The 72,089-nt window shown below is 34.3% G+C and overlaps 5 non-coding genes across 5 annotated transcripts; all 5 read right to left on the bottom strand.

Moving 5' to 3' along the window:
* Positions 1 to 18,188: 18,188 nt before the first annotated feature.
* On the bottom strand, positions 18,189 to 18,262 carry Trnan-guu (transfer RNA asparagine (anticodon GUU)). Its single transcript has one exon. It is a non-coding gene; the product is annotated as a tRNA-Asn (tRNA).
* Positions 18,263 to 29,048: 10,786 nt separating this feature from the next.
* On the bottom strand, positions 29,049 to 29,122 carry Trnan-guu (transfer RNA asparagine (anticodon GUU)). Its single transcript has one exon. It is a non-coding gene; the product is annotated as a tRNA-Asn (tRNA).
* Positions 29,123 to 44,378: 15,256 nt separating this feature from the next.
* Trnan-guu (transfer RNA asparagine (anticodon GUU)) lies at positions 44,379 to 44,452 on the bottom strand. Its single transcript has one exon. It is a non-coding gene; the product is annotated as a tRNA-Asn (tRNA).
* An 8,143-nt stretch (positions 44,453 to 52,595) lies between these two features.
* Trnan-guu (transfer RNA asparagine (anticodon GUU)) lies at positions 52,596 to 52,669 on the bottom strand. Its single transcript has one exon. It is a non-coding gene; the product is annotated as a tRNA-Asn (tRNA).
* A 12,033-nt stretch (positions 52,670 to 64,702) lies between these two features.
* Positions 64,703 to 64,776, bottom strand: Trnan-guu (transfer RNA asparagine (anticodon GUU)). The gene has a single exon. It is a non-coding gene; the product is annotated as a tRNA-Asn (tRNA).
* Between the last annotated feature and the right edge of the window lie 7,313 nt (positions 64,777 to 72,089).

Genomic DNA, 72,089 nt, shown 5'->3' with positions numbered 1-72,089 from the left:
GGGGTTCTAGGACATGAGCCCTATCGAGGTCATGAAATTTACCACAGACTTACGACTTAGATTTAATTATATATTTTCGCTACATGTACTCAAAAGAAAGGCATCGTCTATAGTTGTTAGGGTGTTGCACTTTCCACTACCTCTCATGAACATGAATCAAACCAAATCTGCTATTATTTTGCTTGGCCGCATTCTATGGATCTTCTTACATAGTTTAAACTAAACAGATAATCGTATATGATGATATTCACTGAAAGATGGAAAAAATAGAAAGATTAAAACATTTTGCAAATGAGTAAAATTAAAAGACTCTGGCCTCTAGATCGCTCGAAAACAAAGAAAAATATTTTTTAGATATCTAGAAATTAATGTAATTGTAGTTCTTAGGAATGCTTTGAAACTTAATTACCGACAGCCTATATGTTATGCATTACGGAAACACATGAGAATTAATTGTTTTACTTCTTTATACGATGAAAATCGAAAAGCGTTTATAGATATCTGTAAATAACGCACATTGATTGAACACTAAATCCTTTATAACGGTATTGACAATGACAGCGAAAAACTTCTTTATTGCCGCGGCAGTCCGGGTTCGAATTCCGACGCGGTCATCTTTTTTTCTTGATTTGGCATTTTTAAAATAGTTTAGAAACAAAAACTCATATTCTAATATTCATAATATGACCGGACTTCAGTTTGAAAGAAAGATCTTTTTTAGCCACAATCTGGAGGTCAGTGCCTTTAAAAAGTCGTTAAAATTAAAGAAAACGATGTACCGGGGATAGGTAAAGCTTAGTGGCATATAAATTTCCGTTGTTGGTTTATTGAAATAAAAGCGTTTTATTCAATTTAAACTTGGTTAATGGCTTTTATTTATTTCATTAATGGAAGGTTAACAGTTTAATCTTTAAGCGTGTGAGAAATTAATCATTTCGATTTGTTCAGTGTTAAGAAAGCGACAGAGAATGAATGAATTACAGAGTATTGGCAAAAGTTAAAAGTATGATATGTCTTTACCGCCTCCGCTGCTTAATATAATTTATGAGTCATATTACTTTAAGCCAGACATCTTGTTTCTCTTGCGAAATTATAAATCATTTAGATTTACTCTTAATTCTAAACTATGCGAATATAGAACACACTACTCCGTTGCGTAATGTCTGCAGTAAAATCGTCACATGGCATTATCGAACTGGCGAATATTCACCTAATCTATGACGCCGAATCGTAACGAAGTATCGCTCTGAGACCGGATCGTTAGAGTATCGAATTGAAGAGTGATTGTTTAATCTCTGAGGTCAAGTCGTCACAGAGTATCGATCTGACGTGTCTTTTCCGCTTTTTCTATTTATTATCACAGCAGCGATGTTTGTGCCGTGTGGCGGTCGTAAAATGTCTTCACGTACATTCAATCAGGGCTGTTATATTTCGATCTCTTCTTATGTTGCGTTAGTGTACTGTTCCACAATTTTTCAGCTTGAACATTTCAGCTTGGTAGGTTCCAATACTTTTGTAGCTTTGGGTATTGTTTAATCATCCCTTGGATAGGATGCCTGCTTTTTGATTTTGTTTTTGGCAGTTTCTGTGATATGCTCCATTACCTCAGATCCCCTCTCCAGTTTGTTTAATTCTGCCCATTTTTTTTCTCATTTAGGGCAACACCATTATTTTAATTGGGGACCATACGCCGCTTTTCATGGAATTTCACTCAGTGTATCATTGAAGGTTCCATGTGTACCTCCGTATGAATACATCTGCGGGCGTCTTTAAATTATATTCTGGTACTTATGTCATGTAAATTGTGAGTATTGCTCCTCCCCGGGTGAGCTTGGATGGAATCTTGCATTTCCACTACCGTCCATGAACATGCTCAGTCAAACCGAACCCGCAACATTTTCGTTTATGTCGTGTTGGGCGACTTGTGGTTTTCCGTTTTTTTCTATTTTGACCTTATCCCTGAGGCCAAATCGTCACGTAGTATCGAACTGAAGAGTTTTGGCCTAATCTCTGTAGACAAATCGTCAGATGACAAATCGTCCCAGTGTACCTGGTTAACTATAAGTACAAATCTCTGATTATCAAAATAAGAAACAGGCTGAGCCTCCGAATATCTCACTTCACAAAAAAATTTCGAACGTAATATTAATTCTGTAATATAACTTATATTTTGCAAATTTTAAGCTTAATTATGTTGGTTTATTAAATAAACTAATTTATTTATTAAGCCCCCGCCACGAGTGATGGGGGTTATAGGAATTGTCTCCGTCCGTCCGTCCGTCCTTCCGTCCATCCGTAACACTTTCGTGTCCGCTCGATATCTCCTAAACCCCTTAAAGGATTTTCATGAAACTCAAATAATAACCTCATCAAGACTATGTGCAGAACTCATGAGTCAGCCATGTCGGCTCAAGGTCAAGCCCACAACTCAAGGTCAAAGGTTTTAGCCTTCCATTTCATGTCCGCTCTGTATCTCCTAAACCCCTTGAAGGAATTTTATAAAACTTACGATGTGCAGAACATATAAGTCAGCCATGCCGGCTCACGGTCAAGGACACAACTTCGGGTTAAATGTTTGAGCCTTCCATTTTGTGTCCGCTCTGTATCTCCTAATCCCCTTGAAGGACTCATATGAAACCTGGGTCAAATGATCACCTCATCAAGATAATGTGCAGAACTATGAGTCAGCCATGCCGGCTCAAGGTCAAGGTCACAAATTTGTGAGCCTTCCATTTTGTATCCTCTCTGTATCTCCTAAACCCCTTGAAGGATTTTCATTTAACTTGGGCCAAATGATCACCTCATCAAGAACTCATGATTCAGCTATGTAACTCAAGGTCTAAGTCACAACTCAAGGTCAAAGGTTTCAGCTCTGTATCTCCTAAACACCTTGAAGTATTTTCATGAAACTTGGGTCAGATGATCACCTCATGAAGATGATGTGCAGAATTTATGTATCAGTCATGTCAGTTCAAGGTTAAGGGCACAGCTCAAGGTCAAATGTTTACCCTTTCACTATTCATAACGGTGGCGGGGAATTTAGCTGTCTTTCAGACTGTCTTGTTTATTTATTGGCAAGCTTGAATGATAACAATTTGTTTTTTGATTTAAGCAACTTCAATACTATCATAACGATATTTGCCTTTAAGTGTGTGTAACATACAAAGAAAAAGAAGACGCCAGGAAAGGAATACATAAGAATTTGCGTGAACTTAAAATCTTGACAAGAGGCTAGATGCTAATACTCTTAAGCGTATGAATATAGAGTTTTAGAACCAAAAGAGACACTTAAATTTCCTGCATAGTGTGAGTTAATGACACTGGCGTCTTCAAAAGCGGAATCTAGTCTTATACCAGAAAGTAACTAACGCCGTGATATTACTGCAGATATTCTTTTCACAGTTATAACTTCACAGAGATAATTCCTTTTTGGAAAAGGATGTCAGTATGCAGATTGTGTAACATATCATTTTTAAATATTCAAAGCAACATGAAAATATTTTCCAGTCATGTAAACAGTGATGTCTTCTTGAGGCAGTGAGCACAATACCAAATTATATAATGCTGCCTCACTTGTATATTTTGCCGTAGGCACGTTACACGATATTCCTGTCCAGTCACATTATACTGAAACCTGGGGCCGTATTCATAAAGCATCTTAGTATAAGTATAAGAAATTGATTATTTACTTAAGTATTACATAGGTAAGAAATTTATTTTACTTAAGTATATTTGTTATTCATAAAACAACTTAATAAGTAATTCTTGGCTTTTATTGTGGACGAAAACATTAAAAAAATAACATTAATTTCAGACAGAAACAACATGCACAATTATGTTTAAAGCGCTTTTATCTGAAAAACAACACTTTAATCGTATTCACGACGTAATTTTGTTTTATCACTTAAGTCATTTCTTACGTATCTTAAGTTTAAGCTGTTTTATGAATAGGACTTAAGTTTTTTACTTAGACTTAAGCTGAAATCACCACAAACTTAAGTAAAATCTTCAATTTAAGTCAAAACTTATACTTAAGATGCTTTATGAATACGGCCCCTGGTCAACAAGTCCTTGCAGCATCCCCGTATTAGCGAGCGCCAAGAACGTTTGCTACTTGTACCATTCTTACGTCATAGGATCTTTTTACAGATTTTATTAACTATCACAACAGCAATCTTTTAAGTGCCGTGTGGCGGCTGTAAAAAGTCTCCCCGTACTTGGATTCAGTGTTGCTATCAAGTTATACTTATTCGTCATTAATGGTCATTAATGCAAAAGGATAGTACAGCAACAGTAATGTAATGAAATGTAATTCTGTTCTGTGGAAAACTCCATTTTCACAGGTTCGATTCTCACACATGACATAATAATTTGGCATACTGGCTTTAACGTACAATTGACTATTGGGAGAATGTGAGGTCAAAATTTCACAATAATATTATACAGATTATTGAAATCCCGTTTTTTAGTCCCAAAAGAATGATCAAAGACATACGCGACAACAGACAATTACTAAATTACTATCAGTTGTCAGTTAAAGCGACCTCCCATTGAAACAATTACTTTTCGTTACAGAAAACATGGTTCTATTTGGACTACGTGGTCAATTAATTCTGTTTTCAATATTGAAGCAGTGAGAAATGGGAAATATCACAGGACCACTAGCTGTCGTTCTATAAAAAAATAAAAGAGTTTACATCGGCTAACTAAGCCGGATGTAAACGATACCATGATGTCGGGCCGAAGAAACGATTAAAGGATCATGAGAGAAAAAGGGCGGGACAGATACTTCGAAAACCAAAACATACAAGTTACGGTCAAACTGTCTTACTGAAATCTTCTTACCACTGCATTTAGTCGTCATTGTTGATTTTTTTACCCGAGAGTTATTTTTGATTTATGGGAAAACCGCCAAAATGCTCTACGTTTAATTTCACGTTAAAAATAGGTTTCAGTTTTTCAGGAGAAGTAAGCGATTACAACATAATGAAAACAAATGGACTTTAAATATGATAAGTGCTACTATGTAAATACGAGGTATAAATGCATGAAATTCATGGAACCTCACTATAAAGTGACAGTTTACATAATAATAATAAAGTATTACATATGATAGGAAACCATCTATGTGAAAATTTTACTTCGTAAATGATAACGTATCATTAATTTTAATACTCTATATTGGTTACATTTATAAATTGGTAAGTTAGATAACTAAAATGTAATATGACTATAATGTCAATTCTTTACCAAGGGGAGCGATGGTTTAGCAGCTGAGGTATTGGCCGAGTCCCATCGTGGTTCTAATTTCAATATTGAAACAGTGAAAATTGTTAAAACCGGCGTACGTTCAAGGATTTCGAATGGAAACAACACACGATACTTAGCGTCAGTTAATCTGGATGTAAACAAATATGATGTCAAGTCGCAACAAACCTACACAGAAAAGATTTAACGGATCGGAGAGGAAAATAACGAGACAGATACTTCAAAAACCAAAACATACACGTTACGGTCAAACTATCTTGTCGAAATCTATTAACTACTACTTTCTGTAGCCATTGTTGATTTTTATATCCAATGATATTTTTGATGTATGGGAAAACCGCCAAAAATACTCTGCTTTTAATTTCACGTTTAAATGTACGTTTCGGTACTTCATGAGAAAGAAGTGTTTACAAAGTAATGAAGAAAAAGGAATTTAAACATAACAATTGCAACCGACCGTGAATAAAAGATAGAAATGCATGCAATTCCATGGAAGGTCACTTTTAATGTGACAGTTCTATTTCGAAAGAACAAAGTATTACATATCATAAGTAAAAAAAACAAACAGATCTCGTCCCTGGGTTGGCTCGAACCACCAACCTTTCTGTTAACAGCCGAACGCGCTAACCGATTGCGCCACAGAGAAGCCTGTCTTTAAGATTTTGTTTGACATTTCTTTCTTGTTATAATAATAAATTATCTACAGTAAAGGGCTTTATTACATACGTAATTATGCTGCAGTAATTAGACATGTTTGAACCGTGCTCTAAATTTGTTACATTATTAGAACAGATAGATCTATTTAGATAACACAACGTAACAAGACTTTTGAATTAATAGCTCCTAAATAGTTGTTAACTTAAACTATACAATAGTATATGGCAATCTGACTTAGGTACTTGATCTTCTAAACGAAGATCTGAGAACGACCTATTCACATTCGTCTTCTGTATATTTTGGATTTCCAGTATTGCTATTTTTATTTTATCGAATCAAACGACTTGTTCGAATGTCAAAGAGTAAGAAAAATGTGCAGTTATTCCAGGGTTCGAACACGGGACCCCTCTCTTACAAAGCAAGTGGCCTACCGACTGAGCTAATCAGCTATCTGATACATTACGACATAAGAATTGTAAATATCAAAAGTCAAGGCTACAGGTAGATTTGCAAGATGTTGTAAGTTAGGCTCTGATTGGCTAGCGAAAGGGTCGTCAGAACGAGGCAATGAATAGGTCGTTCTTAGATCCTATGCGTAGCGTAATAGGAGATGTACTTTAGTCAGATTGTCATATATGGTATGATTCATTGAAAGATAAAAAAAAAAATAGAAAGGTAAAAACATTTTGCAGATGAGAATACTTTAAAAAGTGCTTCTTAAAATTAATGACACCGGTTTATCGCTGATAGATAGAGCTAAATGACATAAATTCCCTTTGTTTGTATATTTTCACGTAAACGTTTCATTCAGTTTGAATATGTGTAATGGTTTTCGCTGAACGTTTGATAGTTTCTTCTTCAAGAATATGAGATATCAATCATTTCTAATTAGTTCAGAGTTTAAGGAGAATGAATTACGGAGTACTGGCAAAAGTTAAAGGAATGCAATTTCTAAGTCGTCTCCGTTGCTTCGACGCATTAAGAGTAAAATTATATAATTTATGAGTCAAATAACTTTAAACCATACATCTAGTTTCCTTTATCACACAGGTTGTCTTTGCGAATATAGAACATATTTCTCTTTTTCGTAATTTCTACAGTGAAAAAGTCACGTGGCATCGAACTGACGAGTATTGACGTAACCCTGAGAAGAAACTTCACGGAGTAAGGAATGACTAGTCTTTGCCTAATCGCTGAAGTCGAATCGTCACGGAGTATTGAATGACGAGTATTGGCGTAATATCTGAGGCAAAATCGTCCCGGAGTATCGAATGATCTGACGAGTATTGGCGTAATATCTGAGGCAAAATCGTCCCGGAGTATTGAATGACGAGTATTGGCGTAATATCTGAGGCAAAATCGTCCCGGAGTATTGAATGATCTGACGAGTATTGGCGTAATATCTGAGGCAAAATCGTCCCGGAGTATCGAATGATCTGACGAGTATTGGCGTAATATCTGAGGCAAAATCGTCCCGGAGTATTGAATGACGAGTATTGGCGTAATATCTGAGGCAAAATCGTCCCGGAGTATTGAATGATCTGACGAGTATTGACGTAATCTCTGGACCGAGTCGTCGTGGAGTATCGAACTGACGAGTATAGGCCTAATCTCTGAGAACGAATCGTCATGGAGTTTCAAACTAACGAGTATTGGCCTAATATCTGGGACCGAATCGTCACGGAGCATCGAACTGATGTGTACTGGCCTTATCCCTGTGGCCAAATCGTCAGGGTGTATCAAACAAAAGAGTTTTGACACAAATCGTCAGGTGACATCAAACTGACTAGCATTGGTTTAAAGACCCGCCACGACTTAGTGACCTACGTTTTCAACCAATAAAACTTCATGAAAATCATTCTTATAATACAGGTAATATACAGCTATACTACAAGTTTTCAGGTGAACACTTTAGGCCCTTCCTGAATAAATGTGTGTTCACAACTTCATCTGCAAACTTATTCAGTCAATCTCTTTTCAGCATAGTTTTAAGAATATTGGTGAATAACTATCTTACACTGTAGAAACAAAAATGAGATTTAACTAAATACACTGATTTCTGTACATATTGCTACATTAATTCAATAAAATATAAGGACATTAAACACATTGTCTTGGCCTAATATATGTCACTGTCAGTTTGAAACTAAATACTTGTGTATCTCACATTTTTCATACAAATCAGGTATAATTACCATTATGGAAATACAAAAGAATACAGCTATTTTTCTGGCGCGTCTTTAATCAGAGCGTTCAGATCGTCACAGTGTATCGAACTGATGAGTATTGGCCTTATCACTTTGGTCAAATCGTCCCGGTGTATCCGGTTAATTTCAGTCTCTGATTATCAAAGTAAGAAGCCGGTTATCCTGAACATTTCCAGCTTAATCATGTTGGCATATTAAATAAACTAATTTATTTATTTATTAGCGAACTTGAACGACTATATTTTGACTTTTAATTGAAAGAACTACAATATTGTCATATCCATATTTGCCTGTATGTGTTTGTAACATGCAAACCAAAAACACGCCAGGAAAGGAATACACAAAATCTGGGTGACAAGAGGCAGGATGCTTATACTCTTCAGCGTATGAATATAGTGTTATTTTAGAACCAAAAGAAATTTTCTGCATTGTGTGAGTTAATCACACTGGCGTCTTGAAAAGAGGAATATAATCTTATACAAAAAAGTTATTAGCTCAAGTGATGTTATTGTATTTCTAAGATTTCTTTAACAGTTCGAGATAATTCGATTTCGAAAAGTGTTCGAAAATGAATTTGAGTATGAAAATTGTGTAAAATATTTTTTTTTAATATTCAAAGCAATATGAAGATATTTTTCACTGTATAGATGCTGTTCAGAAAATGCTCACGGTGACAATATAAATGTAGCAATACCATTGTACTATTTTAAAGTAGAAATGATTCATTAGAAATCTGGAAATGTTGTGTAAAAGTTGTCTTATCATGTCGAAACTTCAACCAAATTTTAAAACTGTAAGGGAATTACGCTGTTGTTGATACGTTAAAAGTAACTGATAATATTTGTACATAATTGAAATGTGATATACATTAGTAAAGAAGATATTAATATAATTATGTGCCTACAGCTGCGTTAATATATCAATACACCACCATAATATCATGAATTAATTGCTCACCTGAGCAATAACTAAAAGCAAATGCTATAAAATTAAAATGGCTATTTCTGTAAGAGTGGTACAATATAAAATTATCTATTTTAAAGGATATTTTAAAAACTCCCGAATCCGTAGATTATACACTGTCATAGAATCATGATTTCATCTTTAAGGAGGTAGGTTACCTTGTTACCAGGGTAAATTCAAATTAGTTTAACCGCAGCTATTTTTTTTATTTCGTGTAATTTAATGTTTTGACTGCTGTAATCTCAATTTCTTTTATCTCTGGCCCTTCAAGTACAATTTTTATACAGGTTTGAAGAACATGACCCTCTAACGGTATTTTATATAGAAAGTAGAAGGAAAATACGTATATTTAACAGTTTTCAGTGCATTCTGGTTTTATTGTTATCCGTAGAAGTCTGCATAATTAATATTTTTTCTAGTATGCGCGTTAGCTTTCTAATAAAAGCTTGAAATATATATGTCGCGGGGCTCGTGTTTCCATGGTAACGCATTTTCTCTCATTTTTAAACAACTATGTATGAAAACGGGGTTTTCGACGGCTTCAGTGCCATTCTGTTAATGACCAACATAGAATATTTGGGTAATATTATTAGCAAAATACCAAGCACTTTACATGGTACCCTATTTTTCTTAAAGTTTAAAGTAACCATGGCAACAGAGATGTTTGAAATAGCTTATATCTTGCTTTTTATCATAATTTCTTATAAAAAAATATTAAATAAGATATCTTTGTTAATGTAGCTTTAAAACATTTTAATTCTAACGTAAGTAATAGTTTCGTGTTATTTACATTTATTTAAGGAGGTAGGTTACCTTCATATTTGTATGTGCGCATGTCCAACCGGAAGCTAACGTGACGATTTACGACGACGTTTACGACAAACTAAATGTGTTTGTATATTCATTCTTCTAAAAACAAATCATGAACCTGTCTTCGATCTGATGCTTTATGGTTTAATAATTAAGAAATAATGAATAAATTGCCGCAGAAACGCTTCAAAACAATGTTGCCTTAAAATGACGTCACTGACGTCATGACGTTACGTGTCAGTTACCGCGCAAAATTAATAGTTTTTATCTTGAAAGTACGTAATTCTGTGCATTTTTTTTTATTTTAACTATTTTCAAATAACCATTATTTGCTGAAATATTTTTACGAGTCTTTTGCTCTGAATAAAAATCAATATTTTGCTTCTTTTATGTAGTTATATTGAAATGTTATGCGGAATGTAAGAAAATGGATGATGGTAACCAATGTTATTTGGAATATAGTTGGGTGAAAGGTTACTTGTTACGGCCATTTTCAAATAAAAAATCTAGCAGTTTGATTTGTAATACCTATTTTTCAGGTTCCGTTGATAATTTGTTACTTATATACTAAAACTAAGATCTAAAATTGTTCAAATTTCGGTAGAAAAATGTGGTTTCCTGAATTGAATTGATGTTACCATGGAAACGAAGCCCGTGACCTATGTATCTAAATGTAAAATTCAAAAGCGTTGACACTGGTCTATTTAAGAAACACAGCTTCGGCTTTTTATTTTCATTTCAACAATATCCATGAGAATAATAGCAGCATGCTGAACGATATTTCCATGAAAAATGCCAGACGAGGGGTACTGTTGTAAGTATTCTAAGCTGTGAAATTTGTTTGAATCAATGCAAATAACACGAAAATATAACTTACGTTAGAAATAATATGTTTTATAGTTACATTAACTAGAAAGATAATCTTATTCAATATTTTTTTATAAGAAACTACGACAAAAAGCAAGATATAAGCTATTTTAAACATCTCTGTTGCCATGGTTACTTTAAACTTTAAGAAAAATAGGGTACCATGTAAAGTGCTTGATATTTTGCTAATAATATTACCCAAATATTCCATGTTGGTCATTAACAGAATGGCACTGAAGCCGTCAAAAACACCTATTTTTATACATAGTTGTTTAAAAATGAGAGAAAATGCGTTACCATGGAAACACGAGCCCCGCGACATATACATTTTAAGCTTTTATTAGAAAGATAACGTGCATACTAGTAAAATTATCAATTATGCAGACTTCTACGGATATCAGTGAAACTAAAATACACTGAAAAGTGTTAAATATCCGTATTTTCCTTCTTCTTTCAATATGAAATACCTTTGGAGGGTCATGTTCTTCAAACCTGGTTAAAAATTGAACTTGAAGGGACAGAGACAAACGAAATTGAGATTGTAGCAGTTAAAACTTCATATAACACGAAATACAAACATGTGCTGCGGTTCAACTAATTTGAATTTATCCTTGTAACAAGGTAACCTACCTCCTTAAACAAATTTCACAGCTTAAGATACTTACAGCTGCACCCCTCGTCTGACATTTTTATGGAAAAATCGTTCAACATGCTGCTATTGTTATTATAGATATTGTTGAAATGAAAATAAAATGCCGAAGCTTTGTTCTTTAAATAGATCAGTATCAACGCTTTTGAATTTTACATTTAGATATATAGGTCACGGGCTTCGTTTCCATGGTAGCATTATTTTAATTCAAGAAACCACAATTTTCTGGTGAAATTTGGACAATTTTAGAGCTTAGTTTTAATATATAAGTAACAAATTATCAACGGAAACTGAAAAATAGGTATTAGAAATCAAACTGCCCAATTTTTATTTGAAAATGCCCGTATTAAGGTGGGTCGATACCTTATTCGTCAAATATGGCATTCCCTCCGATTTTGATGAAACTTGGTCCAACTGTAGCACTATGGTTCTAAACCATTTTTCCGTCGTCTTTGCAACAATGCGTTATCAGTGATGACGTCACGAACGTCGCAACTTAGGGCGCCAAAATGTCGAAATACTGCAGTTTTGAGCCCTCTAAAATGCCTAATTATGATTTAAAGTCAGTGAATCTGTACAGTTTGACACTTTATTTAATTTATATTAGGACTAGCGTGTGTGGAAGTGGTATCGCACCATATTACAACGAACAATTATCATTTGATAAAACAAACCATGTTCCTTCTGATATAAAGTTTTGACAAAAAATCGGCAAATATACGCGAAAATTACATCTTTTAAAATCTACAGGCCCATTAAAAGTATGAATTTCGGCACAAGTGATCAATTTGCAAATGAAATGTCAAATAAAATAGGGAACTTTACGTTTTCAGTTTTTCGCAATACTTTGTTGAAGACAAACTGTCCTTCCGATTTTTGGACGTACAACGTTTTGACGTTAGATGCCATGTACGTAAAGCGCGCCATAGCAATTTGATATCTATACATGTGTTTGTTCTTCATTCTTCGAGGAGATCACATAATAAGCAAATATAACTAAGGGTAAATTAATTGTAAACTTTGATATCATACCGTGCGTAGTTGATAAAAGTAAGTGAATGTTATAAGGACAGCTCCAGAATTAATTGTATGGGAGGGTCGGAAGGCACTTTTTGAAAAGAAAAAGAAGAAAAAAAAAACACCACCCATACTTTTTTATTATCCTCCAACCCCACTTCCCATGATTTATGATTTTCCTCCACCCCCACTACCTATAATTATGAATTTTCTACTAACTCCCACCACCTACAATTACTAAATGTACAAAAATCGAAACATGGAAAGAGTCTGTGGAATTTACCGTTTTCCTTTTCTACATCTCAAAACGTCTAAGAGTCATCAAACTGCTTCATTCCGCTTTGAAAATTTGCCGTTAGAATGGTAAAATGCCTAAACCCCAGGCCACCCATCTGATTTATTATAAGCTCACCCGTAAAACATGTTCATTTACCGCTTCCGTCTTAGCACTTCAAGGAGTGAGTCGCCAGAACAAATGAAACAATCGGCATTACATGCCTGTTAGTGTTTAAACGTTAACATCCTTTCTTATTTTTGAAACCATGAATATAATATTAAATACTCGAATAAAAAAAATCATAAGAGCCTGTGACGGACGAACAGACACGATATAAATTCAAGTTCTTAAGCATGCATTTTATTTGGTTGTAGAGCATTTTGTTAACAATAACATAAAAGCTTCAACACAATGTTGACGTAGAAGTATAACACCAAAACGTAATTTTCTATAAACATTCGGTCATTACCGAAGGAACATCCTGGAAGGCACATGCTGTTTTCCCGCCAAAATACAAAGAAGAAACGTCTGCTTCCCTATCTGTCAAGAAGACCCGATATTTACGCATATTCAAGCCGAATTTCATTTACGTTTCCAGCTTAACGTTTACATCTTCCGAACAGTGTACGAAAAAGTATATAGTGATCTAGCACAGTTTCTACTGAAATATGGTACATGTACCGGAAGAATCATGCTGTGTCATTAAAACATACATGTATCATGTCTTCATGCCCTGACGCCGACAAGACTTGTGATTTATTTAAACAATCATGATTTATGGAAATTCAGTCATCCGTTCATCAAATAATAGAGTCAGTGGCGCAGTGGTTAGCAGGTTGGACTACAACGCCAGCGGTCCGGGTTAAATAAGGAACTTTTACTTCAACTTTTTTTAATGATTTCACGCAGTATATGTTTTAGTAAACTTCTTTTAAAGGCATTGACCTCTAGATCTTAGGACAACAAAAAAGAAAAAACATAGATATCAAATATTATTGCTATGTTTCTTAAGGTTTTAAAACTACTCTCTTGACTTGGTAGTTTAAGCCAGATTAGAAACAAAAAATCGTGTTCTAATGGTCAAAACATGACTGAACTTTAAGCGAAAATCTGGAGGCCAGTGCCTTTAAATGGCTAAACGTGAAAGAATCTTGTGATTTTTGTCTACATACTGTTTAACCTACAATGGAAATAATGTAAGACTGGTTATATTTAGGAAAAGATGTGAAATATTTCGCATGTCACATTTTTGTTTTACTTCAGCGTAATATAGGTTTTTAAAAAGTTATCTTTTTACGATGCTGGCTTTGTCATTAATACTTCTAACTGCAAAAATGCACTTATTTATGATAGGTCTGTCTATTATTTACATTAATCTGGGTGAGGGAGGGGGGCAAAATATGACTGGAAACTAACAGAAGATAAGTTCATATTGCAAATCAGATAAGCATGCAGGTATTTTAAAGAAACCGATGTTCGAGATTTTTTACAGTGTAACTTTTTAGTGATGCATAAGCGATTTAACTGAAAAATATAGTTAAAATACATGTTAAGCAACGTATTAGAAGAGAAAATATTGCGTAACTCTGTAGTAAATATAATTGTATGCAACATTAGTGACTTCACATAATTGTAGACGAGAATGACTGCTGGGAATATTATACTGTTGGTTTTCTTAGAGATTTACACATTTTGCTGTGGAAAAAAGATTTCCGAATCGGCTAGTGCTTCACAATTATATCAAGATACCTGGGGCAGATATGTCCTTAATATGGATGATGACGATATAACAATTCCGTCGGCATTGGATAATGAAATCGGTAGCATTGATTTATCAACATATGATTTTGTGTGGAATTGAACGAGGAATCTATACGCGTGTTTTAAGTAGTCGTGCAGCATGTAAAATTCGACTAATATTAGGGAAAAGTGATTTACATGCAAGAAAAAAATACTCAATTCACGCATGTTTTCGTTTCGGCCTGCCTCGATGTCATTAAGCTACATTCTATTTCTTTTTCCCCGGTTCAGTTTTTGGTGCGTATGCGAAACAGCCATTACTAAGATACTCATACGCGCAACGTGCCAGACAGAATACACGTGCGAATGAAGGGCGGGATTAAGGACGCTGACTGCAAATTCAACGGGAACGAGACAAAAAAACAACAAAATATTAAATGAACATAAATAAAAGGAAAGCTCATATTTGTTAGATCGGTGATGTCAAAATTACGTTCCGTGTATCGCGGTCAGTTAAAGGGCGTACGCTAGAATTCCCTGTATATGAGATGGGCGAAAATTTTCCCAATAACAGAATTTCTTTAAACTTTCGATATTGAAGGACAATCATCTAAGAAACAAAAACATGCAATAAAAATCATAGGTCACCGGTATCGAAAAAGAGTTATCTGCCCTTGAAAACATCATTTTTTGGAGGAAATGCCGTTTTCAAGGGCAGATAACTCTTTTTCGATACCGGTGACCTATGATTTTTATTGCAGTTTTTTGTTTCTTAGATGATTGTCCTTCAATATCGAAAGTTTAAAGAAATTCTGTTATTTGGAAAATTTTCGCACCAAATTCTAGCATACGTCCTTAAGTAGCGACTTGTAGTTAAAAAGGAAGGAAAATGTCCTTGCGTGAAACCCAGATAGCTGGTAGTGCGTCAATATTAGAAAGACTGATGCATAATAATTTATCAAAGTTGTTGACTCATGAATACAGTTGAAATGGACCTAAGATATAACGCGCAACGATGCAAACAATAAGCGACGTCGATAAAACGTTGCGTTTTACGTCCAAAAATCGGAAGGACAGTTTGTCTTCAACACAATATTGTGAAAAACTGAAAACGTAAAGTTCCCTTTTTTATTTGACATTGCATTTGCAAATTGATCGCTTGTGCTGAAAATCAGACTTTTAAAGAGCTTGTAGTTTTTTAAAGATGTCATTTTTGCGTATATTTGCCGATTTTTTGGTCAAAATGTTATATCAGAAGGAAATGGGTTGCTCAATAAAATTATAAATGTCCGTCGTAATGTGGTGCGATACCTCTTAAAAACACACTAGTCCATATGTGAATTAGATAAAGTATCATATTGTGAAGTTTCGCTTATTTTAAATCTTGATTAGATATTTTATAAGACCTATTACGGCGGATTTTGGGCATTTTGGTGCCCTACGTTGCGACGTTCGTGACGTCATCACAGATTATTTATTGTTGCCAAGACGACTGAAAAACAAAAAAGGTACCATAGCGCTATAGTTGGACCAATTTTCATCAAAATCGGAAGGAATGTCATATTTGATGAATAAGGTATCGACCCACCTTAAGTAACCTTTCACCCAGTTATATTCCCAATAACATTGGGAACCATCATCCATTTTCTTACATTTCGCATAACATTTCAATATAACTATATAAAAGAAGCAAAATACTGATTATTATTCAGAGCAAAAGACACATAAAAATATTTCAGTAAATAACGGCTGTTTGAAAAATAGTTCAAATAAAGAAAATGCACAGAATTACGTACTTTCAAAATAAAAGCTATTTATTTTGCGCGGTAACTGACACGTAACGTCATGACGTCAATGACGTAATTTTAAAGCAACAATGTTTTGAAGCGTTTCTGCGACAATTTATTTATTATTTCTGCATTATTAAACCATTAAGCATCAGATCGGAGACAGGTTCATGATTTTTTTTTCTAAAGAATGGTTATACAAACACATTTGGTTTGTCGTAAAGGCGTCGTCGTAAATCGTCACATTAGCTTCCGGTTGGACATGCGCACAAACAAATATGAAGGTAACCTACCTCCTTAAGGCAACGAAAATGCTTAACCCCGTTCATGTACTGTTACATGTACAGCACAGCTTTCTTTAAAAGACCACATAAGGGAAGAGCAAAATGTGGACTCTTTAAAGAAGTAGTCTCTTAATATATCATAGTTATTTCTTTTACAACACAAATAGGAACTGGAAAAATTGCCTGTTAAAGCAAGTCCAAGAATAGACATGGTTTTTAAAGCAATTTCGACTGTAGTAACATATATGCATCCTTTATATTAAGATAAATTTTGAATAGATACACTAGGAATAGAATTAACTTTCCGAATTCCGACTTTTTTTATATTTTCGAATGCCTTACCATCCCACGATCGTCATTCTCCTGCCTAATTTACTCATTAAATATTTTTATCTCTAATCTCTTTCCGATAAATCAGAGAACAACGTCTGGGCGGAAAAAAGTCCGGATATGCAAAGTAGCGACAACTGAGGGAGGCAATGTTCCACCCAGAAGGTATTTTCAAGTTATTTCCCTTGTACGACGCTTACACTATAGTCTGTTAACAATTGTGTCTACTTAAAAGCAATGACTATAATTTGGTCTATGCGGAATTTATTCTGACTAACACCACATTTTAAACAGAAAGTTCTAAAAACATATATGTTTCTATCAATTCAATTATTCTGTGTGTGTGTTGTGTTCGGGTTAAGCGTCTTTTTCAACAGTTTTTCAGTCTTAAAAACAACGGTGTCTGTTTGTAGCAGTGGACACAATGCCCAATTTTATAGTGCTGCCTCACTGGGAGTTAACGCCATAGGCACGTGACATGATACCCCATAAAGTCACATTATACAGAAGGCTGACCAGTCCTAGCACTATTCTCTTACTGCTGAGCGCCAAGCGAGGATGCTTCTTGTACCATGTTTAAAGTAATGTAATACAATTCTATTCTTCGTAAAAATCCATTTTTGCAGGATTGATTCTAATGCATGGCATAATTCTTTTGCATAATGCTTTTATTGTACATGAACTGCGACGATGGACTATTTGGAGAATGTGATATCAAAATTTCACCATTATATAAACAGATTATTGAAATCATTTTGTTCAGATCCGAAGGAATCATCGAAGACATACGCTACAACAAAAATTCACCATGCAAGTTTTAACTAATCAGTTAAAACGATTTTCCACAGAACAATTAAAGTTAGTTTCAGAGAAACATGGTTCTACTTGTACGTGGTCAAATAGTTTATGAAAATAGAACAACTAATCTCGGCATACATTTCATGATGACGGGTCGCCAGGAACCTAAACCGAAACGATGAACGGATCAGGAGATGAAAATGGCGAGACAGATACATTGAAAACCAAAACATACAAGTTACGGTCAAACTATCTTACCAAAATCTCTTCTACTGCTTTCATTCACCATTGTGATATTTTTGACGTATGGGAAAACTACCAACAATACTTTACTTTTAACTTCACGTTCAAAAGTAGATTTCGAAACTTCATGAGAAATAAGCGATTACAAAAGGATGGAATTTAAATACAACAATTGTTACCAACCATGAATGATAGCTATAAATACATGTAATTCCAAGGAAAGTCACTTTAATGTGACAGTTTTACGCAAGAAAAAAGTAAAAAAGTATTACATAGGAAAAAAACAGAACCCGTCCCTGGGTGGGCTCGAACCACCAACCTTTCGGTTAACAGCCGAACGCGCTAACCGATTGCGCCACAGAGACATATATCTTTACAGGTTTGTTTGACATTTCTTTGTTGTTATAATATTAAATTATGTACAGTATAAGTTTGTACTGCTTCTTGGATTAAAGTGCCGACGAACCTAAATATGTTACATTGTTAAAAGGTTAGTTAGATAACACAATGTAATAAGACTTTAATGCAATTGTTCAATTCTTAACGGATTAACAGTTCCTTTCTTAGCTTCAAGTATATGGCCGTATAATACAGCTTCAGAGATGTGTATGCTGCACAAAATACACATGCTTTTTGGTTTAAAAATGTGCAAAGACAGGCACATTGTCGCTTTATGTATTCTCTGTTCAATACTCAAAGGAAAGCCATCGCCAATAAAGTTAAACTAAACAAATAAACTTATCTCTGTCGTCTCCGCTGCTTCGACGCATCAAGAGTAAATATAATTTATGAGTTATTTTACTTTAATCTAGACACCTAGTATCTTTTACGAATCCATAAATAATTCAGACTAACTCTTAAGTCTAATCAATGCAAATATAGAACACAGTACTCCTTTGTGTAATGTCTGCAGTGGAAACGTAACGTGGCATCGAACTGAGGAATACTGACCTAACTTTATAGGCAGAATTGTAAAGGAGGATCGAACTGACGAGTCTTGGCTGCGATCGAATTGTCATGGACTTTCGAACAGACGAGTATTAACGTAATATCTGAGGCCGAATCGTAACGGAGAATCGAACTGACGAGTATTGGTCTAATCTCAGGGGTCGAGCCGTCACGGAGTATCGAATTGACGAGTATTGACCTAATCTTTGAGGCCGAACCGTCACGTAGTATCGAATTGACGGGTACTGGCCTAATCTCTGAGACCAAACAGTCATGGAGTATCGAATTGACGAGTATTGGCCTAATCTCTCAGGACAAACCGTCACGGAGTATCAAACTGACGAGTATTTGCGTTATTCCGTCATAGAGTATCGAAACGAAGATTTCCGATGCCAAATCGTAACGTAACATCGAATTGACGAGTCTTGATCTAATCACTGTTGTCAGATCGCCACGGAGTATCGGTTACCCACAGATATTTGCATCACAAAACTGTTTCGTACAAACGTATGCTCTATAAATCTATTTACTTATATGACTTACATCCTGAAAAATGTACGCCTAGTTATGTTTGCATATTAGATAAACTATTTCTTTGACAAACTTGAATTAAACCATTTTGACTTTTAATCTAAACAACAAACGATATTTGTAAGTGTTTGAATAAATACAGACAAAACGACACCAAGAAGGGAACACATGAGATCTATGTGAAAAGCGTCTGGATGCGAATATTCTTAAGCGTATGAATGAGAATCAAGTTCTTGCATTGTGTGAGTTAATGACAAGGGCGTCTTACGAATCTTATCAGTGATATGACTGCATTACTGAGATTCTGTTCACAATTTGAGATAATTCGATATTGGGAATTGCTCCAAAAAGATTTGAATATGCAAATTGTGTAAATATTCAAAGCAACATGAATATATTTTCCATTGTACAGCTGCTGTTCAGTAAGTGCTTACGGTGAGAATATAAATGTAGCAATACTTATTGTACTATATTATCAAAGTAATAATGTTTCATTAGACAACTGTGAAATGTTGTGTAAAAATTGTCTTATCTTGCCAAAACTCAAACCTTCAACCAAATTTTAAAACTGTAGGAGCATTTGTTGTTGTTGATATGTTTAAAGTAACTGATAATATTTGTTCGGTGTTAAAATGCGTTATTCCACTGTCTTATTTACTCATTATATAATGATTATCTCTAATTGATTTATTTCACTACAAAAATCTAACTTTTGAATTTTAAAGACCACTTTTTATTAAATCTATAAGAATATCCCTTTAAAGTAAAAACGCAAAAAAACAACGAATAACTTACTCGATTTGATTCACCGTTCGTATATACTTGTATGACTGTAAATGAATCTTACCCGCCCCCCCCCCCCCCCCCCCCCCCCCCAAAAAAAACTTTAGCGTTTCAATTTGTGTATTTAATAAGTTATGCATCTATTTGAAAGTTTCTAGTTCATAGGTACTTTAAACACTGTTTAATTTCAAAGACACTTAAAGAATGCCGAAACAATCGCTTAAGGTTAAGGAATGATAAAATGTGTTAAAAGAAATCTTCCCGTTTGCGGATTCAAAGTCCGGTTTGTACGCTTCGATGTATAAAACGCTATGGTAAGCGAAGCTGTGTGCATCCCTGGCCATCTTTTCAAGCTTACAATTCTAAGAATTTGTGACAAAATTTTCGGACAGTCATCCTCGGAGGTATTAACAGGTTTTGATTTTAGATCACTCTTATCCTTAGAAACCCTTAAAACAGAGTGGATACAGTGTTATATAAAGTTGCTATAGACTGAGACAATTTTCCAGCTTTTTAACGGTCTTTTGAGAAAATACGATCAGGATAATTTCCTTAGATCGTATTTCGTCATGTTGTAAAAGTGCAATTCACTATTAATATAACACATTGCCAGTAGGAACTGGAAGCTAGAATGACATTTCACTTAACGGACGTACTTGTTCAACCTGTCAAAGAACAATTGGTGTTGAATTTCAATATATATTTGAATGTAATTCTTTGCTATCGGCCAAAAGCGCTATTTTCATCCTAAGTACATAAAGAAATATAATATAAATAGCCTAGGTTTGCTAATGACGACGGATCATGTAAACCTGTTTAAAAAGAAAATATCATAAACATCAACAACTGAGGCTACTTTTTTGGATGAGATGTGCAATTTGTAATTCTTCGCAGTTCATATCTAATATCGCGCATATAATGGTTGATTGCTATATTATATAGTATACATACATTGTAATGGTTGTTTTCTTAAGTTTCCTCATGTTGTCATGTTTGCTTAATCTGAGTAATAAAGAAATTAAAATAGAAGGTCTTGATGATGCATTTCTCGATGATGACTGCTTCAATCGCGAATAGAAGCAGAAATGATGGTGCTAATTTTAGGAATGATAGTTATTGTTTTGATACTAATAAAACATTCAGTAAAATAAAATACACCAGTCGATTATCATCATGTATAACTAGATATGCTTTAATCTTTCAATGTTTAAAATGTTATTTATTGTTTCTATACATCATGTACGGCGAGAAACTGTGTACTTTCAATAAAACGTTCTTCTTCTTCTTCTTCTATAAAATTGTTTTATCGACGCATTGTTGTGTACAAGATAACACAGTTGTTAAGGTATGACCCACCTATTGGTGAATATTTCAGAAGTTCAAAACAATGTTACAGCAATATACTGAGACTTGTATGCAAAATTTAAACAACTTTTACCGTGCCGTATTTTTTTATAAATTTTGTATAATTCATAATATTTTCTCAAACTCGAGTAGAGACAAATCTGAAAGTGATGGCCACTGTCCAAAACGTTTGCAGAGAATTCATTATACCATTAATTTTGATAAAATAAACGTCAAAACTATTGGTAAACAATTATAAAACACACAAAAAAATTGTGAATATCAGTTTTTTCTAGGGTGCCACAAGTAAAAGGATTTAATGAAACAGAATTCTAATTCCAGCATTGAAAAATTAAGGTCGAATCCGGTGGGACTGTTTTAAATTTTGCTCACTTCATTCAAAAATAACCTTTGGGTAGAAGTAAAACCTACATACATTTCTTCCACAATATATAATCTAAAGAGTAAAGGCAAAATAGAGAATATTTACCGCATGTAACTCAGTATTTTTAAAGATGTCTAACTCTGTCCCCTTCTGTTTCAGAGGTAAATTCACTTTTAACATGAAGAAATCACTTATCATATAAAAATATCACTTTTGTACAATAAATCAATAATAAGTCTTGAAAAAATAGTAAAAGCTTACTAGAAAAAAAAGGAATATAAGAAAAAAAGGTCCCGGTGGGGCTTGAACCTATGCCCCCTGAAAAAATTAAGTCAAAGTAGGTTTTTTGTAAGAACTGAATACTCTTCAAAAGGTACACAATTACATGGGTCATACCTTAATTAAAGTTTGCACACGAAATATTTAAGATCATGTGAAAAAGTATATCGCCATAATTTAAATAAGCAAATAAGAACGGCGAGATTTTATTATGATCTTTACAAAAATACCCATAGCAAAATAAATGAATCCATAGATAATATAAATGTAGACAGTCTTCCATCAAGATAAGAGATTCCGAAAGACTGGCTACTGTTAAAATATTTCTTTTTTACATCGCTTGCTTGTTTAAACATCTGGTTTGTTGATACACATATTCACTAAATGTGTCTCCCACGTGTAGTGGGGAGACAAATTGATTTAATGTTGTCCCATTTTCTGTCAGTCAGTTTGTTTATATGTCACAAAGCTTGTCCACTCCTCCGTCACCTCCGGGCGAATTTACACCAAACCACTGCCAAGCCTAGTTGTGCTTATCCTTGGCATGTTCCGGCTCAATGATGTTAAGCAAAATTATGGCATTTAATTCGTCAGATTTTATGATGTTTTGGCCGTTTCTCTTTTATTATTGTGCGGATTTCCATTAAAGCTTACATAACTGATAAAAACCAAGCCAACTGTGAATATTGTCCGCATGTTCTGTTCAGTGATTTTCAGCGTAGTTATGGCGCTTTACTTATCAAATTATATAATACTAGTATTTTAGCAAGGCTTGTTCCTATTCATTAATTATGCTACCCGGAGGGGTCGCGCCGTCCGTCCGTCCCGCTAACCGGAGTATTTCTCAGCAACGACAGGTTGGATTTTAGCGAAATTTCATAGGAAGGCTCAGATCAACTTCATATTCCTGTTGGATGAATTTTTACTACAGTACAATTCTTGTGAGGGGATGCGCATATTGTCTCCGTGTTTCAATGAGACGATATTCACTGAATTATTGCCCTTCGATTATTCAACATTAGTAAACTTATTTCTCAGTAACCGCTGGCTGGAATTCAGCGAAAATTTATAGGATGATTTGCTCTTGAAAGGAGGTGCGCATATTATCTTCATGTTCCAGTGGGATGGTTTTTCAATGAGATATTGCCCTTTTATTATTCAAATTTAGTAAACTATATGTGCCCAGTCAGTGAAGTCCAATTTTGTCTTTTTAATATGCAATCATCATATTTCTGGGAGGATCAATCAGTTTTACTGATATCTTCTTATTTTCTATGGAGTTATGACCTCTGATTTGTCATTTTACCTTGTGTGCGCAACTGCTCTAACACCACCAGGAGGAATACCACCAAACGTCATAAAAGTGGTTATTGCTAAAGCTAGCTGTGCATATTATCGACATGTTCCAGTTTGGTGATTTTCAGTGGAGTTATGATCCTTGAGTTGTCAAATTTCAAGATGTTCTGACCACTTCTCTCAGATAATTGGGCGGATTTAAACCAAAACTTACAGGAGTGATCAATACCAAGTTTAACTGTGAATATCGTTGGCATGATTTTCAGCGGAATAATGGCAATTTTATTATGTATTTTTTAAACTTTTTGATAGTAAAATTTGTCCACAACTATTATATGGTTCAGAGATTTGGGGAATTTGTAGGTTCGATGAACTTGAACGGGCACAGTATTATGCTTGTAAACGTTTCATGTGTGCTAAACAAAGTGCCTCAAATTTTGCTACGCTGGGTGACTGTGCAAGATACCCTATGTACATAACCACGTATAAAAGATGTATAAAATATTGGCTGAAGATTATAAAAATGCCGAATAGCCGATTGGTAAAAAAATGTTATAACATGATGCTAAATGATGGCATAAATGGTCATAATAATTGGGTATCTTCCATTAGGCATTGTTTACAAAGACATGGTTTTGGGTATGTATGGGCTAATCAATTTGTTCAATCTGAATTCTCATTTTTAAAAACGTTTGAAAATAGATTGAAAGACATATCTTTACAGGAATGGAACGTAGCAATACATTCAAATGTTAAACTTTCAAACTATGTGTTATTTAAGAACGAATTTAACTATGAAATGTATCTGGATGTTCTAGATGTTAAAACATTTAGATATACCTTCGTTAATTTTAGAGTAAGTTCGCATGACTTAGAAATTGAAAGAGGTCGATATATTAATGTGCCAAGACAAAACAGAGTATGTAAAATGTGCAATTCCAACTCGGTAGAAGATGAGTATCATTTTCTGTTAAAATGTGAATTTTATTCCGAACTACGTAAGCTACATATACCAAAAAATATATCACCGCCAACTATAAATAAATGTTATGTTCAAATGTCTATCAAAAATGGAGAAACAATAAAGTCAGTAGTAGTATATTTGTTCTACGCTTTTAATAAACCGGTTTAAGCTCCCCAGGGGTGTTTTTGCCACTGACCGTTCCAAGGCGGTGCCCCACTGTGTTCCTTTGTTTGTTCGTTTCGTCTTATGTGTTGGCTTTGTGTGCGTGTGTGTTGTTCGTTTTGTCCTTATGTGTTGGCTTTGGGTATGTGTGTGTGTGGTGCACGCGTCTGCTTGCTGGGGGTTTCGTTTTGAGGACGCTACGTTTTTGGTGCGTGGCATTCCCTGTTTGATATTTTTCTTTGTTTTTAAGAAAAGGAAAAATGGATTACAAGATTTGCAAAGAATTACATAAGTAGGAAGAAGCCATTTATTATCATTATATTAAACTGACATAATGTTGTAGCTGAATATTATATATTAATAAAATATATGTTTGTCAACATGATCTACAATGCACATGCTATGCAATTAAAAAAAATTGTTGTATATATTTTGCATGGGCCGGTGGCCTTACAGCAAATTAAAGTTGTCATTGTCATTGTCATTGCCAACACCCTTGTGCAGATTTCCGCCAAACACTACATGCGTTATCATTTGCAAGCTCAAATATACATATCATCGGCATGTTCCAGATCAGTGATTTTCAGCAGAGTTAATGCCCTTTGTCATATTTTACACTGTTTACTGTTTACCACTGAGCTAAATTTTACCTAACCTCACGAGTGATCAGCGTGAAGTGTAGTTGCGCATATCATCGGCATGTTCCGGTTTAAGGTTTTTCAACGGAGTCCTGACCTTTGATTTGTAAAATTTTTCGACGTCTGTGCTACTTCTCCTGTACCACTGGTTTGAATTCCACCAACTTTCGCACGAGTGATTACTGCCAAACCTAGTTGTGTACATCGTTAGAAGGTTGTGGTTTAGTGATTTTCCATGGAGTTATGGTCCTTAATTTGTGGCATTTTACAACAAAGTGGTGGGAGACATGTTTTTCTTGAAAAAATCTCTAGTTTCATACAGCAGTTGTTATCTTCGAATATGTATTGATTTTACCCCTGTATCTTGTATAAACTTGCATACATATTTGATAAAAGTACTAGAGGAGTTTGGTATGATGTTGATGATAATGATGATGATAATGGTGATAACGATGGTGATGCTGATTTTAATGATAATATTAAAAGTTATAATAAGCACATGTTTTACGAAATGTATAGACATTTGATGACTTTAAGTTAATCCACCATAACATTCTCAAAATGACCCAAGCAATGCGTTGAACTTTATAAACATTGCATTAGATAAAGGAATAAAAGAGAAGCAATGGAAACGAACTGTGACGAGAAGCTGTCTGTATCCACTTGTGTATGATTTATTTTCATTTTAGTACTTTTTGGTATCGGAATTTCCTGCATTGTCTGAATTTATGACACCAATGTCTTCAAAAGAGGAATCTAATCTTATACCAATCACTAATTAACCCCTGTAGGAATATATAACTTTATTATTGAGATCCTTTTCACAACTGGAGATTTTCAATCTGTAAAATTGTTCTAAAAGGAACCAGAATATGGAAATCGTGTAGATTATGAATTTCCAAACTATTCAGAACCATAATACCAACAAAAACATTTTCCGGTTGTTGTTTTGGGTTAAACACCGTTTTTAAACAAACATTTTCCGGTGCAGACTTGTTATTCATAATATTATAAATTTGGTTTCAACTTTTTGGATTTAGTGTTTTACCGGTGCTAGTGGGCGTGTGGGATGTTCCCCTTTCAATTATCTTCCATGTGCCTTTATGTGCCTGATTGTATTCAATGCTTCCACAAGATCTTCTTATAGATTTTATGAACTATCACAACAGCTATCTTAAAGTGCCGTGTGGCCGCCGGAAAAGGTCTCTCTGTACTTTGACTCAGTGTTTGTATATATTCTGGTCCTTTGGGGGAATGGAGTCCATTCAATATCTCTGTAATAGAGTTTCGCTTAAGTCATTACTAGAGGGTGTGAGGGGTGTTGCAGTCTCCATTACCTCTCATGAACAGACTCAGTCAAACCAAGTATGCTAATATTTCGCTTGGTTGAGCGCCGCAACATTAACTAGTATCGAAAGGAACTTTGTAACACCTTAATCAAACAAACAACATCGGCAGGGATGAACAGCTTTTCTTATAGGAGAAACATACCCATTATGACTAAGCTGACACATAAGTAAGCAACACAATGTTCTCATTAAACAGACAGCGTTATATAATTGACAAATTTTGACTTTTAATAATACATGATTAGGAAGGTTTAGGTTTTGTAAATATCACCTGGGGCCTCAGTGGCCGAGTGGTTAAGGTTGCTGACTTCAAATCATTTGCTCCCCATCGATGTGGGTTCGAGCCACACTCGGGGCGTTGAATTCTTCATGTGAGGAAGCCATCCAGCTCGCTTACGGAAGGTCGGTGGTTCTATCCAGGTGCACGCTCGTGATGAAATAATGCACAGAGGGGCACCTGGGGTTTTCCTCCACCATCAAAGCTGGAAAGCCGCCATATGACCTATAATTGTGTCGGTGCGACGTTAAACTCAACAAGATAAATAAATTTGTAAAAATCACCCACGACGTTATCAAAATCCTAAACGAAATCTAAAGTTGAAAACAGTGAAACAACATTTGAAATTTTTGAACCATTGTTAAATATAAATGAGACGAAATGAACGAAACATTATGAAGGAAAACATGGCTGATATAATGCTTGCTCTTTGCATGATGTGAATTAACGATCCAACATGCGAAAAAGCAGGCAACCAGTCTAAAACGCAAAATATCTGACTAATTATTACTCATGTGAAGTGAATACAAAACCACATTATTGAAATCCATAGAAGTTTCAGATAACTTTTCACTGTACGAAATTGTTCAGGAAATAATAGGAATTGGAAAATTTATGTTCACTATGAATTTTTTTGTGTATTCGAAGGAAATCAATAATATTCTCAAGTGCTGAATTGCTGTTCAAGAAATATTCAAAGTAAGACTTTTTAAAGATATGCTAAGATAAGAGTTGCACAGTACTAAATCATAACCATTTGGATTGAACACTGAATGAATGTAGACTACTATCAAAAGAACAAAAGAAAGAATAACATCGGATATATTTAACATTTTACTCGCATTATGCTTTCCGAGGTAGTCAAACCCTAAGAAAAAAGTGCAAAGTCATAACCCCCCCCCCCCCCCCCCCCAAAAAAAAAAAAAAACAACGACAACAAAACCAAATACAAAGCTATTTCTCACTAACTTTTCTGGGGAAAACAAAACATTTTGAAGTGAGTAAAAGTCTAAATAATTGTTTATATCATTTTTTCTCAAGTTAACAAAATAAATTATCTTTAAAACGGACGCTCTTATATGTCCTCAATATGTAAACAAATACATAGGTAAGTGCAACCACCTAGGAAGTAATTAAAACATTGACGATCGTCCCTGGGTGGGCTTGAGCAACCAATCTTTAGTTTAACTGCCGAACGTACAATGTTAAGCTGCTGTGCTTTATAAACGTTTGTTCTTATAGATATACAGAACTCAAACAAACAAATCTATAGGCAGACAAACGCATATGTAATATTGGCGGCTATTCACCTAATATGACCATATTTAGCATTGTGCTCTACTATTTATGTTTGTATTCTACACACTTTTCCATTAGAGTAACAATGCCTTTGTGTTTCATATTTCCCATCCCCATTTTTGTTTTAATGGAGATTTTAAGCAATCCGTCTGCTATTAATTGCCGCTACAATTTCTATCTGTGTTGGGCATACTTTGCAATGTGCAGCGTTTTTTGCTTACAGGAAATCTACCCTTATAATTTATTTTTGACTTGGATAGTCATTTGATCATAAGCAAAACAAATGTGTACTTTTGAAATTTTTTACACGCTATTTTGAAAAGATAACTGTACAACCAATAAAGAGAGAAGTAGCCAAAGCTTTATGTAAAAATAATATTTTGTTATGAACATAGAATCTTAAATCACGATATGGAGAAGAGAGAAAGTGAAAAGCAGAAACGAAGGAAAGAAACAAAAAACAATGAAACGCAGACAAAAGGAATTTCTAATAAGGATGCGTTGTCTTGGTAATTTGAAATCCTTTTGATCTAATAAGGATGTAGGAATAAAACAATTTATATTATATTAGACTTTCGTTACCTAATACAAATAGTTTCTGTTGGGTATCAATGCTGGTTGAAAATCGGTCTATAGAAAATATATATTAGACACTCTTCAATATTTTGTTCTCAACGAAAATAAAGCTAGGATATTATCTGTGATAATATTACTTTGATAAGAGAGAACAAATCTTAGAACGGAGATAAAAAGCTTCAGGGCAATGATCATATCCTGTTTGTTTCACGAACACTATCATGTAGAGCAGTAGTGTCCATTTCATGAATTGAAAAAGTTAATGACCCCGGGATTCGAAAAAAAAGCTATTATAAGTTATATGAAAAGTAAAATATATTCGTCCCTGGGTGGGCTCGAACCACCAACCTTTCGGTTAACAGCCGAACGCGCTAACCGATTGCGCCACAGAGACTTATATTTCTTATAATGTCTGTGCGTCATATCAAGGTTTACGTGTTATTTATCGTATATGTCAAACGACTTCATTACTTGTATATTCATATAATATTGTAGCAATTATGCATGCATAATTTTCTAGATGTAAAATGAATGTGTTCCTTCTCACGAAGATCAATCACGCGTGCATGTTTTCATATACTCTATATGAAATAGCAGTTTATATCTTTGTTTTTATAAATTATTCATACAATGATATAAAGTTGGTAAATAAATAAACCTCGCAATAATAACTCGTTTCAAAATAAAAAAGAAAAAAGAACGAAAGAATTATATCAGATTAAATGCATATACTCTTTATTTTATTTATATTTATTTATTATACCACATTTATATAACACTCTTTTCATGCACATGTACACGTTCAAAAGTGCTTTACAGAATAAGTTGCAAAATATACAAACAAATACGCATACAAAAATAATGCATTCCACATTAACAAAAATCGTGTGAATCTAAAACGTATAGATTAAACAAGATAAACATATATACATATTTAAAAGTATTAAAGTGACCCTAGGATAAAATACTGTTCTATGCTGTTTTATGAAGAAGAAGAAAAAAACATCAATGTATCGGTCAGTTAACAAAATATTGTACAAAGAATTGGGTTTTTAGCAGGCTTTTGAAAGCAGCTAGCGTGTCAGCTTCACTGATCTTGACGGGAAGGGAGTTCCAAAGTTTTAGAGCAGTGCACGAAAAGCTGCGATTGCCATACATCATGGTTTTAGTTTTTGGCATAACCAGTGACAGCGTGTCTTGTGATCTTAGGTTTCTGACCGGTTTATACCCTTCTATCATATCCCTAATATAGGCAGGGGACTAATTGTGTAAAGCCTTTAAGGTGTGGGTCAGAACCTTGTACTGCCCACTGTATTTCACTGGCAACCAATGAAGCTCCTTCAGAACCGGTATTATTGATTGAGACGGGCGTCTTAGTAATGACGCGAGCTGCCGTGTTCTGGACATGTTGCAACTTGTTAAGTGTGCTGTTTGGAATACCACTTACTAACGGTCGAGTAGGAGAACATAATAAAACTGAACCAGTAACAGTAAATTGCGGGCGGTTATATTAATTGATCAGATATGAATATCAAGACAAGAAGTATGTGTTTTTTAAACTACATATAATTTCATATTTTTCAACTGCTTCAAAGAATAAGAACAACAAATCATGACTTTATCTTAACTTTGTTCCTGATAAAATTTTGATGAGCTGTTTGTATATTCAAAATGCACATATTCATGCACTGTTGCATTGCAATAGGTGGTACTTCAACATAGACAGAACAAAAATGAAACTTTACTATTTTAAAGCCCTGGTTGATGAATTAAATATTGCTAAAATTAAAATGTGTAAGAATACCCTTTGGTACGAACTTCAGTCAATTTTCTCATGAATGAAAGGCTTTTGTTTATTTTAGTTCTGGAACTTAATTAGATTTATTATGTAAATTATGAGAGAGTCATTGTTTTATGCTTGTTCAATAAAATGGAGCAATGTAAAATGTATTTTCTAAACAAGTAAACATTTTCGAAAAACGTCAAGTATAAAACTATGATAGTTTTATATGGCTGGCTGAATAAAAAAAAAATTATATTGGATACCTCACTTAAGCTAGGCCCCTAGTTTCTTAAACTTACTCATAAATTTTGTATTATTTAAAAAGTTCATTAAGCTATTTTAAGATTATCTTAAATTATTTCAATTCTATTGCTATAATGTGTTATTTATAGGAAACGTTCTAAAATGTTAAATGCGATTTATATTTCGGAAAATGAGTCTTTGAAATATTTATGAAAATGTTACAAAGACATACTGCTGTTTTGCTAACAAAATAATTTATCAAAGTTTGATATGAGCCGCAAATTAAATCGTTTGAATTTCTAGATTTTACGATCGTAAATGGTTATGTAATATTGTAAAGCAACGACTGACAGATTTGTTTTTAAATGACTTGTAATCATTAATTGAAAATTCTAGTAACTGTAAGACATGTAAATTGTTCAAACATTAATTCAAATTTGAAAATTATTTTCTCGAAACGGAGCAGAAAGTTTTGAAGTATATCGTAAAATCTGGGACAAAAGACTACATGTAGAAGTAGGAAATTGGAACAGGAAAGCATTAGAAAATTTACACAATGCCAAAGTCATATTGGAGACGAATACCATTTTTTTTAAGAAATGTTCTTCTATTTCTCGTGCTAGATAAAGATATATTGGACAGAACATATAACAGACCAAAATGTGTTAAAATCTGATATGCTGATGAATATGAACTGTTATGGATTAGAATACAAGAAATACTCCTTGTTTGTTAAAACTAGTACCTTATCATTTAATAATTGATAGTGTTCAACATAAAGATACTCGTCCGCATGAATGTGGAAATTCTTTTTTTCTCACCAGTATGTTTGATTGTGGCCTCCTTTTATATGTTGTATTGAATTTATATAACCTTATGTTGTCATTTATATGACCTGAGTGAAATAAAAAAATGTTGAAACGTTGAAAAATAAAACTGAAATAGTTAAAAGTGTAATTCCAACAGTTTGGTATTTAAAATGGCTGAAAAACATCCAATGTATCAAGAGTCAATTTGGAAAATTACGAGAATGTTTACAGATTATGAAACTCCCTTTAAATGAAGGTTAGAGATTACGATTGACTGGCTACCCATAAAACATCTCTTTTAAAACAATTACTTGTTTGAATATCTGGATTGTTTATACATGTGTTTAGTTACTTCATGCTGCAGTTGATATCTTTGAATTTGTATTAATTTAATCCCTGTAAAAGAGAACTACAGGAGTATGTTATGATGATGATGATAATGATCACGATGACGCTGATGATGAGGGTAATGATGATTTTAATGATAGTATCAATAATAATAAAATCATGTTTTACGAAGTGCATGGACATATGATGACTCTTAGTTAACCAACTTTAACACTGTCAAAACGAAGATAAACTACAGTGTAAACATCGCGCTGGCAAATTACATCAGAGATCAATGCATCTGCTTATCAAATTCAAGTGCTACAAGAAATTGATGGATGACATCTTTGTGCGCTTGTAATGTCTTAAAACTAAACGACTGCACTGAAGAAATAGTAAAAGTTCAAATTGAGGTTTAATTGTTTATGGTGTCCTCATTTAAAGTGATTGTTTAGCTTAATTGTTTTCGGCTGGGGTCTGGCAATTTGAAAAATACTTTAATATGCTGAAGTAGCAGATCATTTAAACGAATAAAATATTTGTATACGTTAAAATGATGAATATACTGTTACTTAGATATTGGTAATGATGAAAAAGTGTGTATTTTACTTTACGCAGACGACATAGTGTTATTAGCAGATACTGAGAATGATCTGCAGCATATGTTAAATACATAATTTGACTGGTCAAATGAAAGTCATATTAAAATTAACCTATCCAAAAGTAATGTTATGCATTTTAGACCAAAATCTGTTAAAAGGACAGCTTTCAATTTTTGCTGCGGTCCAGATAATTTGATTTTAACTGATAAATACACTTACTTAGGTTTTTAGCCCGCCCGCTTAGCTCAGTAGGTAGAGCGTTGGTCTACGGATCGAGGGGTCGTGAGTTCGATCCTCAGGCGGGGCGTATGTTCTTCGCGACTATTTGATAAACGACATTGTGTCTGAAATGGTTAGTCCTCCACCTCTGATTCATGTGGGGAAGTTGGCAGTTACTTGCGGAGAACATGTTTGTACTGGTACAGAATCCAGGAACACTGGTTAGGTTAACTGCCCGTCGTTATATGACTGAAATACTGTTGAAAAACGGCGTTAAACCCAAAACAAACAAACAAAAACTTAGGTTTGTTACTCTCTGAACACTGCGAAAATGGTTGCCCAGTCTGCTAGTTGTGCATTAGGCCTATTGACGGCAAAGTTTCAGGAGCTCGGTGGAATGCCATTTAGTGTGTTCACCAAGCTTTTTGATTGTTTAGTGTGGTCAGTGGTTTTATATGGGGCAGCAATTTGGGGAACAAAAACTTTCACTTGTATTGACTCCATACAGCAAAGAGCAATGTGTCTTTTTTCTGGGAACATCACGCAATACGCCAAATGCTGCATTGATAGGAGATATGGGATGGCAACCAATTTTCAATCGACAGTTGTACTGTGTTTCTAATTTTTGGTATATAATCTGTAAAATGTCAGATACCAGACTTACACATAGAATATTTAGATATGCTAACAGTTTTAGTGGTAACAGGTGTAGGAATTGGTGTTATCAAACAAAGCATTTGTTTAATAGTATAGATTGTCAGGAATTCTGTAACGGCAATATTACAGTTTCGAAACACTTTATGTTAGATAAAGTTAAAAGGTGTGGCATTAGTAAGTTTTTTGATAATTGGAGGAACTGCATCTCTTCTGGGCATGGAAGAAGCAGATCAAGTGGGAATAAACTTCGAACATACAAACTTTTCAAAACAAATTTTGAGACTGAAGCTTATTGTAAAATGATCATGCCTCGATCACATAGGTCTGCTTTCGCCAGTTTCAGAAGTGGTACAGCTCCTCAGAGAATTGAAACTGGAAGATATGAACGTATACCTGTTGATGAACGAAAATGTCCGTTCTGTGTCACATATGTGGAAACAGGATTCCACGCAGTTATGGAATGTCCGCTATATAGGAATATCCGGACAGAGCTTCTTAAAAATATTGAATCAAGAAATTATGGTTTTTGCCAAATGACTAATGACGAAAAATTTGTGTTTGTATTTTCCGATCAGAGCAGTATAAGAAACATAGCCAAAACCTGTTATGATATTTTTAAACGAAGAAGTCAATACTTCTATGTTTAAAGGGTTTAGTGATAGGAACATAACAATAGATATATATAAATTGTTTTAGTTATCAATATACTTTTATAGTACGAATGGTTTTTGACAGCAAAAAGTTTTGATATTAAAATATATAATGTGTATTAAATTAAATGTAAATAGAACATAGAGCTTTTACAAAAAAAAAAAAAACCAACTGATTTTAGGCCATGCTTTATAAATACTTACTTTTTAAAAAGTATAGAGAGTATACAGAATCAATATAATGTGTCGTGTATAAGGCTTTTAAAACGATAATTGTTATAAGAAATTAGTGATAAGGGAACATAAGAACATATATGACTATTATCGTGGCTAGGAAGTTGTTTTATTGTACCAATTGATGTCTTTTGATAGTACTGAATGGTCTTTGTTGAACTGTCACAAAAGTTTTGATATTAAAAATATATACATTGTATTAACAGTTAAAATAATTAAGTATATGAGTTAGTCAAATGGACCAACTCCTTGCGGATTGCGCCCTTAATGGATCGCCCTGAACATCGGTTTGTGAGATGTGACTTTAAGGCAGGTGTGCGGATGTGATGGTCAAAGATTGTAATATGATACAGACTGTGACAGTTGCATTGGCGTTCCCTGATTTTTAGCTCGATTTTTAGACTCGCCCCAGCATCAGCGTTGGTTAAATGGGGTTTTTGACATTTTATTATTATTATTATTATAATTATTATTTTTAAAGTGTTTGATAAAGTCAGATGCCCCTACTACAGACTTAAAACTTAAGGTAATTATTTTCTATTAGGGTCAATACCAGGGAAACAATCCCCATAATAGCGAATTTGTGTTTTGATCGGGTTAAGCCCCTTTGTAAAATTTTTTTTTTTGAATAATGTCTATTGATTTAAAACTTGAAATGTTTAATCTTAGGCCGCGGTTACTTGCCTGGGGGTTGGGGTGGTTTGCTGAGGGTTTGATCCGCTGGAAGTGCAACCCCTGTAGATTAAATTTGCATTGAGTCGTAATGTATAAACTTTAATGTTATGATCTGATATGTGGCAGAGCAAAAGGAGCATATATCTTTTACAGAAACAGTTTTATGATATTAGAATAGTAAATAGTATTGAAGAATTTGTGGAATATACAGTCTCGTATAATTCACTTTGAATGACCATTTACATGTTTCATTGTTTATACATACTTCTATGTCTGTGTATTTTATATGTATATTTTATATGTTTGTAAATGGCGAGACTTTAAGTAAATGAATAAATACATTGTATTCATAACGCTATGTTAATATTAAACAATCGAGCAATACACATGACTTGATTTATTTAAGAAGCGCATGTGTCCTTCACGCGAATGGTTTATTTTGTTACACTTAAAACAATGTGTTCTGATTGGTATCAATGCTGGATGAAAAATTTTGTATAGATTATATATAAGACAGTTTCCTTAGTCACATGAGCCGGACAGTAATAAACGTAAATATTGTTGTTGTTGTTGTTGACACCCTTTAAAAGACTTTGTATTTGAAAAAAGAATCACTTTTCCTAATTATCAGAATCTCGTTTTTAATTTGAGACGTTCAAATTTAACGTTTAATCTATGCACTGATATTGTAAACTGACATGTTCCAAACGTTTGTACCTGTTTGCAATAGACAAAATAAAAAGGACACTTTGAAGAAGTTACGTTTAATAAATACAAAACAACAAAATATCATATGAAGTTTAACAGTCATGCACATATAAATGTACAATATTTCAGATATCAAATTTGTCAAATATCATCTTCTCTATTACGCTGTCATCACATCTGTTTTGGTCCTTTGGTGTCAAAATATATAGACGTATATGTCTTGGCGGTAACAAAATTAGTTGTCGTTAACAGGAGGAGAAAGGTACAGGTTAAGTGGATGAAAGGCGATTATCACAAACATTATTCTATGAACAAAAGGGTAACATTTGACAATGGTAGTTGCCTTTTGGGCGGGCAAATGAAATTTATAGATGATATCGTTTTTTTTCATTATATATTCAGGATATTTTTTGTTTCGTTTTCGTCTTTGTAATAGTTTACTTATTTTGTAATAATTTATTTTTTATAAACCCTCTAACGTGGCAAACCTTATCTGCGTGCCAGACCCTTCGGTTTATATGTAAGTTGAATTAATCATACATTTATGAATTTGTTAAAATAAACTTGCCATACCACTGTATGATATGTGAATATGTATTGAAATGTAAAGAAATGATAAAGGATTCTATGTAAAAGTAAAATATATTTCGTCCTTGGGTGGGCTGGAATCACCAATCTTTCGGTTAACAGCCGAACGCGCTCACCGATTGCGCTACTTTACGAATTTGTTTGACGCTGCACACTCTCTACAACATATCCTGTTTGACGTTTTATTTGTCTGAAATGTCAAACGGCTGTATTACTTATATATTTATAATAGTGTAATAATCAAGCATGCATGGCAATATTTCTAGATGTAAAATGAGTGCGTTTCTTCAAACGAAGTACATTCGCACAATGTGAGAAGGTTTTAATATACTGTTTATGAAATTAATGCCTTGGCTTTTATAAAACATTTATACATTTATACAATGATACAAATATGGTAATAATATGTATCATACAGTATTAAAGTATTTCAAAATGTAAAAAATCCCAGAAGAATTACGTTAGATTAAGTCCATACAAAAAGTAATTCCTCTTTGGTCGAGCGTTAGCATTTACCTTTTCTTGAGAGACCATATTTAATTTCTTATTTTTCAACGCTAAGAGAAAACCTCTGTAAGAGTATTTATATATAATGTTTACAACATGTCATTTTTAACTGAACTGCTCATACTTTCTTTAAATACACTTCGACTTTATATGTAATGTTTTTCTTTTTATATTTTGCTCTTCTGTGATATTTTAAAGAAAACTTTATGGCAATCATATACTTTACCAAAATAGTATTGCCAAATCACGTCATTAATTGTGTCGCTTTTAAACAGAAATAAAGGCAAAATATGATGAAGAGAATAATATAAAACTACGGAATCCTGTTTCCGCCATCGACTTTTCGACTAGACAGATACGCGAAAACTTAAAATTAAGCATCTAACTTCAACTTTTCGTGCTATAAATTTAACGCGAAAAGTCGAAATCTTGAAGTTTTTTACGGAATCCTGTTTCCGCCATCGACTTTTCGACTAGACAGATACGCGAAAACTTAAAAAATTTCAACTTCTCGTGCTAAGATATTTCCTCGAAAAGTTGAAAAGTCGAAGTTTGTAACGCGACAATTGTCGTGCAAATGTCAACTTATCGACTAAATTTGTAGGGCGAAAAGTATAAATTTAAGTCTTAACTTCTACTTTTCGTGCCAGTTCTTTGGCCGATAATTTTGCGATATTATCGCTTAAATTTCGACTTTTCGTTCTAGGGTTAGGGTTAGGGTTAGAGTTACTTAGTTCAGGGTTAGGGTTAGGGTTAGTTAGTTAGTTAGTCCTAGAACGAAAAGTCGAAATTTAAGCGGTAACATCGCGAAAATATCGGTCAAAGAACTGGCACGAAAAGTAGAAGATAGGCCACTTAATTTCAACATTTCGCGCTAGATTATGGGTCGACAAGTTGATGTTTGCCCGACAATTCTCGGGTCAAAAACTTCAAGATTTCTACATTTCGCGGGACATCTTTGCGCGAGAAGTTGAAGTTTAGGCTTTTAAATTTCTACTTTTCGCGCTTGATTCTAGATCGAGAAGTTAACGTTTGCACGACAATTGTCGTGTTAAAAACTTCAAGTTTTCGACTTTTCGCGGTAAATTTTTAGCGCGAAAAGTTGAAATTAGATGCTTAATTTCAAGTTTTCGCGTATCTGTCTAGTCGAAAAGTCGATGGCGGAAACAGGATTCCGTATAAAACAGATAAAAACCGGTTTGCAAAATATCTGTACGGCAAATATATACATGAAATCACTTTTTTCGGTGGAACAAGATTCGATTTATTGCAAAATAATCACATGACCTGCCACTAATACCCTGCCCCAAATAGCCAACAATTGATACGTAATTAGATACATATTTCCAGGCAGACAGAATATAACAAAGATTTGTCATCGATATAGGACATGCGCACTTTCCCATAACTTACACTTAACAATTAAAATCATATATTTGAAACAACTTATGCGGAATGTTGTTATAATCATCATTTCATTTCCTCCTTTCGAAAGTGTTTAAGATGATTTAATCATTTTGAAACATTTCTCTACTTCTTTTTTTTGAACATGACTTTTATTCACTCAGGTATTTGAAAATGCAACATGGGGTTTAAAGAACAATGTCAAAATACAATACAATTTATCAAACTTACAGTGTAATTGGCTTTCGAATCATTAATTATCTGCCCTTATGCACCCATTCGTTTCATTTGTTCAACGAATAATCCAGCTATGCGCTGGAATCCATTACATCGGGGGTCAATGCATCTGCTTATCAAATTCAAGTGTTACAAGAACATGATGGATGACATCTTTATGCACCTGTAATATCTTAAATCTAAATGCCACGTACAATGCCTAAATACCAGATTCTTAAACAGCAAAAGTTACTGACACCATGAATTTATTTAATAAGTTTTTAATCGGAAGCGAATTGAGATACACACGCTAGACTTCTATTGATATTTTAATGCAATTTGCTGTAATCATCTATATGTGCAAACATTACTTAATATTTGTCCGTGCTTCAGATGTAAGATGATTTAATGTAAAGATGTTTCTAAGTTCGACTCATTTACTTTTTATACGCCCGTTCTGAAAGACGGGGCGTATTATGGGAACGCCCCTGGCGGGCGGGTGGGTTGCGTCCACAAACTTTGTCCGGAGCATTTTCTTTTTCATTTGATGTAACTTGGAACAAATGGTCACCATCATAAGGCGGAGTGTCATGCGCAAGAACAAGGTCCCCAGGTTTAAAGTCAAGGTCACACTGGTCAAAGGTCAAATTCAAGAATGACTTTGTGCGGAGTATTTCTTCTTCATGCATGGAGGGAGTTTGATGTAACTCGGCACAATTGTTTACCATCATAAGGCAGAGTGTCATACGCAAGAATCAGGTCCCTAGGTCTAAGGTCAAGGTCAAAGGTCGATAATTTGTCCGAAGCATTTCTTCTTCATGCATGCAGGGATTTTGATGTAACTTGGCATAAATGTTCACCGCCATAAGACGGAGTGTCATGCACAGGAACCATGTCCCTAGGTCAAGGTCACATTTAGAGGTCAAATGTCAGATACAAAAATGACTTGGTCCAGAGCATTTCTTCTGCATGCATGGAGGGATTTTGATGTAACTTAACACAATTATTCACCGTCATGAGACAGAGTGTCATGCACAAGAACCATGTCCCTAGTTTAGAATTACCTCCCTTTATATTACTATAAGTAACTTATATTGTAACTTTTTTTATAATTGACCGTATGGAAAAACGAACCACTTTTCTGTGGTACAACATAGATGTTACTTTCAAATTTTAGGTGTATTTTTAGGTATCTCTACCTGGTAAGGAGTTTTCTGTGTACTTAGAAAAACAAAATGTAGATTTCTTGTGGACTTACTTCACTTTGTTGCTACTGTAAATAACTTGTTCTTGAAACTTTTTAACCTGGTTGTTAGAATTGGATATGTCATTGTTTGGGCTTACTGTCTACCAAACTTACTTCACAACAGCGGGTGTTAAGTGCTGTGTGGCGGCCGTAAAACGTCGCCCCGACTTCATCTCAGTGTTGTTATATTTTCTGGTCCTTCGGGATCATTGATTTCAACTCATTTAGATTTGAAGCTTAAACCGGTGCTAGGGGGCGTGGGCAGTGTTGCATTTTCCATTACTGCTCATGAACAGACTCAATCAAACCGAGTCTGCAATTTTCACTGTTTGCCTTGTTTTCGGTGCTTCCGAGGGATCTACTTTTCAGATTTTATTTACTTCACAACAGCGGGTGTTAAGTGCTGTGTGGCGGCCGTAAAACGTCGCCCCGACTTCATCTCAGTGTTGTTATATTTTCTGGTCCTTCGGGATCATTGATTTCAATTCATTTAGATTTGAAGATTGAATACTGCTTAAACCGGTGCTAGGGGGCGTGGGCAGTGTTGCATTTTCTATTACTGCTCATGAACAGACTCAATCAAACCGAGTCTGCAATTTTCACTGTTTGCCTTGTTTTCGGTGCTTCCGAGGGATCTACTTTTCAGATTTTATTTACTTCACAACAGCGGGTGTTAAGTGCTGTGTGGCGGCCGTAAAACGTCGCCCCGACTTCATCTCATTGTGTTATATTTTCTGGTCCTTCGGGATCATTGATTTCAACTCATTTAGATTTGAAGATTGAATACTGCTTAAACCGGTGCTAGGGGGCGTGGGCAGTGTTGTATTTTCCATTACTGCTCATGAACAGACTCAATCAAACTGAGTCTGCAATTTTCACTGTTTGCCTTGTTTTCGGTGCTTCCGAGAGATCTACTTTTCAGATTTTATTTACTTCACAACAGCGGGTGTTAAGTGCTGTGTGGCGGCCGTGAAACGTCGCCCCGACTTCATCTCAGTGTTGTTATATTTTCTGGTCCTTCGGGATCATTGATTTCAACTCATTTAGATTTGAAGATTGAATACTGCTTAAACCGGTGCTAGGGGGCGTGGGCAGTGTTGCATTTTCCATTACTGCTCATGAACAGACTCAATCAAACCGAGTCTGCAATTTTCACTGTTTGCCTTGTTTTCGGTGCTTCCGAGGGATCTACTTTTCAGAATTTTTTATACAGAATATATATGTATATACCGTAACATCAACATGACGGGTGTATGTTGTGACATTCTGGCACTCTTGTTGGAAACGAAGCAGTTTATGTTTTTGCAATGCCATTTATTTAATATACTGAATAAAAATCAACATTGGCTATATAAATTGCATAAAGGTGGATGAACTACTTCAATATTCAATTCGATTTATTTTTGACATGAAAATAATAAGACATTATACATTAAAACATGCTAGAAGGAAAATCTTACAGCTGTGTGCCTTACAAAAACTGCCTGTCTCACCAAAACTGTCTGCCCAATCATAAAAATATTTTGAAATACTAGTTGACGAAAACAAAAATGATTATATGATAAAATGATCTAGATGAATTTACGATTATCGTTCATCATTGATGATATCAACGATCTGAGAGATTCTTATTTTAGCTTAATGTAGTTAAGAGGCGATGTAGCATCAATCTCTTGTTGTCGTTTGGCTTTGTTCTGGTACATGTATAAAATCCAGTAACACTGTTAGTCGAGGGACGCAAACAAACTTATGTTTAAATGAAGTTCATTATACTTATAACAGCTTAGAAAAGTGAAATACGAGATATGTTCAGCTTATATTCGAACACTTCACAAACGTAGGTATATGTCCAGTAATCTTTTATGTCACTTCAACAAACGTTCCATTGAGATCTGCTATAGAAATAAATCATTCTACAACGCTTTGGCCAAGACGGAAAATTCGTATGAATAGTTTATAAGTCCAGTTTCTTCAAGTTGTCATTAAGATTAAATTTAACATATTAAATGTTTTTATAATGTCCATCGTGTCCATATAAACAATAGGCTAATGGGGTTGCGTACAGAGACTATGGAATCCATTCCTTGGGAGGTATTGATTTATTTATATGAATTTTGTACTTTAAAGATATTTAAATATCTGCGTAGTACTAAGTCCAATAAAGGTTAAATTTGACTGATTGTACATTATTTAGAATACACTTTACTTCATATGTTGACACTTGAAAATTCGGATCTAAATATGCTTTGAAACAATATTCTAGCCTAAACAAAAAGTCCTACAGCATAAGATTCAATCTTAACTATCTTCCGGTCCTCAGGATATTGATGAGTATTAGCTTAAAGCATTGTTATATCCGAGCTCATTTACCTGTTTTTCATACTTTCATACGAAAGGGTTATCTCCAAACGACAAACACTATGCTATTTATTTTCGTAAGTAACACTAAGAATTCTTTGGACCGAAGTCGATGTATAATAATAATAATAATAATAATAATATTAATAATAATAATAACAATGATAATTTCAAGTGCAGAAGTGCTTTTTAAGAAATGATCGATGTAAGAGTTTTTTTTTGTTTGTTTTTTTTTGTTTTTCTTTTTTTTTAAATAGGCTGTATACTACTGAAAAGTAAACGTTTTGATTACTAATTAGATTATAAGAATGTAATTTGATAATTTAACATTTAAGTTGGTCGTATCATGCTGACTGAGGAAGCAACAATCTAACCCGAAAAAAGTACAAATTCATCTGAAAGACTAAATCAAGAGAAAAATAAAACATTCTGGCTGGGCTTGAGCAACCAACATTTTGGTTAACTGTCAAACGTACTATGATAGAAAATCTACATAAAGGCATGATGGTAAAACAGTTGTCTTTCAAAACCTTTTGTTTTATTGGTCGAAATGCGCATAGGCAATATTGATGTCTATTAACCTTATGTGACCATTGTTAGCATTTTGCTCTACTTGGCACTCAAGATGTAGTAAAATTTCAAATTTAGGTTCGATTGTTAATATTGTCCTCATTTAAAGGAATTATTTCGCCTTAATTGTTTTCGGCTAGGGTCTGGCAAATTAAAGATAAAAAATACTTGATACATTTTAAAGTCTGAAAAGTCTGAAAAAAATCATTTTATTCTCCTCAACTAACCAAATTAAGTAATTAACGTAACACATTGAAACGGACGCACTTACATATCCACATGCACACGAATAGATGTGAAAACTAGGGAAATAATTAAAACCTGAACGATTGTTCCTGGCTAGGCTTAATTGTTTTCGGCTAGGATCTTGCAAAATCAAAAAAAAAAACAACTTAATATGATAAAACAGCAGAAAATTTAAACGAATGAAACGATGAACATACTGTTACATTGTGTTGATAAATCCAAAATCAAGGAATAGAGTAATACTCATAATTTAATTTTTGTAATAAACGCATATGTCCTTCTTGTGAATGGTTTATTAGGAGACATGCTACTTTCTTTATATTAGACTTTTGTTACTTACAACAATGCTGGATGAAAAGTTTTGTATATATTACATATAAGACACCATTTAAAAGAACTCACTTTTATGAAATATCAGTCTGGTTTTCAATTTGGGACGTTCAAAGTAAACGTTTAGTCTATAGACTTATACTGTAAACTGACATGTTCCAAGAGTTCGAATCTGGTTGCAATACGGTTACTTGCTTAAACAAATTCAAAAGGACACTTTGAATAAGTGACTTTTAAGAAATGAAAGCCAACACAATGTCATATGAAGTTTGATAGTTCTGTACATGTAATGTACAATACGTCTGACGTCTGATGTCAAATTTGTCAAATATCATCTTCTCTATTACATTAAACTTAAGTTGTCATCACATCTATTTGGGTCCTATGGTGTTAATATATAGATAGAAATGTGTACCTTAGCGATTACAAAAATAGTTATGACGTTAATGAGAGGAGAATGGTTTAGGTTAAGTTGATGAAATTTAAAGCCATTGCTATTATCACAACGTTATTTTCACCTTTTAAACAATGGAAATATTTGACCTTGGTTGTTGCCCTTTGGGTGTTCGAATGAAGTTGATAGATAACACCTTTGTTCTTCACTATACAATATACATTTGTGCGACACACAAGGACAGTAATGCTCTCTTTGCTACATTTGGTGTAACAACTGAGAACCCTCTAATTTTGGCAAAATCTTTGGGCCAGACCCTCTGCTTTTATGTAAGCTGAATCAATCATACATGTATCAACTTTATAAAATGAGCTTGCCATTTTCACTGTATAATAAGTGAATTTATGAATTTGTTTTGAAATCAAAGGCAATAAAATATGGCTTAAAATATACAGAGATTTTTTCTCACTAAATGAAATGGATTATCTAAGCAAACTTGTATTTTAGTTTGATATTACCTTGAAATCGTCCTGATTTCATGTATATTTTATACTTTAGCCTTAAGGAAAGCAATTGGAGTTTTCATGGCCACACTTTCTTCTTATCATTTTGCGATATCGACAATGGACAGAAAAAAGGTTTCAATAGCGATATTTTGTTCTCAGCGAAAATAAAGCTAAGATATTATCTGTGATAATAATACTTTGATAAGGAAGAATGGAGATAAAATAAAACTTCATAGAAATGGTCATTTTCACGAACACATTCATACAACAACATGATTTAAAAGCAGTTGTGTTCATTTTGTGGTATTGAAAAAGTTAAAGATGATGATCGGGATACGAAACAAATATTAAAAGATATATGAAAAGTAAAATTATATTCGTCCCTGGGTGGGCTCGAACCACCAACCTTTCGGTTAACAGCCGAACGCGCTAACCGATTGCGCCACAGAGACTTATATCTTGCTAGATCTGTGCGACATGTCAAGTTGTCTTAAATATCAAACGGCTTCTTTACTTGTATAATCACATAATAGTAAAGTTATTATGCATGCATAAAGATTTAAAAGGAATGTATTCCTTGTCATGAAGCTCATTCACTTAATGTGTAAATGTTTTCATATATTCTTTATGAGGTGACAGTTAATGGCTTTGCCTTAAAAATCATTTATACCAGTAAAGTATAGTTATCACACAATGAAAAGTCGTTCAAAATATAAGAAAGAACGCGCGCGCGCGCTCTGTTTACCGTTTCGTTAATTCGATATCCAGACTGCTACAACGGTAAGCCGCTATTATTTTAGATGTAACTTTAGTATTTACAAAAATTATGTAATTTTTAACTGAACTGAACGTTCATACTTTCCTTTGAATACACGTGGCCCATTTAATGTTTTTCTTTTTAAGTGTTTTCTCTCTTGTGCTACTTGAAAGCAATGGGATCTAATTTTTTAAACTTTATCGCAGTCTTATACTTCACTTTAAATAGTATTGTTTAGTCATAAATTTCAGTATTTAAAAATGATACCATCGTTTTTTTTTCCATTGAAATAAATACAAAGTATGAATACGAGAAACTAGTCACTAGACTAGAAATAAAAAAATTGTCACAAGATTACAGCTTTTTGTAACGTTCTTTCATTTTATGTAATAGTGACAACTGCTAGTCAGTTCTAGCGATTTGTCTGAGAGAAAGATTGTAATATCATCAATATTAAAATATGTTATAGACTGGTGATATTCACAGTTTAAAGAGGAAGCCATCCTGCTGGCTTACAGAAGGTCGGTGGTTCTACCCAGGTGCTCGCTCGTGATGGGATAATGCACGGAGGGGCACCTGGGGTCTTTCTCCACCATTAAAGCTGGAAAGTCGCCATATGACCTATCATGTGTCGGTGCGACGTTAAATCCAACAAAAAAAATAAATAAAGAGTACAATAAAGAGAATATAGCAGCAAGTCTATGAATAAGAGAACCTATCACAGGAAGAAACAAATTTACAAATAGTCTATATCTAAACACTTTTTGGATGGATGCAAGATTTGTGGCTTCTCTCAAGGATTTACAACAAAATGACCACATGGCCTTTCACTGATACTCTTCAACAAGCCGTCTGTTGATATAGCTTTGTATGTATTTTATTTGAAACTAGAATACCAATTGGCCCATATTTATCAACGTATAAAGTCTGAAACTTAGACATAAGAATAACAAATTTTGACTTTGTCATAACTTTATTCATAGCAAATCTGTTCTGATAAAATTTTGCGGAGCTGTTTGTATATTCAGAATGATATTCATACACTGTTTCTTTGCAATATGTGGTACTTCAACAATGACAGAGTAAAAATGAAACATTACCATTTTAAAACCTCAGTCTAAGGCCCTGGTTGATAATTTAGATATTGCTAAAATTAAAACGTGTAAAAAATACACTTTGGAAGCAAGATACATAGAAATCTGCAGATATATTTAATATAAGTACGAACTTCAGTCAATTTTCTCATGTATGGAAGGGTTTTGAAAAATTTAAAGTATAGCACTATCATTGTTTTATATGGCTGGCAGAATAAATATACTTTATATCGGATACATCACTTAAGCAAGGCCCTTAGTTTCCTTACCTTAGTCATAAACTTAGAATTATTTAAAATGTTCTTAAAACTACTTTAAGAATATCTTAAATCATTTCAATTCTATTGCTCTAATATATCATTTATAGGACACGTTGTAAAAATATGCTTGCAATTTATATTTCGGAAAAGGAAAAGGAGCCTTTTAAAATTTTATGAAATTGTTACAACAACATACTGCTGTTTTGCTGACAAATAATTTATCAAAGTTTGATATGAGCCAAGTTTGGTATTTAAAATTCCTGAAAACATCCAATGTATCAAGAACCTATTTGGAAAATTACAGATTATGAAACTCCCTTAAATGAAGATAAGAGTATACAACATCTTTTTTACAACAATTGCTTGTTTGAATATCTGGATTTTTTATACATAATTATGTTTAGTTATTTCATGTTGCAGTTGATATCTTTGAATTTGTATTCATTTAGCCCTTGTAGAGTATGGTATGATGATGTTGATAATGATTACGACGAAGCTGATGATGAGGGTGATGATGAGGGTGATGATGATTAAATGATGGTGATACTAATACTATTACTTCTAATAATAATAATGATAATAAAACAACGAGTTTTACGAAGTGTATGGACGTATCATGACTTCTAGTTAACCAACTATAACACTCCAAACGACGTTAAACTCTTAGCGTTTATAACAGTGAAAACCCAAGAAAGTTACAAGGAATAAAAGAGAAGCAACGGAAACGAAATTTGACAAAAAGCCGTGTTTCCGCTTTTGTATGACTACTTTTTTTTTATTTCAGTACTTTTTGATATCGGAATTACCTGCATTGTCTGAATTAATGACACTGGCAAATATGACACTGATCTTATACAAATCATTGATTAACCTCGGTATGAATATATTATTGTATTACTGAGAACCTCACAATTTGAGATATTTTCGAAATGGAGAATTGTTCTAAAAGGAAATGGAGTATGAAATCGTGTAAATTATGAGTTTCTTAAGTATTCGAAAAAATATGAAAATATTTTTGAGTGCAGAGGTGTTGTTCAGAAAATACTCACGGTAAGCCTATGAAACATTTTATTCTTACTACTGCTCTGCATATATTGCATTTAAGTGATATCAAAACATATTAACCTGAGGCTCTTTTAAGAAGGAAATATTGTCTGCTTTCTGACTTGTAAAGGGTATAGTGCGTGCACGTGAAATATGAAACACAGGTTGAAATATAACATCAGATTTACAATATTTTGACTTGTCCTTCGTATTTGTCAAATGGTGTTGGAACAAATGATGATTCTTTTGTAAATTCAATTTTCCTAGTACGAATGAAAAATTAAAGCTCACAAATGAAATATCCGGTATTACACATTTGCCAAACAATCAACACAGGGCGCTTGGAAATAATATGAAACATGTAAATAATTTGCTCTTATTTGCACACATTAAGAAATACTTCTATTTGATCATTTAAAGAGATATGAATTACAGGTCTAATAATAGTGTTACTGCATTTTACTTGATTGCGTTATTACTTGGGTAAAATATGAAAGTTCGTCCTTGGTGGACTCGAACCACGAACATTTCGGTTAACGTGCAAACCAATTGAACCACATGGTATCCATGTGCGATTCGTAATGGTGTATTAGGTATTGTTTGTTTTTAGAGCTCAAACAAAACTAAAACAGCGAAATTGATAAGGTTTTGTGGAGTTTCCACTTTTTCTATTTTATTATTCCAGCAGCGTTGTTTGTGCCGTGTGGCGGTCGTAAAAAGTCTCCCCGTACATTCAATCAGGGCTGTTATATTTCGATCTTCTCAGATCGTTCAGCACGACTTTTATATCGTGTTATTGGCACTGTTTAGTTTATCAGCTTGAACATTTCGGCCTGGGTGGTTCCAATACTTCCGCTTTCATAGCTTTGGGTATTGTACAGTCACCCCTTGGATATGGTGCCTGCTTTTCAATTTTGTCTTTTGGCACTTCCTGTGATATGCAGGTCCATAACTTAGATCCCCTTTCTAAATTCCAGTTTGTTTAGTCCTGCCCATTGTTTTCTCGTTTAGGGCAAACCCAGTATTTTAACTGGGGACCATAGGCCGCTTTTCATGGAATTACACGCTAGTGTATCATTGAAGGTTCCATGTGCACCGCCGTATGAATACATCTACGGATGTTTCTAAATTGATTTTTGTACTTGTAGCATGTGTAAATGTTGAGTTCTGTTCAACCCGGTGCTAGAGGGCGTGGACGGTAGCATGCATTTCCACTACCGTCCATGAACAGGCTCAATCAAACCGAGCCTGCAACATTTTCGTTTTTGTCGTGTTTGGCGGCCTGTGTAGTTTCCACTTTTTCTAATTTAACGATCACTCTCGGAGGTGGTTTGTTTAAATGCTATCAGTTGTCATTTCGAATGCAGTTCTAAGATGTTCAACTAATAATCCAGCATCGCGCTGGCAAACATTACATCAGCGAACAATACATCTGCTTGACAATTCAAGTGTTACAAGAACATGATGGATGGCATTTTTGTGCGCCTGTAATGTCTTTAAACTAAATGTTACGTACATTGCCTAAATATCAGAAACTAATACAGCAAAAGTTACTGACACCATAAACTTATTGAAACATTTCTGAAGCAGAAACGAATGAGAAACAATGTTTTGAGCTACACACGCTAGATTTTTTTAGTTTGATGTGTTTATTTAATCTAAATCATTTATTTGTGCAAACATTACTTAATATTTGTTTGTGCTTCAAATGTAAGATGATTTAACGTAAACTTGCTTCTAAGTTTGACTTATTTCCTTTTTTGGATGCTTTTGCAGTACCATTTATTTAAATCAGCTTGGGATTTTGCTATATAAATTGCATAAAAGTACTGAACTAATTAATTTCTAATTATTTCTACATTATACTGAATACATGCAATAAGGATAATCTTAGAGCTGTTTGCCTAACAACAACTGCTTGCCTGTCTCACCACAACTGCCTGCCATATAATAAAAGTATTTAGACGAAAAAAAAAACGGTTCTAAGATATTATTATCTAGATGAATATTATGGTTATCGTTTAGCACTGATGGTATCAACCAACACTCACAACAGACGGATATATTCCTTCTTTAGCTTAATGTTATTAAAAGGCGTGACAGCATCAATGAAATAAACAGGTCAATCTGACATTATCGCTTGTGGTCGCTTCACTTTGGCACACAAAGCAAACTCTAGTTCTGCTATATAATCCAGGAACACGGTTAGCTGAAAGGCGCAAACAAACTAATGATTCAAAGACGTTCATTACAAAATCACACATCAAACAATCTACACTAGCTGGGATAAGTATAACTCGCTGCCTGTTAAACGTATATGTTGAGTTATCTTTTATGTCATTTGATCCGCTATAGAAATAACTTATTCTACAACGCATAGACCAAGACGGAAAAGTTGTATGAATAGTTTATAAATCCGATTTCTTCTGTTTGTCATTAAGATTAGATTTAACTGATTATGCCCATTTGCAATCGTGTCTCTAAAGATTCCCTATAAACCATAGGTTAAAAGGGTTGCGTACAGAGACTGCGGGAGGTATTGATTTATTTGTATGAATTTTGTACTATATCTGTTTGATGCAGGGTAGTGGTTTAGCGGAATAGTCTGGAAACAGGCTTTGTATTTTATCCACAAATTGCCCCTTCCCCGTCCAGTAAAGGCTAAACATTTATTGAAACTTTTTTTCTGTACAGCATTTAGAATAATCTTTATTATACGTCCGAAAGGACGTATTATGTTATGACGCAGGTGTCCGTCTGTCCATCTGTCTGTCCGTCCGTTAGCAATTTCGAGTCCGCTTGGATGATTTCGAAGAAACATGACATAAATGTTCACCACATCGAGACGACGTGCAGAGCGCATGTTTTGGATGGTTCGCTTCAAGTTCAAGGTCACACTTAGAGGTCAAAGGTCATACGACTTTGTTTCCTGTCCGCTCTGTAACTCTTGAACTGCTTGTAGGAACTTTAAAGAAACTTGGTACAAAAGTTCGTAACATCGAGACAACCTGCAGAGCGCATGTTTCGGATTGCTCGCTTCAAGGTTAAAGTCACACTTATGGGTCAAAGGTCATACCTTTGGGCGTATATTGCTCCGCATTGCGGTGCTCTTGTTTCGTATGTTTACACTTGACAATTCAAATCTCATTCTTGCTTTGAAACGATAATCCAGCCATATAGGAAAATTAGACCCATCGATTTTTCGCATGAGTGAAAATATTTTATATAGCGTAAAGAAGGAGCCTTTTACTTTATTTAAATTTATGGGAAAAGTATTCTAGGTATTTTAGCTTTGCAAACGATGTGATAATATTCAATGCATTGTTTTTCTTTTGAATATTTTATTTTTAAAATGAATTTAAAAGAAAATGGTCTTTTTTTGCGTATACTTTATATCTGTCTATCTACAATTTGTAGATAGTAAAATATGGATAATTTGCTGAAATTTCTTCTGTTTAACAAAGTATAAATAGATTCGTATTTGCCCTTGAAGACCATTGCAAACGACTTAGTAATCTATATTTATTTAGCTATTGTTTCATATTAACTTCAGTTTTTTAGGTGAAGAAGAAAATGATCTTTTTTAAGCATTTTGCAGATGAGTATAGGTTTTTTTTTTCGTTATCAATCATGAACTCAAAGTTTGGGGGCCAGTAGGGGGACGGGGGCGCAGACAACTAAACCTAACCAGATTTTCCCTGAAAATTTTCGTACAACCAAAAAAAAAAAAAAAAGAAAAAGAAAACCAACAAAAAGACCCCCTCAAATCCATATCAGTACATCTCAATGCTCGTCCAAATAAAAAACCCAAAGCCATATCATCCCCCACACTCTCAAAATTGGGGGATGGGGCGGTCCACTGTCCCGCCTGCTCCTACGCCTATGGATATCTCGTAAACGAAAGGCTGATACAGTGCTTGCAGTTATAGATATGTAGATGTGAGTTTACGATTCCAACAAAATGGACACTGTTGCTATTAAATTATGTTGCTACATGAAAGTGTTCTTGAAATTGACCATCCCTATGAAGGTTTGTTATATCTCCGTTCTTCCTTATCAAATTAATATTATCACAGCTGATATCTTACTTTTAATTTCGCTGGGAACAAAATATCGCTATTGAAATCCTTTTCTGTCCATTGTCTATGTCGAAAAATGATAAGACAAGTCTTTAAACAATAAAGTGTGCCCGTAAAAACTCAAATTGCTTTCCTTAATGCAAAAATATAAAATATACATAATTTAAGGACGCTCGCTACAGTTTCGTAATTTTTTTCTCAATAATAGATTTTGATGAAATGTTTTGTATTAAAAGATCATGTTATGATGTATTGAAAAATGAAATAAAAATACTAGGTCACCAGCTTTGTTTCAATTTAATTTGCCCCTAGATATGGTGCTATTTTAAACATTTTCCTAAATTTCTGTAATCCTAAAATATATTTTAGTAAAGTACAATAATCAGCATAAATTTGATTATCTAAGCATTTTTATAACGGAAAACAATATATCTATTTGAAATATGCTCAGAGAAATCAAAAGAACATGATTTTGTAAAGAAAGGAATACTTGTTCAGCAGACCCAAGGGCTATTTTTGCATATTTTTGTCAGTTTTAAGTTGGTACTTCTGCTATTTTATCGAGTTTACATAATAGAATTTAATCAAACTCTGCACATACCTTTGGTTATGTCTACCTAATCTAAAACAAAAAGAAAATTGATAGGTCACCATATTAGATTTCGCATAAATCAAATTACAACGAAGTGGGATGTGGCGGGCATTTATACAACGCAGGTTGGTACGAAATACTCTTTCAGTGTTTGAGCAAATGACTTAGAAATATATATATAAAATTATCAAACGGCAGATTTCTTAATAAGCAGATTTTAAGGTGTTTCTGAAGCATTTTGATGGCATAGAACGATGAAAGTTTCCGCCTTTCTCCGAACAAAACCTATCGTTTACGAATGTACAGTACGGGATTAGAAACAGCTGTGACTCAATGCCGAGTTTGAGCGCTGGTATAAATAACAGACTCCAGTATATGTCGGATTGAAGCAATTTGAACTAAAAGTACTTTAAATGTATATATTTTGTAACCATGGTGATACTTACCCTAACCTTTAGTCAGTATATTATACATTTTGTACATTAAATGCTTAGAACATACAATAATTTGCGAATTTTTGCCGTACGCGACATTAGATGATTACTTCCGGGCATGCGCAGAAGACCGCACCAACTCTGCAGTGAGCTACATCGATCAGAAACACAACCAAATTGGCACGGTGTTGGGGTAAATTTATATCGACCCGTCCGGAAAAACTGTAGCGAGTGCCTTTAATAGCAATAGTGTTCATTTTGTGGTATTGAAAAAGTTAAATATGATTATAGGGATATGAGACAAATAAAATTTATATGAACAATAAAAATATATTCGTCCCTGGGTGGGCTCGAACCACCAACCTTTCGGTTAACAGCCGAACGCGCTAACCGATTGCGCCACAGAGACTTATATCTCATTATATTTGTGCGACATGTCAAGTTGTTTTAAATATCAAACGGTTTCATTAATGGTATAATCATATAATAATGTTGTTATTATGCATGCATAAAGTTCCAGATGTAAAAGGAATGTGTTCCCTGTCAAGAAGCTCATTCACGTAATGTGTGAATGTTTTCATATATTCTTTATGAGATAACAGTTAATTCAGCTTTGCCTTTATGTATCACTTATACATGTAAATTTTAGATATCTCACAATAATATGTCGTTCAAAGTACAATCTGACTAAAGTACATCTCCTATTACGCTACGCATAGGATCTGACAACGAGCTATTGATGGCCTCGTTCTGACAACCCTTCCGCTAGCCAATCAAAAGCTACCTTACAACATCCTGCAAGCTTTAAAACGCCTTGGGTTTTGATATCAACAATTTTTATGACAAAAGATGTCAGACAGCCGATTAGCTCAGTCGGTAGGGCACTAGCTTTGTAAACGAGAGGTCCCGGGTTCGAACCCTGGATTAACTGTAAATTTTTCTTACTCTTTGACATTCGAACAAGTTGTCTAATTGGTTCAAACAAATATAGATTTGCGAAAATGAATATAGCAATATTGGAAATCCAAAATATACAGAAGACGAATGTGAATGGGTCGTTCTCAGATCTTCGTTTAGAAGATCAAGTACTTTAGTCAGATTGTTCAAAGTATAAAAGAAAGACCGCACAAGAGTCCTTCGTGTACTTTGATTTTTGTAAAAATATAGTGGTTATAAAAAGTGCACCGGTAACGAGTAAAAATGTAAACATTGGACTCTGTCTAAGAATCATTGGAATGAATGAATGACAGTCAATCTTTGTCATAATACTGATTGGTATTATTTTATTTTATTGATAACATTCTATTCTCCTCAACTGATTAAATTAAGTAATTTATGTAACACACTGAAACGGGCGCACTTACAACTCGTTTAAATGGGTCAACCATGACTGGCCCAGTTTATAGGTTGGTCAGGGCTACAATATGTATTGTTTAGTAGTCGCAACTTGACCGCGATGGTTGACCTTTGGCTGATTATTCATATCGATTATTTCATTGTAGAAATAAGGGGTGATTAGGGTAGCCGTTTATATTTATATGGAATTAGTTTGTATACAGTGGAGTATGCAAAGAGATGAAGCGTTTTACGCACACTCCTTTTCAGTAATAGGTTGTGCCTCATTATGTATTATAATACAAAGGTCAACCATCGGGGTCAAGTTGCGTCCACTATATTTTGCCATGGAAATATTTCTATAAAATATATAAATGGACTGTACGAGGGGTGTTCCAAAAGTAATGTCACTTGCGTCGGTTCTCCTATACTGCAAATGTTCTGATCATTTTAACTTGCTCTGCCCTTCAAAATACTCTCCGTCAGCCTGAATACACCTTTTCAGCCGGTCAATCCTCTTTTGGAAGCATTGTTCATACTCTTCTATGGGAACACCCATCAGATACTGATAAACAGCAGATCCAAGGGCATTTCTCGATTTGTATCTCTTTCCAGACAAATGATATTTAAGTTTGGGAAACAGAAAATAGTCGCAGGGGGGCCAGGTCTGGCGAAAACGGAGGGTGTGGAAGGACGGTAACTTCTGACTCCAAAAACTCGGTCACAATGCGTGCATTGTGAGCGGGTGCATTATCATGCAAAAGTCGGAGGTACATAAGTCCTGTTTTGGGGCGGCGACTTTTGTAACATTTCTTCAATTTTCTTAGAACAAATTTTTTTATAGAATTTTCCTATAACCGTTCTGCCTTTTGGTACCGGAATTTGAATGATTGGACCCTTATGAGTGAAAAATTAAATACAAAACCTTCTTCACCGTTCGTATTCGTTTGGCAGTACTTGGGCGTCTCGCTTTTTTGGTGACCCAAATTCGGTTGGAATACTTCCGCTTTGGTTCAAAATAATAAACCCAGGTTCCATTACCAGTAACTATATTATCAAAAACCTTTTTGCTGTATTTTAGGTACATGTTCAGAAGTTTTTTTGCCATTGTTACACGGGTCCTCTTTTGTTCATCTGTTAACAAATGGGGTATCCATCTTGCATTTATTTTTCTAAGTTTTAGGTGTTTCTTCAAAATTCCATGAACTCGTGCTAACGATAAGTTTGTCAGTCGGGCCAATTGCCTTACGGTGAATCGGGCATCTTTTTTTTAGCAAATTGAGGATTTCTTCGATGTTACCTTTCGACGTAGTTGTTGCAGGACGATCTGTGCGAGCAGCATCTTTGAGTTGCTGCTGTCCGGTCCTAAATTTAGCTACCCATCTACTAATAGTCCTATGAGACATTTGACCTTTCCCATAAATGTCGCACACCTCACGGTGAATATCTACAAGCTTCATGCCGAGTAGCGACCTACCTTTTATGTAGGCCCTAATTTCAAGCACATTTTAGCTCTTTTCCCAGTCATTTTGTATAAAGTGTAATGATTACGCTATAAAGCAATGTACACTGTACCAAAGTCAGTGAACGTGTGAGCGCGATATTTACCTATGTTACGATCCAGTGATCGTTCTGTCGACTGGAGGTGGTTTTGTGTACACATGACACGATTTCCGCGAAATAAAACACAAATGACATTATTTTTGGAACACCCCTCGTACATGTCCACATGTACAAAACAGATATAAGCAAGTAGATGCGACATTCAGAAAATAGTTTAAACCTGAACGATCGTCCTTGTTTCGCTTATCATGAGCAACCAACATTTTGGTTAACTGCCGAACGTGCTGTCATGGTATAATGCTAACCAGCTGTGTTTTAGAATTTTTTGTTTTTAACAAACAAGTCCATTTTCCGAAACGTGATATGTAATATTGATGTCTATTAACCTTATGTGACCATTTTTAGCATTTTGCTCTACTTGACACTCGAGAAGTAGTAAAATTTCAAATTAAGGTTTGTTTATCGTGTCCTCATTTAAAGTGATTGTTTTTGGTTTAAGTCTATAGACTGATACAGTAAACTGACATGTTCCAAAAGTGTGTACCTGGATGCAATGGACAAAATAAAAAGCACACTTTGAAGAAGTGACATTTAATAAAAACAAAATAACACAATATCATATGAAGTTTATTAGTTATGCACATATAAATGTACAATATTGCTGATTTGTCAAATATCATCTTTTCTATCGTTAACGCGAAGAAGAAGAAGAAGAAGAAGAAGAAGAAGAAGAAGAAGAAGGTCTTTTCTATTACATTAAACTTTTAGTCCTTCGGTGTACAGAAATGTGTGCCTTGGCGATAGCAAAAATATAACGGATGGAGAATAGTTCAGGTTGATGAAATTTAAAGCTATTGTAATTATCACAAACTTTACCATTTATGTACAAAGAAGGGTAATACAGTCCCTGGCTCGCGGATTTTGCTTTTTCGCGTTACCACCGGCATAAATATTTGCCTTGAGTGGAAAATTGCGATGATTTTTTCACATTGAACGTCTGTTGACAAGAGCGAAAAACCGCGATGATTATATAATACACCGCAATAAAAGTATCACTAAATGCCCGCAGCGAGTCACGAGGAATAATCTCAGCGGGTCGCGGTGAATTGCGATGGATCGCGGTGAACCACCGGCAATCACCGCGAAATCCAGGTAAATTTTGTAGGTTAAATACATATAAACTCTCTACTGTTGTTACATGTATAATTGCATTAGTTTTTTTCTGTTAAAATGGACAAATAATAGGGTTTAAGAACAAATAAATAAAATTAATGTTGATATGTAATCATTTCATTAGTTTAATAATTTATCTATAGTATTTAACAAATTAAAATTTATTCCTATCTTACCTTCTGGATAAATTTCAAAATTTAAACGTAGGGCTTGGCGTCGCAATTTTGTAGTTTTAAGTTGAAATTTATTGATTTCCTGTAGAGGATAAATGTTTATATTCATTCGCAAAATAAAACAGAAATATAAGTAATATATAGCATTTCACAAAAACTGTCTCATGTCATTGTGGAGTACCGAGGTAGGAGAAACAAAAAATGACCCGTTTCACACTTGCAGGAAGTGTCACTTTTCATACTGTTTATTGTCATCAATATTTTAAGCATAGTCAAATACTGTATGATAAACATATTTGACACTTGAAACTTTTCTATTTTTGTAAAGAAGCAGTTGCACAATGTGATATGTATTATCAACAGACATTATATCAGGCATTTTTCTTTTATAGAATACTATATAAAATATATAAAGAAATCATTGTTTAAGTACTTTCTAAGTAAATCACTTTACATTTCGGCAAGGATGGTCACCTGTTTTTACCAAATTAGTTTTAAATATAATTTTATAATAAAATTTTATTAAATCTTTAGGCATAATAAAAATCAGAAATAAGAGTCTCATGTCCAGAAATTAGACCGTGTTTTGAAGAGTATTGTCCCTTGATTATTAAGCCAGATCGGTTAAATTTGGTTGTTTCCCTTTATACCATCTTAACGCGAGTATCGACTTTTGTTAATCTCTCTTATCTTGATAATCTTGACCTTACACTGGTTTTGTTAATTAGGGGTATTGCGACAACATTGCGAAACTTTTTACACAAGCGGAGTTTATACATTGCCCGAGGCAATTTGCAGTGTATTCCTCAAATTGGTGATTTTGAATGATAATCGGGTTTTTGTTTCAAAATTGAGAGCCGGGAAGGATATTCCCATTTTAGATATATATTTAAACTTTTGATTATATCTTTTAAGGGCAAAATATATGTGAATCATAAATTAAAAGTTAATGAATTAAAAAATAATTTTTGAAATTTAAATATTTTTATTCAAACATGTAATTTTAAATAACAGTTTTAACCTAATTTGACAAAGACGGAATTAGATCAACGTACATGTTTATTACCTGATATACATAACATTCTTATTTCTTCAAATTGGTGATTTTGAATGATAATCTGGAATTTGTTTAAAAATTGTCAGGAAGCATATAATTCCCATTACTCAACGTATTTTTAAAATGTGTATTTAATGACCTCCAGATTTGGCTAAAAATAATCTTTCTCTCAAATTGAAGTTTGTTAATACTAGAAGATGTGTTTTTGTGTCTAAAATATTTCGTCGAAACCAATAGCGCTATAGCGGAATAAGTGAATTATGACTTCAAAATATAGATTTTTTTTCGTAATCGAGACAGTTCACCTTGAGTAAAGCGTTACAATCGCTTTTCGATTTTCATCATATAGAAAAACAGCAAATTCTCAAGTATTTCCGTAATATATAGTTACACTTTGTCAGTAATTAAGTTTTAAAGCCTTCTTAAGAAATATAGCATTTATTTCCAGATATCTATAAAAGTATTTTTTCTTGTTGTCGAACGATCTGGAGGATAGTCCCTTTAATTTTTAAAATATTATTATGAGGGCGAAATATATTATGTATTTCGGGTCTCCTTGAAAATGTGTCTTTTCGATTTAAAAAAAGTTTTTAAATATTATGGATCCGTGGCCTATAAATGCATTTTACTTTACAATAATGTGAATTTGTATTTTGAACCGTAAGATAAATTATCAAAATTTATAACTCCATATCCATAATTTAGATTTTAACTTTAAAGTGTTTATGCAAGATCGAATGATAAAGTTAATTACAAAACGCATACGTTAAATTGTTAATGAAAGAGCCGTAATAATTGTCCCTTTAGGCCGCGGGGCATGTCAGACAAACAGATACTAATCCAATTAGAAACGGTAATAAACAGAAATATGTCAGCATTCGGTTAACTTATTGTCAAACACGTTATTTGACTTTATCATACATATATAATCATTACAAAAAGATAAATAAGAAATTTTTAACAACAATATTATAATACTTACAAACAAGAAACATAAAATTTACAACCGACCCAATGGACTTGTTATATTTACATGTACAATATTCAAGTTTAAATATGAACATGTAGTTTTATGTTAATCAACTTTATGTTATGTTACGTTTTAATGCAATAAATAATTCTGGTAGTGAAAATGGTATTAAATGAATTAAAAAATGGAATATTCTTATTTAAACATGTAATTTAAAATAACTTTATTTTTATTTAATCTGACAAAGTAATGACATTAAACTCGGAATTAGATTGACACACATGTCTATCTAATTCAGTTTATCCGGTGTCATCAGTACACGTGTACTGTGATGGGCAAAATTTTCCAAATTAGTAAAATCAGTGATATTCAAACGTTTAGGGAAGCAAGAAGACATAAAAATAATTTAAAAATAAACTCATTGAAAGAAAGATTAACTTTTCTAGTTTACTTCAATAACTTAGTAAATGTTGTGAGATGATTATAAATATAAGAATAAATCATTCTAAAAGACCATGTAAAGCTTAAAATATGTCATTTCCTACAGAAATCAATGGGACTCGGGATCAAAATTAGTTACTTATTTCAAACGCTTAGGGAAGCAAGAAGATCATATTTTATTTTATTAAAAATTATATTGAAAGAAAGTACAAATATTGCAGATTACTTCAATAACTTAATAAATATTGTCAGATGATGCTTTTGATGTCATTTGATGTGTTAAAGATTTTCTCCTTCTATATTTCAATAGGCGTAAATTGACCGATAATGGCTAATCGATACACCCGATAACCTGTTAGATTTCTGGGTATGTTGTGTTTTCGTTTTCGGCAATGGCCGACTCGTATTTTATCCAATTTTAGCTAGTTTTAACAGTTTTAACCAAATTTTACACAGTTTGTACATATTGTACATAGAACAGAAACAAAGGTAATAAAACCTTAATAAGAAATAACTTTAAGAAATTCAGTAGGAATCACAGGCAGTAAATATTATTTAAAGTAAAGTTAGGCCAGCATTTGAAGATAGATGTTAGGGACCTATGGTGACATAAACAACATACAGAGCAGGGTAATAGGTATAAGAAAGAAGTCACCATAGGAAAATCCAGTAGTGAGGAAGTACAGTAAACAAGCAGACGACGACAGGCAACCGAAAGCAGGCAACAGGTAAACAGGTAAATTTTAGTTAAGAATTATACCGTGAAATTGAGGTGTCCCGTACACAGGAAATGCGTGTAGAGCTTTTATTATCCAAAAGATTTGCTTCAAACTTTCCACATCGTTAAAAGATAGATACAGCAAGATTGTCAGGGCATTTTCATTAATGTATAAACATTAAACTAAACAAAATTACATAAAAACGGTCGATTTTCAGTAAAATTACCGGTAAAATTACATACCGCGCGGTCGTAAATAGCTATTATGTCTAAAAAGTAAATAAATTGAAATCAATGCGGAAATTAAATTTGAACTTTCGGCTAGAAAAGGCAAAAAACAGAATTAAAAAATCTTTAATAATAAAAAAAAAATGCCGTCAATTTAAAAACATACAGTAAAGCGAAATTGTAACCATAATGCGAATAGTAAAGTACATGGAGTAACATATTTATCGATATGACATATACACGTGGCGTGTAATCTAAAAATAAAGCTGTGAATGGAAGGTATCGGACGTAAATACATTGTTGTTATAAATGTGTTTTTAAAGTTTTAATATATTTTAAATGTTTTAAAGTTAGTGAATAAAATAGTAGTGCATACACTTCAGCTTATGAGCAGTGGCAGTCTTTTTCTTGCGTAACGTAACAAATTTCACCAAACTGTTTCCAAAATAAATATAACAAAACAATGATGCGAAAAAAAAGTAAAATGGCATTATAATTGTATTCAAAGCGCATCTATAGCTTATCAGTGTTGTATATCTCTGTGTTGTTTTAACGCTCTTTATTTAGTGGCAGTTCGGGGCCAGTAAAATGGACAGATGGATCGCTTTTTTTTCTAATTTCATAAAAAGTTAGTTTATATAATGAAAACATACGTATTTCTGTTGGAGTTTAAAGCATTGACTTAAAAATATTTTTATGATATTTATTTTGCATCCATGGAAAATGTATCTGTTATCATGATAAATATTTCTAGTTTTTATTAAATCAATCACTATTATTGCAAATGTTTCATGAACATTATCGGGTAGAAAGTCAATTCCGTTTTAAATGCAGATACTTTATATACATGATTATAAAATCATTTTCGATTTTTTTTTAATTTAACTATGTAACACCTTCAACGCCTTATTTACATGTAGCAGACTTGATCACTAAAATATTACAGAAAGCTGTAAATATATGATTTTTAAACTCGTAATCTGATAATATCTGAACAAAAAATAAATTCACTATATAATTGAGCCGCGCCATGAGAAAATCAACATTGATAGTGACTTTGTGACCTCGCAGTCTAGACAGGATTCAAGCTGTTCGCTTTCATAACCTACTGCAGTAAGAGAAACAGTTAGCGAACAACACAGATCCTGGTCAGACCGCGCGGATGCGCAGCCTGGTCAGGATCCACACTGGTCGCAAAGCTACTTTGTTGGTTTTCTCAAGGCGCGGCTCATATTATGCAAAATCCCGGAAAATAATAGGATATAAGATAACGAAGTGAAATCTTCAGTTACCTCATCGTTAGTTCTAATAAGTCCTTTAATTCCTGATCAGTTTCTTGTTATCACACAAGTATTTTACAAGAAAATGCGAAATTTAATTCGTCCGTTGACGAAGTGCCATTATAGGTTACTTTTTAATTCCAGCGTAATTCTATAACTTTTAAGTTAAACACAGTATCACAACTATGTTGAACAATGACAAGTCTTTAATTTTCACGTGTACCTTGACTAGTAGCATTTTTATCGGGTAACGAACTGATCAGTAGAAAATTTAGAACATGACATGAAACACTCAAATAAGTAATCAACTATAGTTAAATTCATATCTCGGAATTAAAACAAATGGGCATCATTGAATTTGGGGCAATTGCCGACCACAAACCGTTAATGAATGAAATCAAATTTTCGTTGTGTGATGTATTTTCGCAACTCAGCCATCAACATCAATTACTTCAACATAAATAGTGTTTTATTAAATATTGTTGCAATATTATTCAAAACCAAAATCATCTAGTTAAAATGAATTAGTAATTATAGTATATGAGTTCAATGAAATTACATAACGCCGGAATTTTAAAAGCAATGACAGTCTTTTGTGCATTTATGAAATTATAGAATTTAATGGAAATTACACTTGAAATAGAATAGTTAGAAGATATAAATGCTTGCAAAATACAAAATATTATTTATTTTCATCTTGTCTAAATGAATTAACAAATTATACAGTAGTACATGTATATATACATGTATTATACAAGTTCAAAGACATAATGATATTAAATTTCATAACCCTGATGTTTTAAAAATATAATCCTTGCATTTATTAAATTATATGAGTTAATGGAAATAACACCTGAAGTGGAAAAGTAAGAGGAAATAAATGATTCAAAAATATAAAAATTGTTTAATTTCTTCATTTCCTATCCCATCATAGTGTTGAAATTTTAAATTAACTGTATACATAACAACAAGCTACTGCATTTACCTGTAAATCGCGGCGATTCATCGCAATTCACCGCGAACCACCGGCACTTCATCGCGATGCGCCGCGACCATCATCGCGGGACACCGCAATCGATTTTATTGCATTTGGTCGCGGCGGACGCTGTTAAGGTATTAGGCCCCTAATAGTAATGTTTGAAAAATGGCATTTCCTTGGTATATTCTTACAGCTGACCATGCTTCCCACTGTGTTGCAAATTTTTAAAAACTTTTACCGTGCCGTATTTTATAAATTTTGTGTAATTTATGGTATTTCCTCAAGCTCAAGTAGAGACAAATTTGAAAGTGGCGACCTTTATCCAAAACGTTTGCAGATAATAAATTATACCATTATTTTTTATGAAAGAATCATCAAACTATTGGTAAACAATTATAAAACTAAATCAAAGGCCTGAATGGCCTGAGTCGGCTAATGATTGATGTACTGACAGTATAGTCTACCAGTCTCAGTTTGTTTTTAGTTTTTTTTTCTTAAAATTTCATAACACAGCTCGATATTTACCCAAAATATTATATCCGGATACGATTACACTTTTCTCCAGTTTGAACAATATATTTTACAAATTGTGATGATACGAAGACATTTAGCAGCAATTGGCAGTATCTGACATTGAAGTTTACGGTTAAATTACCTCTTATTTAAATCTTTTCATAAAAAAGTTGTTTTGTTTCGCCAAACATAGACGATCTACTTTCGATTTCAAAAACTACAAGAAAATACAATTTAATGTTTCGCCGATTTGTTTATTTCTCGAAAAATAAGAATTAAAATCATTTTTAATATCTGTAGTAACTAAACAAACCAGTAAGAGCTTCTTCTTCCGATAATTTATCCGTTTACTGACTGCAAAATTCATGTGTGTGTGTAGAAGCCAACGCATAGTTTATAGAAATCATACGATGCGTGTATACGTTCAATGTGGGAGAATTAAGGCTGATCGGGATCGGCTATGTTACCTAACGCATCCAGACGATTCAGATTTTGTTTTTAAAAAAGCATTGTGTGCATTTCTGTAATTTTATATACGTTTAGAAATTATTAGACATGCGTATTTGTATTATTTCTATACGTAATTTACGCTAATACGCATCTTATCTGGAGCCCTGTGGAACTATTTTTTGTCTTTCGCTGGATGTTACGCAAGCTTTGTAAGCCTGCGCAATTCATAAAATGCACATTTATGCTTAATGAGTTACATTCGAGTATTGCACAATTACAAGTCATAAATATGACAGATTACATGGTATATTGGTCATAGCAAAGGGAATTCACGCAACTTAACTTCATTCTTGCAGTGAACTGTTTGAAGTTTGAGAAATCTAATGGAACTACATCGCTTCACTGTGTTATTTGGTCCATTTAGACTTAGAGAATCGCTGGATAGCAAGGACTCGTCAAAACGATTACATCGTTTAGCCGACTCAAAAGTAGAAGTGTCAGTATCATTTTTTCTAGGGTGCCTCAAGTAAACGGATTTAATGAGACAGAATTCTATCTCCAGCATTGAAAAATTAAGGTCGAATCCTGCTGGTCTGTTTTGAAGTTTGCTCACTTCATTCAAAAATAACTGTGGGACAGAAGTAAAACCTACCTACATTTCTTCAACAAAATGTAATCTAAGGAATGCAGGCAAATTAGAGAACTTTTACCGCACGTAACTCAGTATTTTTAAAGATGTCTAACTCTACCCCTTCTATTTCAGAGGTAAATTCGCTATAAACAGGAAGAAATCGCTTATCAAATGAATATTTTCCACTTCTGTACAATAAATCAATAACAAGTCTTGAAAGAAGTTAAAACTTACTAGAAAAAAAAAAGAAAAATAAGAAAAAAAAACTTGGGTCCCAGTGGGGCTTGAACCTACGCCCCCCTTAAAATTGCAGTCAAAGTAGGTGTATTGTAGAAACTGAATACTCTTCAAAAAGGAAATACTCTATTATGGGCCTAATACCTTAAATGTATTGCGGAGATGCATGAAAAAACCCGCATCCCCGCGGCTCAGGAAATTGTCCGCGCTAGGGTCCAATCGCGGGGAAGCGCGGACTTTGAAAAATCCGCGAGCCAGGGACTGTATTTGACCTTAGTAGATGCTTTTTGGCCGGACAAATGAAATTGATAGATAATATACGTATTCATGACATTTTGTTTTTCGTTTACGAGTTTGTAATAATTTACTAATTTTATAATCATTTAATTTCTAAAAACCATTTAGTGCACACACGCACACGCACACACACACACGCACGCACGCACGCACACACACACACACACACACACACAATGAAAATAGTGCTCGCTTTGCTAAATTTAGCGTGATAAGACTCTAATGTTGGCAAACCCTACCTGTGTTTCAGACCCTTCTGTTTCAGTATATGTAAGTTGAATTAATCATACATTTCTGAATTTGTTAAAATAAACTTGCCACTCCACTCTATGATTTGTGAATTTGTATTGAAATTTAAAGAAATAATAAACGATTGACGTAAAAGTAAAATATATTTCGTCCCTGGGTGGGCTCGAACCACCAACCTTTCGGTTAACAGCCGAACGCGCTAACCGATTGCGCCACAGAGACTTATATCTTGCCCACGTCGTGTTTGACGTTTCATTTGTCTGAAATATCAAGCAGTTTCATTGCATATATATTTATGATAGTGTAATAATCATGCATGCATGCAATAAATGGATGTATTTCTTCTGACGAAGTACATTCACACAGTGTGAAAAGGTTTTAATATGCTTTTATGAATCATTTGCTCATTTGTCTAACGATATTAATTTGGAGAGTAATCTGTATCTAACAGTATTAAAGCCTTTAATCAAAAGAGTTTTATTGTTATCTTAGTTGCCCAAAGCTAGGAATTATTCTCAGCTTTTTAAATACTGTCTTATCAAACAGGGAAAATTACAATAGTTCATAAAACAATTAAACATAAATTACTTTTGGGGATCTTACTCTGTGTAATGGACCTTTTACTTCCTGAAATAATTCTTTAACAAAATGTACTAGTTAAAATATGCTAAAATGTTGCTTAATGAGACCGACGACCTTTAAGAGTCAATCAAGTCTTGGTAAAATGATGCAGATCAGCTCTTAAAGCGAAATGTAGGTATTTTTGATGGTTACATTTGACAATTTTACTTAATAAACTAAAGGAAACAGAAAGGGACAGAACGTGGCTTAGCTCGTCTAATCAATAAAAAGAGGTGTCCGCTAAGAAAGTGTTAGGCAAAGAAGGTATAAATGTATGTATATATTAAATAGCTAATAAAGACGGCGATAAAACTCGCATGGAAAGATGATATCTCACTCACTGCTGTAATAGTTCTGTCTTAAAGTATTCCCCATTGTATCTTTAGACACATACTGATTTTGACATCGATTTTTCAAAAACAAACTTTAAGCAGAACATACAGACGCTAGATTGATTTTAATACTTCCTTTTCGTCTGTTGAATTTGTTAAATCTATGTTGCTTACTTGTACGAGCATATATAATATCTTATGCAAATCTGTTTAGTTTTAATTTTAAAGATTTGAAAGATATAAATAAAAGATATCTAAATGAAAAAGCATGCAATCTCTGATGAGAATGTTTACAATTGCTTGTCTCGCTATAACAATACTAAGAAATAGCAGAAAAACGATTATTTGATCTTGAACGAACTCTATGCCGGCATTTCCCATGGCGACAGCATCATAGGTCAATGAAAACAGGAAGAGGAATGCTTTCTTATCTAAATGTGATTATCAGTTGTCATACAACAGACTATTCCAACAACACCCTTTGTGATATACAAAGAAAACACCAGCATTGCTGTACAGTCATAACCCCCATTGTATGAACTTGCTTTGGGCAATGACATTAGCCCTCTATAATACGGCAAACAATAACCAGATAGAACATATAAATTCTGAATACTGAAGTCGGAAAATGGAATTAAACATCTGTCAAACGGTAATAAGTTACCGGGTAGAACTTACACATTCTCAGCTCTATCAAACCAGTTTGTTTTGCATGTATGGAAACATTTAATCTTGAATTAAAGAAACATTCACTCTAGAACTATGCAGTGTAACAAATAAAATTTAATCAGAATAAAACTCCGCGAAAGTTGATTATACATTTAATTGAATAAGGTATAAACGCTTAGGTTGCGTTACACAATAAGCAGATTCGTATTTACTTATTTCAGGGTCTTGCCTATACGAATGTAGCCTAAATTCCATACAAATTCAACTTCGAATTGGAAAAACCATCTTTAAGATATTACGAAATAGTAAGGAAATGAACGAAACAAATTGAACAAAGTGCAGTGCATATAATCAAAACACAGGACTACTCCATAAGTTTTGCCATAAAAGTTCTCCCATGTATCTATACTTTCTAGAGAGCTGTTATCTAATAGCATTACAGTGCATTAAATCCGTCTTTATTGTTCACGGTTGTACTATTTCAAGAAATTCCATACGCTATGTATGTCATAAAAGCCTGTGTATGTCATAAAAGCAATGACTGAATATGATTTACAAACGGATGCTTTCCTAGGTTGTGATTTTATGTGATATTTATGTCAGATTCACTTCAGATTTGGATCTTGGCAATAGCCAAAAAGAGATTATAGAATTCAAATGAATCAAGAACATGATGTATGTCGTCTGGAAGAAAAAATGTCTTTGCGCGACAGTAAGGTCTTAAAGCATTGTGTATGTCTTAATACCAGACACTGAGGCAGCAAAGATTATTTGATAAAAAAATGAAACAGCGTTTGAGGAGAAACCAGAATGATACAATAATTATACTGTAGACATAGTAACGATTTTCCTTAGATGAAACTTTTGAATTAATAAAAGAATACGTTCAGAAGTACTGATATTGCTCCAAATTATATGAAAACTCGGGTGTCAATGTTTGCTACATCAAGAATCAAACAGATGTTATAAAAATATATTGTATAAACACTACTATTGTTCGACAATAAAGACTTTTTTTTCAACCCTTCACTATTCAGCAAGAAAAATTGGCAGTTTTAACAGAAAAAGAGTTGCTACTGAAAATGTGCATTATTTTTATGTACTTAAAAAGAGCATTTTTATTTAACAGAAACTTTAACATATGACCTATGATCAGGTATGTATAACATGGTAATTTATTATGAATTTAGGCAAAAAAGCAAGTAATGTGTATCGCGATGCGGACTTACTGCTCTCCACTCAACGAGCTCTCATGTCTTTTCCAATGAGACCCAGTTACAAATTATTGAAAATTTTAATAAAACCTCAAGATACCTTGATGATATTTTAAATATGGATAACGTACATTCTTAAAAATGGTGAAACACATTTATCCAAAAGAACTGAATTAAAACTAAACAAAGCTTATACCTTGGATTTAGTAGTGTCATTTTTGGCCTTACATCTAACAATTGTTTATGAAAATTTTAAAACAAAAATACGTAATATATGATAAAAGAGATGATTTCAAATTTGTTATGGTCAGTTTAATCATACTATATTATGTTTATACTACAAAAAGTAGTTACAATAGGATTAGTGCTATAAGAAACTATGTAAGGATTTCACTAAATTTTACTACAGATATCCCGAGCTTTGAAAGAAATATAACAAAACCTCTTACACGTAGTCTTACACAGCCGGTATACCACGGGATGTAGATTGTAAACTTCAGACAAAAACTTACCGCTTATTGTAATCAAATATCTGCAAGTTTATCAAAAGAGGAAACAATGCAAAAAAAAAAAAGCGTAAAGCACCGTTCATGTTTGACGAGATTCATCTACAGTTATACCGCTACGAGCTCTGTACGAGTAGGTTTTAAGTCGACTTTTGGCAAACTCGTACGGCGTCCGTACGGACACCGTTGACTTGTACGAACGTCGTTCGAATTTTTTTAACTCGTCGTGAAAATGTTTCACCGAGCTCCCGAGTTCTCTACGAGCTCGTTGAGATTTTCGAAGCGGGATAAGATGAGGATTAGTTGCGATTTTTCAACTGTCTGGCGGATGTCAATGAAAATGCGCTGCGGTTCCTTACGGGTCGCTGCAATTTCTTTCGATCTCTTACGACTGAGTTACGTTCTGCTGCGATCTGTTACTGGCGTCAGCTGAACATTTTCGGATATTATTACACACACGGAACGCTGGTGCTTCTAGTTCCCATCATAATTCAGCCAGAGTTCTTCAAACAGTAAACTTGTGTTGTTTATTAACTTTACAACAACATGTCACGTAAGAAGAAATGTCGGCCACCTCGGTCAGAGTGTAATTCTGTGAGCAGAAGCAGAAGGGGGAGAGGAGGAGGCAGGAGGGAAGTACCAACCCCACAGCCACAAGAATGACCACAACATGAGTTTCAAGTCCAAGTAAATGTGCTTTCTGAGGAAGGTGTTGCCTCCCAACACCCTGAGGTATGTAAAACTTACTCAGCTTTCTAATCATTTACTCAGTTTTTCAAAAACTCACTACACCAATTCTGTAATTTTGTGGAACATGTTGTTGCATTTCTTGTGCAAAGTATGTTAGCTTTCTAGAGAATTTAGTGTGTCATTTTATCTCTATTTCTTATGTAATAAGGTATATATCTTTCTAATGTTCTGTTTCATATGTACCTTCAGGAGTAGTATTGTGTACCTCAGCCATCAGCACAGGAACCAAAAGATGACGCTCAGACGTCAATGATATGACGGGGCAAGCGGCACAAGATCAACGCACTCATCCTTACCATGGAACAGCATGGAACAGCAGGATTCCATCAGGGATTTTGAGAACGAATGCCTCTATGACAAGAGACATCATCAGTACCACACTGTTGACAGGGAACTGAAGAAACAGGGAGTCAAAGGCATTACTGGTGAGCAAATTGTTCTTTTTATACCCCCACCCAAGGGGGCACTTAGAGTGGCTCTTTTCCGTCCGTCCGAAGTTTGTGTCGCACATATCTAAGTAAGTATTTGACCTAATGTCATGAAACTTTATAGGAATGTTGGTCAGCCTTAGTTGTGATGTACCTCCATATGTTCGACAGGGGAACTGAAAATGAAGTATATAGTTCGTTTCCAAAATATTTCACGTATTTCGTTAGCTTTAGTTGTAATACAAGAATACCATGTTAATATTATATACCGGATGTTACTTAAAAATCAACCAAAGGTTAACTTTACTATTGTATTCATGTACTAGTAAATTTCTGTTAACCATCTTTGAAGTTTACATGTTTTAATATGAACTTGTATTCTATACCATGCTACCTCTTTACTTTGTATATTTGGTATAAACTATTCGTATTCGTTTGTGTTTCACTGTTTTACAGGGCCCAGGCTCAATACCTGGGTATATGGTATGCGCACGGACTATAGCTAGCTCACCAAATAGAAAGGGAAGTCAGGCGCCGGTGTCCCAGACAAGACTAAACTGACTGCCAGGATGAAGTGGGTTCTAGAGAGATGGGACCTCTTGGGAGAACACATTTACAGAAGGAATCCGGGAGGAAAGGAGGTGAGAGGTTCTGTAATTAAAGGCAGTGTACCATGGAGGCGGGTATTTGTAAAAATGTAAGTACTTTTTTACCGTGGGTTTTGCTTCGAAGTTTCTTGTGTGTATGTAACAGGAACTTTAAACATGTACAATTGTATTTCTTTTGGGTTGGGTTTAAACTCACTCAGTCAGTCGATCTGTCAGACCGTCATGTTTCAAAATTAATTTACGTTTCTTCTGCTTTCAGTTTGGAGCCAGCGTCGTGGAGGAGTATCCAGAGCGTGCGCATTCGCAGGACACAGCTGATAGAGAAGAGGAGGAGGACATGCTGTGAGATCCCTACCCAGGACACCACCCAAGATCCAGGCAAGGAATCCACTTCTAGAACACATGTCAAAAAACAAGGAAGAATATCCAACAGGGAAAGCCACGTTCTTAAAACGCAGTCTCCCCAAACGCAAACCCAGCTCGCGGACGCGCACACGATCAACACACTTAAACGAACACCACACACACAAAGCAAAAACAGAAGGACAAAATAAACAAATAAAGAAACACAGTGGGGCACCGCCTTGGAACGGCCAGTGGCAAAACCACCACTGGGGAGCTTACTGACAAGAGGCGCAGGAAGATGCAGGTGAAGGATTTTGAGACTATTATGGTGTACTACTTGCAGCAGACGCGTTTTATGCAGGAAGACTTGAGGTCGGCAATCCAACCACATGGAACCAAGATCCGGAGCGGGCGGCTCCACTGCCTGGTTTTCCACTGCCGGCGCAGCTATTCACCCAAAGCTGTGGGATCAGTTCCAAACTGATTGTCATACTTTGATCAGGCGTTACAGGGATCGCACCAGGCAACTCCAGGCGCATACATCAGCCTTAGGCACTACAGGTGCCACTGTCCCTCCTGGACTCAGTTAACTCTCACCCGAGCAGCAACAGGAGGCAGACTGTCATGCAGCGTGGTACTGGTTCCTATTCTACACAGCAATGTCCCCAGGGAATGTTGCCAGAGTGGCAGTACAAATTTCAGCCACAACCTTGTCATGCGTTACCCCACCACCCCACCCACCCAGTATGACGATGAGCTTCCGCAGCCTTTGACCCTCTGCCTCCCTTGGTGCACCTCCAGCTGATGAAGCTATACCATCATCTGCACCGCTCCTGTCTGCAGACGTGAGTGTCACTTCCTCATCCTACAGTCACTGTCTCCACTGTCTCGGCCATTTTGAGTCAGAATGATTCCACATGGTCTACGTCAGGACCCGAGTTTGGGCGGATGATAGCTGTTCCCTTTACTACTGCTTCTGCCAATCAGTCATCATATGGGACACCCCAGAGGCCATCAGGGGCTTTCGGCTCTGATTTTTCCGACATTCTGCAGAATACATCTGGACTGTCACAGCTTGATAACCCTCAGTGGTTGCAATATTCTTTAAAGTGACTGAAATTTTCTCTTGAGTGACTGAATTTTGATTTTGATTTATAATTAAAAAAGTAAGTACTTTAATATTGTATTATCACTTTTGAAAACATGACACTATCTCTTCTCTTGTAGATTAAAATGTACAAAACACGAGTGTGTTAAAAAATACATAAACATTTCAGTACAAAGAGAAAAATAATCAGTGCTGATTTCAATAAATTGATATTTCTTGTACAAGCTTATTTTACTTCTAAAATATATAAAGTTATAATAGAAAATGAATGGTCCCATTTGGTAATTTGTAATAAATAGGAGTTGATAATTGAAATTCCAGTCAATTTGTATATATTCCAAACTTAAAACTAGAACTGTCACAGGAGTGACGAATAATACCCACAACATACGGCCTTTTCACAGAAGTATGGCAACCATAAGAAATGTGGTTTATAGCTAAACAGAGAAAAGTAGGAATTTCACAGGTCGCTCAACACGACAAAAACGAAAATGTTGCAGGCTCGGTTTGATTGAGCCTGTTCATGGACGGTAGTGGAAATGCATGCTACCGTCCACGCCCTCTAGCCCCGGGTTAAAGACGAACTTTACATGTATTTTATGATGTTAAACCTGTGTACCAAAACTTATTAAAACCTGTCAAGCCTTTCATGAGTTACTGTCTTGAAACCATGAGTTTGGAAATTATTTTAGTTGGAAAGGGCCATAACTACGTCAAAAATGGTGGTTTGTAGGCAAAATCGAACTTGACCTGTATTTCATGATATTACGCCTGTGTACCACAATTTATTTCAATCTGTCAAGCCTTTCATAACTATTGTCCGGAAACCATGAAAATCAACGGACTGACGGACGGACGGACCGACCGACAAGCTCAATTCTATTTACCACCACCAAAACTTCGTTTGTGTGGGTACCAATATCAAAAATATTAAAAGCATTCTGTCCCCATTTT

This window comes from Mercenaria mercenaria, chromosome 1 (genome assembly GCF_021730395.1).
Source record: "Mercenaria mercenaria strain notata chromosome 1, MADL_Memer_1, whole genome shotgun sequence".
Lineage (NCBI taxonomy): Eukaryota > Metazoa > Mollusca > Bivalvia > Venerida > Veneridae > Mercenaria > Mercenaria mercenaria.
This window is presented reverse-complemented; position numbering and strand designations above follow the sequence as displayed.